At 46.6% G+C, this 71,092-nt stretch overlaps 1 protein-coding gene across 2 annotated transcripts; it reads left to right on the top strand.

Moving 5' to 3' along the window:
• The first annotated feature begins 13,382 nt into the window (after positions 1-13,382).
• On the top strand, positions 13,383-66,285 carry WNT9A (Wnt family member 9A). 2 transcript variants are annotated; one of them, XM_042888678.1, is made up of 4 exons: positions 13,383-13,510; positions 46,118-46,377; positions 51,204-51,466; positions 62,787-66,285. In XM_042888678.1, the coding sequence occupies exons 1-4, from the start codon at positions 13,416-13,418 to the stop codon at positions 63,258-63,260; spliced, it is 1,092 nt and encodes a 363-aa protein (XP_042744612.1). In that variant the 5' UTR covers positions 13,383-13,415; the 3' UTR covers positions 63,261-66,285. The 2 variants fall into 2 exon arrangements, with proteins under 2 accessions (XP_042744612.1, XP_042744613.1); XM_042888679.1 differs by lacking the exon at positions 13,383-13,510 and adding an exon at positions 14,499-14,535.
• The last annotated feature ends 4,807 nt before the right edge of the window (positions 66,286-71,092 follow it).

Here is a 71,092-nt window from a genome sequence, read left to right as displayed (position 1 = left end):
ACGTTCTTCAGTGTACAGCCAAACCCAACCTTTACTGCTTCTACAGGACAGAGGTTCATCCAAAAGCATCCCGTGGTCAGCAGAGCTTTAACTGGCAGTGGCAAATGTCAAAAGAACAGCCAAGCTGGTGAATATCTGGTGACTGGGAGATGAAGGTGGGTCTCCATCTCAGCATGATTTTCCTGGATGAGAGCTCTGTGACCAGCAGTCTCCTGGCCAGCTATGAATGAGCAGCCCTGGGCTCTTGCCAGGCTTGCCTCTGGCCATATAGAGTTCATGCGAAGCACTTAGGAAGTTTTAATATAAAACTGCTTGCTATGGGAGAGTGATTGACATTCAGAAGGGGAATCACCGAAAATCAGTGTCTGGATAGCTTGACCCAAGTTATTTCCACAGCAATCACGTTGGGAAGAGAAATGACATTGTATAGAAACGCATGTTTGAACTCTGCTGCTTTTTTTTAGCTGAAAAACACTTTGGGTCTGGAAGAAAAAGAAGTGTGGTTGGGGAGAGACCTGTTCATTTGCATTGCACTGCAATGTTCTGTGTTGGGCATTCTGGGGGGAGTTTTTCCTTTTCTCCTATTCTTCTTTGAATAAAATATTCTTTGTTCAACTGATTTATTCACCTTGGTGAGCAGGGGAATTTTAGTTCCCTGGGCACCAGAATGCTTTGCTGGATGTCCTGAAGTCCCTGGCTGGGGAGGCCCAGACTGGTGTTCTATAAGTGAGCCATTCCCACTGCAGCCTGGTCAGTGCTGCTCCTGGGTCTGCAGACAGGTCACACTAATGTTTAACTTCAGCCTGTGTTACTGCATTCAGAGCTCTTTGTTTCCTCACATCTAGATGAGCTTATTCTTTCCCTTTCTCAGCAGTGGATACACTAACCCCATCTCCTTCCTTGTCTTACAAGTCCATTCCTTCCATTGCCCTTCACAGGGCTTTATTTGAGACCCCTCTTCAACTCAGTTGCTGTCTCCTCTCTAGAGGAGTCATGCTGTTGGATAGGTGACCTTTAAATGTCCCTTTCAACTCAAACGATTCCATGATTTTATACTCCCGTGAGTATAGAAAGCCTGAGACAGGTCAAGGCTTATTTTTGCTAGGAAGAAAGCACAGATTCCTGCCTTACAATGAGTAGAGCGTCCTGAGTTTTCATATATATTAATAGCACAAATCCTGGAATATAGGATGTAGGGCTCTGCTTCATGGCAGCTGAGCAAAACCAGAGTGCAGGTCTGTGTCTTTGTTACCTTTAATTTTATGGAATTGGCTATTTTAGCAAAGCCAAAAGGCTCATCTGCATCAGCAAGGCTGTGGGCTGTGTCCCACAGACTGCTCTCAAAATGGAGATACTGGTCGCACAAGGACAAGTGGAAGAAGTTCTATGTGAAACCAGGGCAAAAAGATCCATGCCAGCTTAGGCCAGAAGTCTGAATCTATTTCCTTGATGAGAAAATACAGGCTGCCCCCTGTTTTAAGGCCATTTTGTCTCTGGAGACAGGGACTAACTTCTACTGCTGATCCTCTAACCTCATGGCCATGACCTCTCCCCGTCATCCATCACAGTGTTCGTTGACAACAGAAGAAGCTGGCGAGGCTGAGGAGTTGGTGCCTCTCCAGTTGGGAAGTAGACCTCGACTTCAAAGCCACCCATCCATGACCTGGAAGGCTGGAAGCACTTCCCAAGTGACAAGTATCCGCTGGGAGGAACAAACACTCAAAGTGTTTGTAGACCATTCTCCTATTACCTCTTACCACCCTAGATGATGACACAAAGTCAAGGCGGTTGTTCCTAAGTGGACTTGAAGTGCATTGAGTGTATTGAGTCATAAGCATTTCAAGGCTGCTGTGGGGAGCCCTTTGTCTGGCCTGTGAGCTGCTTTTGTTTGAGATGTGACTATTTTCATCTAGGAGTAAAATGCTTACCCAGTCTTAGGTTGCCTGGTTGTGTGATTTATGATATACAAAAGTCACTGCATCCTACCGAGGGAGATGAGAATGTATTAATGGCATTTACAGAGAGCATAACCCCAGCATAACAAAGGTTGGTGATTCCTTCCATCCCCTTTTAGAGACACCTGTCTTGGGATGACACTGGTCATGCTCTGGTAGTGACCACCTGGAGAAAGTGGGGCTGGATGTTCAGTTTAGACCAGACATAGAATTAACCCTCGTCACATTGGAGTAGCTTAGACTGAAATCCCCATTACTCTCAACAAGCTAAAGTGCCCATTTATCAATGCTACATAAAAAGAGATTTGTAGGTCAAGACATAATTATGTAGTTTGATTGACTGAATGTAGTAAATCAGAAAACTGGACCCAGAAGCTCCTGCTTCAACCTTGGCAACATCTACCTTCTCATCTGGATGACTCCAGTTCTCCTAAGACTCAAAGAATTCACTGTTTTAAAGATGTCAAAGCAAAAGACACCTTCAAAGTGACACCAGCAAATCAAAGATATTTGTGAGTAGAATTTAGCTACCTGACTCTGAGGTCCCAAAAGTCTTTGCTGGGTCTGTGCAGACAGTGCATAGATGCAATGCAGGGGTGAGATGTGTGAATTTGGAATCCAGAAGTATGGAGCCGGATGGCGCCTGTGCAAAAGGAATGAGAGGTACCAGTGAGACTCTGAAATCCTACATGTTGCTGGCTTTCAGCCTGACTCGGTGCATAAAAGATGCTGGAGTGAATTGGAGTGAACTGTGCACAGCAACATACAGTCATTTCTGTGATATCTGGCAGTCATTTAATAGCTGCCAAATGTTCTGGGATTGGACCCATTTTATGTGGATCTGTGTCTGTGTGCCTGTTCATGCATTTTTACATGTGCACACACGAATGGTTGTATGTGGACATAGATACATATTTATGCATGTCACTACACCAGATGTTTCCAACAGTTTGCAGCTTAGCATTCCTTCTCTCTGCTGTTCTCCCAGCACCAAACACTTTCCCTGCTCACAGCTGGGAAGCCTGTCACATGAACTGTAGGTACAGAGCATTATCTGCATGGGTTTACTCGCTGAACAATGCAAGTAGATGATTAACCATTAAAGCAACAGAATTTGCTGACCCATTAACCACAGAGGAAGGCTCTCTGATTTGCTGAACAATGGGTCCTATACAGAAAGCACCCTGACTTGTCCATCTTGCCAGTGCCGTGCGGATATTGCAATGGAATAGCTCGGTTTGGACTCTCATGTGGCCAATCATGCTCCCAAGGCCGGTGCTCCCAACATTTTCATTGTGTTGACCTTGGAAAGGAATCCTGCCCAAATCCATGCTCTGTATCAAACCCCAGGAGGCTTAAAAGCCTTCACCCTTGCTTTTCTATGCCATCTGTCTGCATGTTGCTTTGCTGGGGATGCAGAAATGCGATGCCTGAGCTCCACAGACACAGTGGCTATGCCACAGATTTGCTCAGTGGGAGGCATTGGTGAAGCACCCTTCATTTCTTGCATGGGGCAGAATTAATCGTTCCTTTCTAGCCCATCAGTGCTAATTAAACCCTGCATTGTGTACCTTGCCTTTATATGCATTCCTAGTCCAATCTCTCCTTTTGTTTTCGCTATATGGATTATCCAGTACTAATTGCCTATCATTTTCCTTGGGGATGCTGCTAGAAATTCAGGGTACTAAATTCTCCTATTCTCTACATTCTAAAGAGAAGGAAAAATTCTGATGCGGTGGTATGATGAGGGAATCTGATCCATCAGGATGTCAAAGTAATTGAGACACAGATACCAAACACTGTGACATTTTCTTTGGGATGCTACAAGGCATTGGAATGGGTGGATGTTCTGCAAGCTGTACGTTTGTCAAATGAGAGACCTCTGTGTGTCTCAGGGTTCTAGGGAATAGTGAAACAGAAAGTTCCCCACTGCACGTATTATGTAGATCTCCAATAGCTGTATTGGAAGCCTAGTCTATTTCTGATGGGAATGTCTACACTGCAGACATCTACACAAAACTCAGTGAATCTCATTCGAGGATAGAACGGAAATCATATTGTCCAAATATATATCAACTGGCAGATTTGGGGCCAGCTCTGGAGGCCTGTTTATCATGATAGTGTCCCATAGTCAGTGATAGCTGAATGCCTAAATATGAGGGCATCACACAGTTCAGCCCTGAGCCATGGCAACGGCTGTATTTGGAGACCACCCCAGCTGCACCAGCGAGCTCAGTACTGATATTCACATTTTCCCCAGGAGTGAGTTACCTATTGAGAGCTGGCATTTTTATTCTGTCTGCTACTTTAGATGGAAAGAAGTGGTAAAGGATTTCAGAGATGTGGTGGGCTGGAATAAGGTTAGCAAGAGCCTGAGCAGCAGCTGGCAAATTGCAAAATGATTATTTCATCATGTGCAGGGAGGTATTAAATACTGAACAAGCAGGCAGAGAGCCGGAGTAGCAACTGACAGATAGCATAGCATACATGATCCTTTACCTAGACAGTCCTAACCCTAGGAACATTAAAATCTTTACAAGCAACCTGGATGTCCAAGCTCCCTCTACAATGAAAACACTCAGTGCAGTCAACGAGGTGGGATTCAAGTGTCCAGACATGGTCATCTAGTGCTGTTTGAGATGCCCTGCAGCTGCAGGAGACACAGGTCCCCCTTCACTCCTACATCATTCCTTCCAGACCCACCTGGATGCCTGAGGTTCAGAACCAATAGGTTCTGTGTTTTGCCCAACACCCATCCAGGAACATCATGGCTGACCAGACCCATGACAACCATTCCGACTTCTGAGCTTGACTTCTCTTTCCAAATGCTCCCATTGCTCATGGGAGTGGAGACTCTCTGATGGGAAACTTTTTCCAACTGGGGGCTCAGGAGCCAAAATCTGTCACTCTTCTCATGCCCAACTCCAATTGAAGACCAGACAGACAACAGCCTTCAAGACCACAACATTTCAGTTCCCTCAATAAATCATAAACCTGCTTCACTAATCTTTAAAATAAGACTAAACATCATCAAGGAAAACCCTTTTATTAGCATGAAATGTCCAAAAAGTGAAATACCATGACCAAAATCACCCTTCGTCTAAAAATAAAAGCAAAGAGAGAATTTCTGCAGTGTTGGAAAATACCCGACACAGGTTCAATGGGTGGGCTTGATACTGTGACTACAAAAATATTTTGCTCAGTTTGTTTCTGGCCGTTTTGCAGCTGACGGGTTGCCAGATCTCTCATGGCTGGATTCCTTCTGCTTCGGCACTCAATAAGATGGGTTTGCTGGCTAACCTGCATGGCATGAATAGGTGGCCATGCTGCAGGACTCAGGAAATGACTCCCAGTAAATATCCTAGTGATATTCCACTTTTCTGAGACATCTCAACTCAAGCACAGATAGTGAGTGGTTTTGGATCATGCTCTTGGCACCTCTCCACAAAACTCAAGCAGCCTCGGCGTGACGTGAAGAGAGGAGAAGAAAGGGATCCTGAACCCCAAAAAAGAGAATTGGAAAGTGGGGACAGAAGTAAGCGAAGAGACTATTGCAGGGAAAAGGAAAAAGAAAAAGAAAAGGAAAAGGAAAAGGAAAAGGAAAAGGAAAAGGAAAAGGAAAAGGAAAAGAAGAAAGAGAAAGAAAAGGAAATATATACTATCACACTATCCAGATCTACTCTTCCTCCACTGTTGTTGGGTCTTGTTCTTTGCCATGTTAAAAAATGGACTAGCATCCCGTATCCCTTCACAGGGAAGGCAGTGGAGAGAGCTGGATCCAAATGAGCTTCTCCAGCCCCATCCACCCACAAATGCTCTGTTCTTTCCTTCCTTCCCATGACCACTCACTGACACTCAACACATACCATCTCATCCCAGCCACATCTGGCCCCATGCATAAGGGCAGTCCAGGAAAAGCAGATGCTATGGCTTGTCAGAGGAAAAAAAAAAAAAAAAAAACCAAGGAAAAAAAACCCAAATGAGATGGTGACAAGAAACTAGGAGCAAATAAAAGGATGATGATGATGATGATGACGATGATGATAAAACAAGGGCAGTAGCTATTTAGAGGAACTTGAAATATCTCATTGTGGATGGCAACGTGACAGGTATGGTTAGAAAGCCGTGGACAACACATATTACAAAACTTCAGCTGAAAATGCTCCAGGATTCCATGGGGTTTCCTCTCAGGAGTGGGCACACATTTCTCTACACCTCCCTCTGAGGATAAAACAGTGATCTCTGCCAGGACACACAAACAAGGTCCTGTTGGGCTCCAAAAATGCAGTTCTTCTCCCTTCTCTCTCTCTCACCTGTTTTTCTTTCTCCTTCCCCTTTTTTCCCCCCACATTATCGTATCTCTCCCTTTCCCTCTCAGGACTCTTGCACAGTTAATATATGTTCAAGGTCAAAGACCCTTGACTTGTGCATATCCCTGGTCATTGCCATCCATCCCTACAATACAGTGGTTAGGTGTGTGACCTTAAAGACAGAGGAACAGGTTATCCCAGGGCAACTGTCACCCTAAGGATGAGGTAAACAGAAAGCTTTACAGGAGCAGAGCTAATGAGGTTTCCTATGGATCTATAGGCAGTTTCCTGAACTCTGCCCTCACAGTAACCCACTGAACCATGGGTTCCCCTGAGGCCTCTTCTTGTGCAATCACAACCCCAAGTTTTCCAATTTCCCATCTCCTGTTGGTCCCCTACCACCTCTAGCATCTCCCCACGGCCAGGGGTTTATCAGGGATGACACTGCATGCACCGCTTTTTACCCAGTCTGATACTGGTAGGACAAAGGGGAATGGTTTTAAAGTAAAAGAGGGGAGATCTGGAATGGATAGGAACATCCAGAAGGTGATCAAGGCCAGGTTGAATGGAGCCCTGGGCAACCTAATCTAGTGGGTGACAACCCTGCTCATGGCAGAAATTGGGGCTGGATGGGCTCTAAGGTCCCTTCCAAATCATTTTCTGCTTCTATGATTCTATGCACAGCGTTATCAGCAAGCTAAAAAGAGCTGCTGAGCTCAGCCAGGGGACTTTTCTTCCACTCTGCATGGATTCAGGTCTCTCTCTTCTATCTGGCAGTTGATTTTCCTAAGGAAGAAAACTATCAGCAAACACCCTCAAGTGTTGGCTGGTAACTCACTGTGTTTTACAGCATATCACAGAATCACAGAATGGCCCGGGTTGGAAGGGACCTCAAGAATCAGGAATTCCAACCCCCTGCGACATGCAGAGCCACCAACCTCCCCATTTAATGTGAAAAGAATCCCTACTTGCCTGACACTATTCCTTCAGGCCTAAAGAATACCTCCTGCAGCTTTGTCTAACAAAAACATTCATTCCTAGTATGTCTGATTGACATCAAGACAACAGGGCTTTACTTCACATTGGGACTAATTGCATTCAAAGTCACCCTGGCCCAGACTATGAAGTCCCTGACTCTCCACGAAATCACACCAGGAAGGTGCCCATGTTAAGGATAAGTTGTTTGGGTTTACTCAGAGGGATTTACATTGATGTTACCAAGACATTATCAGATTGGTACAGGCTGCCCAGGGAGCAGTCACTGTTCCTGGAGGAGTTCAGGAGCCGTAGAGATGTGGCACTGAGGGATGTGGTCAGTGGGCATGGTGGGGTGGGTTGGGGTTGGACTTGGGGATCTCAGAGGCCTTTTCTAACCTTAATGATTCTATGACTCACTTCATGCAATGCTCATAGACCACTAGGAGAAAGTATTCAGTCCCTCCATAGAGAAAAGCCATGAGCTTGGTGCTGCCTTTAGCTGAACTCACCAACAGTAGCTTCAAACTAGGGAAAAAGAGGTGAATGTTCCCCAAAGATCACCCTTCTTGCATAAGATGCAGCTCTGCTGTGTTTTTATTGAAGTTTCCTATTTTTTTTTTCTCTTTTTTTTTCTCCTGGTGGCGCAACAGGGCAAGATAATCATAGAATCATAGCATGTCCCCTATCAGAAGGGATCCGTGAGGACCATGCGTCCTGGCTCCACACAGGACTACCCAAAAATCAGACCGTGTGTATGAGAGCTAAAAAATAAATAAAAATACAAATTAAAAAAAGGAGCTGGTCCTACTGTGGAGTGACCCTGGACCAGATGACCTCCTGAGGCCCCATATTTTATGAGATTGCCTATCGAGACCTGGCAATGCTCAGAAAAGAACTGCATGAGCCTGTCACCTTGGGCCAGGAATAAGTGCTCAGACTTAGAATCATAAAATCATAGAATGGATTGGGTTGGAAGGGACCTTTAAGACCATCTAGTTCCAACCCCCCTGCTATAGGTAGGGATACCTCCCTCTAGAACAGGTTGCTCAAAAGCCTCATCCAGTGGACTATAGCTGCCATCTAACAGGTGCTTGGGGACCTGGTGGCTAAACCTCATTTTAAAATGGATTCTGTGATCAGTTAAGAGAAGGGATCTCTGAGGGGAATGAGGGTTAGAGAATCCTATTGCCTGTTGAGATTTGGTAAGGGGCTCTGCTTGGGGTCTGTCCCATGGCAGCTTTCTGCCCTGGCCTGATTCTGTATGCTTCCATCAGATCAGCTCATTTTGGGGCAGAATCAGAGAGGAATGAGCAAAAACTCAGCAGGCATAGCTCAATGGGCTATGGTTTGGTCTACCCTGGACCCCATGGCAGATGGATCTCAGGGGACAAAGCTGGTGGCCCCACCTCCTATAACATGGGGATACACAGACTTACAGCATTGCTGTGTCCCTGCATCTCTGCCCTCCTTAGGAAGCTATGGCATGATAGGCTCTTCTTTGCTTTTGCCTTCAGTAGCTTCAAAGCAACATACTGGAGTTGGTTTAGAGCCTTTTCTTCTCTTGAAGAGCTGGGGACACACCAGACAGGAGCTGTCAGGTCCAGCTTCTCTTTGTTTGCAGTGATTTGCACTACCCAGAGCACAGAGGGATGCTCTCAAACTGGTTCCCAATGGAAACAATGGGCATATTTGAACCACATCTCTGCCCTCTAAAAAAAGCTGGCCCTGGAGGGCTGGGTGATGGCAGGTACAACAAAACAAAGTGCAATAAACAAACACAAAGCAACGCAACACAACACAACAAACACAACAGAGCAACACAACAGACACAATACAACAAAACAACACGAACAACAAGCATAAAGCAACACAACACAACTCAATGAACACAACACAGCAAACACAAAGCAACACAACAGAATAAGTACAATAAAACACAATAGAACAAAACAAATACAAAGCAACACATCGCAACAAATGCAAAGCAACACAACAACACAACTCAGCAAACACAACACAGTACAACACAACAAACACAACACAACACAATAAGGCACAACACAACAAACACAATACAAAAAACACAACACAATGCAACAAATACAACAAACACAAGTCAGTGCATTGCTCAAGTTCAGGGCTGTCCCCAGGGTGATGCCAGCTGCCCAGTGGAAAAGAAGTGAGATCCTGGCTCTGAGCCCATGTGTGATCACTCAGAGTGAGGAAACACCCTGGAAATCCACGTGATGGTGAAAATAGAGCAACTGGAAACTGCATGGTGTGGTCCCAGGGATGGTGGAATAACCAAAAACCCGTGGGCAGGCGGCGAGCCCAGCTCTTGTCTGTTATTTCAGACCGTATCCGGATGGCAGATAAATGCCAGGCCCACTTCTAATTAAGGAAACTGAGGAAGGAAACACAGCTGAAGGCTTCTCACAGAGCCCGGTGAGGTCCCCACCTCTTGCTGCCTTGCTTGAGTTACTCTGGTCTGGAAGGAGGTGCCAACTATCTGGTGGGGAACCCAAGCAGAACTGGCAGCAAGGGATGAATGAGATGACCTCATGGGTATTTTCCTTCCCTCTATGACTCAACCACCCCGCTGAGCTGGAGGCACCACGCTGGAGAGCTTCGATTCATGCAGCAAAACCTGGGAGTGCTGTTCAAACGTCCTTGCTTCTTGCAGTGTGGAGGATGGACAGGGAAAAGCACGCAGAGCCATAGGGAGGGGAACGCCAAGCCATAGAGGAAGCCAAGTTTCCTTCTAAAATCCTAGCAAGGATGGTGGTAAGGTCTCTTCTGGGGTAGGGAAGCCTCCGGAGCAACAGGAACAATCTGAGCCACTCTAGAGCTGAGTCATGGAGCAGGAAAACCTGAAGTCACCCTGCAGATGCCCTGTGCTCTGATGTGCCCAGGAAGACTGGTGGGGTGGCCACGGTTGCCTTGGCTGCCTGAGGAAGTCCTGGTGGCTGTCACAGAGCAGTGTCACCCATGGGATGGGAGGCAGGGTTGGCCCCAGTGGTGAGACATCATGCCCCAGTGTTGAGACATCAGGCCCCAGTGTTGGAATCTGAATCCTGCTAGCCAGATGGAGGGGTTAGAATCATAGAATGGCTTGGATTGGAAGGGACTTCAAAAATCATCCACTTCCAACCCCCTGCCATGGGCTGTTTGCCCCCTACCAGATCACAGTGCCCAGCACCCATCCAAACCTGGCCCTGAGCACAGGGATGGGGCATTTAGCTTGGAGAAGAGAAGGCTATGGAGAGACCTCATTGTGGGCTTCCAGTACTTGAAGGGAGCATATAGACAGGAGGGGGAATGGCTGTTTGTGAGGGTGGATGGTGACAGGACAAGGGGGAATGGTTTAAAGTGAGACAGGGGAAGTTTAGGTTAGATATTAGGAGGAAGTTTTTCAGCCAGAGGGTGGTGAGGCACTGGCACAGGTTGCCCAAGGAGGCTGTGGATGCCCCATCCCTGCAGGCATTCAAGGCCAGGCTGGATGTGGCTCTGGGCAGCCTGGGCTGCTGGTTGGCGACCTGCACACAGCAGGGGTTGGAACTGGACGAGCTTTTTGATCCTTTTCAACACAGGCCATTCTATGACTCTATGATTCTATGATTCTATGATTCTGTACAGCTCTCTGGCAGCAGTGCCAGTGTCTCACTGCCCCCTGATAATGAACTCCCCTAACATTTAACAGAAATCTCCCCTCTTTGAATTTAAAACTATTTCCCCTTGTCCCATCACTACCAGATCCTGTAAAAACTCAGTCTCCTTCAGTTCCATAAACTCTTTTAAAAATGTATATCTGCTGCTGATCCCAGCACAAAAACAGCAACGGTGACCACCACCTTGCCAAGCATTCTCATTGTGCCCAGTATCTTGTTTCGACCCTAAAGAAGACCTTACCACGTTGACAACAGCACTGTTTTCTGCTGTCCTGTGAAACTGTCACTAAAACCATCAGACTTGGCTGCTTTCCTCCATCCTGGAAATACAGCACTGAAACATCAAATGCATCCCGGCTGTGCTGATGTGGCACTGCCCTCTGCTGTCGGTGGTTTTGTGGACACCCACCATAGTGAGCTGAAGCACCGGCTCTTTTTGCCCCCTGGGAACCACTGCAGGTCCTGGAAAACCATCACACAGTCCTGGAAGGATGCTGCACCCAGCAGTGGTGCGTGGTCTCCCAGCAATGCATCCACGATGACTTCAGCATCCTTAGCCTTCCCCTTTCTGCTGAAAGCAGAAGCGAGGACTATTTTCAGTGCTGTCTCACATCGGAAAGTGTCATGCATGTCCTGGTGCATCGCCCTGACCTGCTGTGGGCAGAGGAAATGAGTAAGGCCAAGAGCTGCTCTGCCATTCCAGGAACCATCCCTACACCTCTGCCTGACGAACCGGAGTTTCCTTCCCCTCTCCCCATGTGGGCACCCCAGCTTCTAAGGGATGTGCACGAAGGGTGACTCTTACACTTTTCCAGCAGGGAAACACTCAGGCAAGGCCTCCTGATGCTAAATATACAACCACGCTCATCCTCCCCTCCTATGTTGCTGTTACCATGTCCTATGTACTTATGCTGGAGAAGCTAAGGTGGGATCACAGAGACACCCAACTGTGACCCCATATCTGGTCACTTTATCCCAAACTCTTCTTGAGGAAAGGCCTCTAGATGGGGCTTTAATGCAGTATTGCTGTCTGCTGAGCCTGAAAGCCATTTCCCATCCAGAACCTGCACAAAGGTGCAGGGGCCACTTTACCTTGAGCATCGCAATGAGGGGACTGAGATACCCCCTTGCCCTATGGCACTGTGCAGATCCAACAAAGCAATGCTCCTGCCAGTATGGTTGGCACCCACTGGGGTGCTGAGCTGCACTGGAACACCTCAAACCCAGCACATGGATGTGCAGTGCTTGGTGTGATGCATTACAGGCTGCTCCTGGAGGTTATCCGAAGGTCTGTCCAGCACCTAAGTACCACCTGCTGGGCACAGCTCTGCTCAGGGTTTCGTGGCCCCATGCCCATCACTGTGGGGACATGGGGTGGCTCAGCAGTGTGACACACACACACGCACACACTGGGGAGGAAACCCTTTTTGTTCTCAGCTGCTGCCAGGTGCTCTAAATGTGAGCTGAGCGTGACGGTGAGAGTGACGTTGAGAGCAGCAGCAGTTCCAAGGGCTGACATTACAGGTATTAACTGCTTCCCAACCGCGTTGCTCACCCTTTGCATGCCCCAGTCGGCTTTTGTGCACAGATAACCTTGCAAGTTTGCTTAGCCCTTGTATTTATTGCCCTCGCACAAGTGTCTAGAGCTTGCAAGAGCATCTTTGCACAGATGGCCAGCCTTGTGTACTGATCCCTTACACCTGGCCTGACCTTTGCAGGACTACTGCTCAGCCCTTGTACACCTGGCTCTTGCACGGCTGTCTGGCTCTCTCACACTGAAGCCTTGCACAACTGCCCAGATGCGACACACACAGCCCTTGCACAAGGCTCTGCCATAGCAGCCCAGTGTTGGCACATCTGTTCCTTGCACACCTACCAACTGCCCACCCCTCGCACAACTGGAACTTGCTCACCTGCTCTGCCCTTTGCACACTCAACCCTTGCACAACCTCCCACCTCTTGCATGCTTGCCTCTTGCACACCCATCGCTCACCCACCCCACTCACAGCACACCCATCCCTTGCACGACTGCTCACCCCTTGCACACCAGCCCAGATGTGGCACTCTCAGCCCTTGCACACCCACCCCTTTGCAACAACACCCCACTCGTGGCACTCTCAGCCCTTGCACACCCACAACCTTGCACAACACCCCACTCGCAGCCCCCCAACCCCACACATCCCAGGGACACCCAACCCTTCCCCTCCCCGCCTTCCTCCCGCTCCTAGAAGCAAAGTGGGCGTGTCCTCACAGCTCCCTCCGCCCCAAGCCACGCCCCTGCACAATCAAGCCACGCCCCCTGTCTTCAGGCCACGCCCTCACCCCCCCCTTGGCCCGGTCCCTCCGTCCCCATGGCCACGCCCCTCTCTCTTGGCCCCGCCCCTCCCCGCCCCGCCGCCGGCCGGCCGCGCTCCTCCGGCCGCGCTATAAGAGGCGGCGCGGGCGGCGGGGCTGCAGCGGGCGCGGCGGGGGAACGAGATGAGCAGCGCCGGAGCCGCTGCAAGATGCTGGATGGACACGTCCTGCTGGGATGGCTCTCCTCCTGCGCGCTTCTAGGGCTGCTAGCCTGCACCCCGCGGCCCTCCGCCGCCTACTTCGGGTAGGTGCCCGGCGGCCGAAGTCTGCACCCCTCGCTCTTTTTTTTTTTTTTTTTTTTTTAATGATTATTATTTTTGCAAAAGGCTGTTTTGCACCTTGCTCGTCCCGAGGATGCTGCTTGCTGCCGGGGAGTGCCGCGCATCCCTTCCACCCGCGCTGACAGCGTTCCCCATAGGGGCTCTGAGCCCTACCGCCTCATCCCCCCATCCCCTCTCGCTGCCCCCGGGTCGCACCTCGTTCCAACCGACCCCTGCGTGGTCGGCACGGAGGCAGCACTCGCTCTGCAGCGGGGCAGGCGGCTCTTCCTGAACTCTGCTTAGAACAGAGAAAACCTCCAAAAAACTTACTATTTTTTTTTTTCCCCTTGCTTTAAACTTCTCCTTCCTTTCGCTTTGAGCACAGGTGCTGGCAGACCCGTTGGTCCCACCGTCGCTCCTTTGGGGCTCGTAACTTTTTATTTTTTTTAATTTACCGGGGGACGCACGCTGTTGTTTTCAGCCTGCTGTCCCCATCCTGCCCCCGATGTTTGCTCCCCTAAAAGCCGGAGGATCTCCCCGCGTTGGGCGCGGAGCCGCCGCTGCTCGCAGCGCTCACCTGTGCGCGGCCCGGCGGCCGGCAGGGGGCGCCATAACTCCGCGCCCGCTGCGCGCTGCGCAGGTGGATCCGCGCCCCGGGCTGCGTTGGGAGAGTCCGTAAACCCTTATAAAACCCTATAAAAACTCCTTAATCCCTTCGTTTTACTGCTTTGCAAAGGTTGACCTCTTCCCCATCCCCCTCTTAGCAGAGGGTCTGCTGGCTTTTAGCTTGCTGTCTGCGCCTCTTTGCTTTTTTGGGGTGCCTGTAGGGTGTGTCTTAAAGTTCCTACCCCAAATGGGTGGTGGTACTCCGTAATGGTTGGAGTGTGGGATGTGAGCGGTTTGTTAACCCTGTTTTCCCTGGAAAAACGGTGCTGCTTGCTTTTCTTTAGGATGTTGCGTTGTGACCGCTGGTAGGAGCCACTGGACCGGCCCCAGGGAATGTCTTGAGGTTTTCCCCCCACTTCTTTCCAGTAAAACAAATCCCGGTGTCGAAGCTTGTCCATTGCTTGTGGTCTGGCAGACTTTTCCAAACAGTGCTACTTCACATCTTCTCTTTCCAACTCGAGAACTGCTTAACTTCCTGCCACTGGGGCTGCATTTGCAAGGAAACCGCCTGTTCTGTGCGTGCAGGTTTTTGGGAAAAGCCCTTTCCCCCACCACAGCTCATGTATCTGCCGGAGACCACCAGCACAGCACAGTTGTACAGTGCCTCAGGGACTGATGGGGCTCGTAAGGAGCTTGGCTGTAACTTTCCCATTAATCCAAGCAGTGCTGGTATCTGCTGTAGTGCAGCAGGTAACTCCTTCCAGTCACTTTGCTCCTAGGATTTTGCTTCTTGGCCTCGTGGGGCTGGTGTAGGTTTGAACTTGAGAGTGCAGTGTGTTGCAGGGTCTGATGCCCTGACTGTGCTGGGTAATTCCCCGGGCCTCAGGACAGCTGCTGTTTCTGGTTTGAGACTCCCTCGCTGGCAATAAGGAGGGGAGAGGAGATGCTGCCAGATGTGTGCTTGGCCAGATGGGCTCTGAGGCTGCTGCGGTGCAGGAAGGTTTGCTTATGCAAAGTGTGCTGCTCTCTGCTCCTCTGCTGTGCCTCTAAGCAGCATCTGCTGCTGATCTTTGTCCACCCCAGAGATCCTCTTTGCTGAGGATGCAAGGGAATACCCCTGGTGGAGTTTGGTGTTTCTGCAGGTGCCGTGTGGTCACTGGCATTCAAACTTCTGGCTGTGCTGCTGCTGCTTAGAGAAGTGGCCGTGTGCATGGAAGATCTGCTCCAGGTGTTTATTCCAATGTGAATCTTCCCATATTTCTTTCTTCCTTAAAAAAGAGATATGAGGCTTGCATGCCCCTTTGTTTGTGCAGGGACTGGAATACTGAAGTGGGCTTAATGATCCCAGCCCCCTTTCCAGGCATGGGAAGAGATGCACCATCCAGACTGTCACCAGAGCCACCATGATGCTCACAACTCCCTGCTCCAGGTGTCAGCATCCCTGGCGGTGGACAGACGTCACATTGTGGCTGCTTGGTTCTGCAGTCTGACAGGGCACAGGGATGAGCTGTAGGTGATCTCTTCCCTTCCCCATCCTCAGTGTCTTCTTTCAGGGAAAGAATTCAGTATCTCCAAATGTGTGGCCTGCTAGAGAATTAGCGCACAGGGACAGAAATCGGGCATGGCTACATGATAAGGAGATTGCGTCAGTGTGTAGTTATGCCTGTCTGCGATGCTGGGGGGCAGATGTGCTGTAGCTGGAGGCTGCCTGGTTGGGGTGTGCTGGAGGATGAGTCAAGCCTCGAGTACAGCAAAGCTATAGTGCTGCTGATGCTCAAAGAGCAGAGTGAGTCCCTGTAGGTGCCTGTTCAGTAGGGACCCGTTAGCCCAAACTCTGGGAAAGCAGCAGGAAGGGACTGGCTTTGGGCATGTGATGTAGCATCTCTGAAGTCTTATCTGATCCTGCAGAGGAGAAAGCATGTCTGGAAAACTACACAGGAGCTGCCTTGTGCAGGTTTAAAGTTGCTCATTGAGATGCCTGATGGTAGGGGTGCATTTCAGGATAGGAGCATGTGTGGGATGTGCTGTCTATGCTGACCCTGTAGGGAAAGCAGTGCCTGGAGAGGAGCCCACCTGAGATCTGCTTGTTTCAGTGCACTGCCTGCTTCAATGTTCAGCCTTCTCCTCTGCAGCTGGGCTGCCTTAAAGCTAATTTCCACCACAGTACAGCAGGCTGATGGGGATTGCTTGGAGCAGCCCCAGACTGCTGGGATCCCTGGGAAAGCATTGCATTTCACTTTCCTCCCCTTCCTGCTTCTCTTGTGCTGGGTGTGGGTCCCTCCCTTTATGGGCTGGGGGCGGTGGGCTTTGGAGGTGGCAGATGACAAGATCAGCTGTGCTGGGGTGACAGGAGGGTTGATTGACTTCATCCCGGTGCGTGTGCAGGATGGAGAGCTGGAAAGGAGCTTGCTGCCTTCCTGAGCTGTCTGCTCCGTGGCTCTGAGCTTGCAACCTGTTGGGGCCATAAATCAAATCCCTTCTATTTCTTTCTGGGTGTTCTGATTTACAGCCTGGCTCCATTTTGTTATACTTTTTTTTTCTTTTTTTTTTTTTTTTTTTTTTTTTTCCCTTTTTTTAGCTGGAAGTGTTGCTTTCTGCAGCTTGGAGTTTGCTCTGCTTTCCTCTGGCCCCAGAAGGAGCTGGGCAGCTCTGCCCCCTCTGCAAACACTTGTCAAGACGGTAGTAATGTTACCAGTGGCTCATGCTTACATAGTGTTTATATTGACAGATTGCAATGTTCTTCATAAATGTAACTGATCCGTATGCTGCACGCAGGCAACAGGAACCCTGAAATGCTTGCGTGGGGGAGAGGGAGGGAGGGGAGCATAGCTTGCCCTAATTTACCAATGCATTGCTACTGAGTGGGTTCTGTGCTGCACGGTGGGGTTTTTAGTGCAGGAAGTGTGCAGTGCTGTTGCTGCCTATAGTGGGTGCAGGACTGATGCCTGGGTGCTGCTAGGGACAGGGAGTGTCTTCTGGAGAGTGTTTAAGGGAGCTGGGATTGTTTGGTTTGGAAAAGAGGAGGCTAAGGGGAGGGGGAAAGGGGGAGAGGGTCCTCATTGCTCTCTGCAGCTCCCTGAAAGGTGGCTGTAGTGAGGTGGGGGTTGGCCTCTGCTCCCAGGTAACAGCAACAGGATGAGAGGTGATGGCCTTAAGTTGCACTGGGGAGGTTGAGGTTGAATGTTAGGTTAAACTTCTTAGAATGGTGATGCATTGGCACAGGCTGCCCAGGAGGGTGGTGTGGTCACTGTCCTTGGAGGTGTTGGAGAACATGGAGATGTGGCATTGGGGGGGGATGTGGTTGGTAGACAACATGGGTGGGCAGTTGAACTTAGTGACCTTTTCCAACCTGAATGATTTGAAGTAGGACGTGCCTTCAGTTCACAACCAAAACCCATGAATAATGAACTGGATGGATTTCCATGTACTGGTGACTATCCTGATGGAATGGCTTTTGGGGGTGTGAGCTAGCATGAGCTTCTCAATAGGGTCACTACTGAGAAGCTATTAGAGCCGTGACCCACATGCAAGTGCATGTCATCAGCTGGAATGCCACCTCCAATTAAATGAAGCCTGTGGGTGCTGCCTCAGCCTGCTGACACAGAATATAGGCATTGGAAAGGACCTCTGGAGATCACCGGTCCGATCCCCTGTTAAAGCAGCTCGCTACTGTAGGTTGCACAGGAAAGCATCCAGATGGGCCTTGAATATCTCCAGAGAAGGAGGTACTCACATGGCTGTCGCATGCCAGGAATTTCCCTACCTGTCACTTGATGGTGGTGTGGGGCCACGCACCCACCCTGCAGCTCTGAGTGCTATGAATTCCTGGGAAGCCACCCGGAGCCAGACTGCTGTGCTGTGCTTTCCAGACATGCTGGCTGTCCCTGACGTGGCTGAGACAGAGCAGCTGGTTCACAGCACAGCTCAACAACAAAACCTGGGCTGGGGCAGGGAGAGAGGAATGCAGCTGTCAGACACAGCTGGAGCGTGGGGAGGCTGGAGGGCCATCCCACCCCATTGGAAGGAGTTAGTTTGGTTTTTCTGACATGGTGGCGTTGGATTTGAAGTGCTGAATTTCTGGTTTTGTTGGTTTTCTGGTTTTGAATTTCTGGCTTGTAGAGAGGGTAGGCTTGGCTGTTTTCCCTGCTCCTTTAGAGCCGTGTGAATTGTCATAGAATCATGAAGGTTGGGAGAGACTTCTAAGATCTCCAAGTCCAGCTTCAACCCACTCCTACCATACCCACCGGCCGTGTCCCTCAGTGGTGATTCCACCACTCCCTGGGCAGCCTGTGCTGATGCATTGCTGCTCTTTCAGAAAAGAAGTTGTTCCAACTACCCAACCTGAAACTTGTTTCTTTGAGGATGGAATCCCCATGCCCAGAAGAAGGGTTTGCATTGTAGATACTTGAAAGTGGTGCTGGGACCACTGGAAAGGGATATAAGGGTGATAACAAGCCCAGCAGTGTGCAGCATGATTCTACATTATAGCAGGGAACCTGGAAGCTCCCTGCAGTGCAAGCAGAGAATGGAGCAGAACACAGGTTTAGTAGTATTGGTCTCATGCATTGGATTCATCCTGTTTGAGATGAGAGGATAACCTTAGCTTCCCTTCTCTTGAAGGATGTACCAGGCCATTTTCTGAACTGAGCATAGGGTAAGTGCTGTACATAGCCCCACTGCCCACGTGCTGCCTATTTTGGCTGGGACACCAATGCTACAGATGACTCCTGGGGGAGAAGATGGCTCGTTAAGGATTAAATGTGCAATTGGCAGAGCAGGAGGCAGCCATTGCCTTCTCCTAGCGTGCCTGCTGATGCAGAACTGGAAACCAGGGATCTATAGGACTCTGGTCGCTTGGTGAAAGGCCTGGTCAATGATTAACTTGCGTTCTTGAAGCTGCTAACGACAATAAAAGGGAGTCCAGCCCCACAACCCCAACACGAAAATCCCATGAGTGTTTAATAATTAAAGGCCTCGTGCTTTATCACAGGGTAATGAGAATTGCCTTAAGGCTTATTCAGTGGCAGGTAATTGAATTAAGTTGTGGCATTGGCAAGGGGGAAGGTTAAGTGAAGGTGTGGGAGATGGCATGGGGAATCCAATGGGATGCTCCTTGGCTTGACTCTTGATTTGAATCTGTCTGGGCTGGGCTTTGTCAGGTTTTGCTTTTTTTTTTTTCTCTGTTTAATCCTCTCTGCTTACTGATATAATTCTCTTTTAGAAAAGATGACTATCTGAGGGATGCTCCTCCCATTCAAGTAGATGATGGTAATGTTTTCATGGTGTTTTTTCTGATTGAAATGCTGATAATTAATGGCTCCTTGATTATTATTTTTATTTATGCTGGAGAAGCAAAAGCAGAAGACATGCTGAAGTAAGGTATCTGTGTGAGGAGAGGTCTGAGCACCGGAGGTGGTACTGAACTGCAGTGCTCCCACTGCACAAGGTGGTTTCTGGTGCAGAGCTGCAGGGGGCTGGTGGGACCCAGAACGCTCAGCTCACAAAGTGAGAGCATCTTCTGACTGTGCTGTCTCCCACTTGCATCCCTGTGAATTCCTCTTCTTAAGAGGAGTTTTAGGTTGGAGGGAAGCTTTGTAGCTTGAGGAGCATTTGAAGAGTTCTCATTGGAGTATCCTTATGGAAGAAGCATCTTGAGTGTTGATCAGTAGGTCAGACTACCAGAGGTGTGAGGAATTCTCCTGTGAGAAGGTCCCTGTGGATCCTTTGCTCGGATTACATGGGGCACCATGCTACCTTCAGCATGTGGATTAGATCTCAGATCACTTGAGAGTACTAATGGGACTGCTCCACCCCAATGTTTGGTGTATTTGATGAGAGAGAACTTGAAACACAGCACCATCTTTCATCTGCTGAATGTGAAGGCTCTTCATGCCCAGTCATACAGCTGCAGCTATCTCCTGAAGCCAGCACTATGGGTACGATGGCACTTGGGGAATTCATGTTAACCCTTATTATTAACCCTTATTCCCAGCCCCTGAAAGGCAGCAACTTGTCAGACTCCCAGGGTCTTCCCAAGGATGTGTGGTGTAGAAGCAATCCAAGAGCTCTGATGTTCCTGGCTTCTGGGTGCACTGTGCCAGGCCTCTGGCTCCCCAGTATAAGAAACAGCCTTCACTGTGCAGCCAGAAAAGCTGTCCAGGGGCTTGTGGCATATTAATTCCATTGGTTTCTCCATCTGAGCAGCTCTTAAGCAGAAGAGAGCAGCAGCTTGAGCTGGGAAATGCTGATGGAGGACTGCTGTAGGACCTGGACCAATGCTGGCTGAGCTGGGGAGGGGCTACAAATGATGGTGCTGGGTGGAAAGGGTTAAAACCTTTTGGGACCTTTCTTTTTTTTGATACTTGGTTTCAAGTTTTCCCCTTCTTTCTCCCAGTTTAACCGTGGATTTTAAGGTTCCCTCACATCGTGGCTGTAAAGTGCTAATGAGCCTTATCTCTTAAGATACTGTCATAAAATACACTCATGAAGTTTATCAGCTCGGTAAGCTTTACATTTTATTGTAATGTGTGTTTGCAGTGTGCTAAGTGGAACAGGGAGTATTTTGTGACTACATGGTCAAACACAGCAGGTAGGGGATTTGCTTTAGCTGATAGAGTTCTTTGCAACAGAACAAAATATCAGAGCAGGTTTTCTTTTTTCCTCTTCTTCTGTTTCTAATGGATCAAACAGCTCCTGAATGTGCTGCGTGGTCTTCAGTCTGTCTGTGACCTTAAATCCTTCTTCTGTAGGATGGGGGGAGTATTTGCTGGTTGAGCTGCTGAAGGTGGGTGATGGGTTTAAAAAACAAAAACCAAAAAAAACCACCTTAGTCTCTTCCTTTGGGAAGAAAATAGAGCAAAGCAGCACTTTGATGCACCCTCTGTGGAACATGCAAACTCAACAGTATCCCACATTAATGTGAGTCTGTGCTGGCATGGAGTGCGCAGCTCATGTTGATGAGATGCCATGAAGCATGGGAGCTGGTATGAATTTTATGAGCAGACTCATGTGGCCTAGCTCATTATAATAGCATTAATTGAATAGCCAGACAATTTTCACAATGGCAGTAAAAGTTTCCTTTCTTGGAAAACCTGCTCAGAGTGCTCCAGGGACTGAAGTAGCATAGTGGGCCATATGACGTGCACAGCAGGAGGTAGTTTCTTGTGTTGCTGTATGGCAACATGTGATTTCCTCTAGAAGTGCATGATGTACTGAGATGCACACAGGAATCTCTGAGCTTAGCTTAAAACCATGTCAAATGGCCCTCTTGGTGCTGGGAGAAATGGGCAGGTGCTGAGCCAGGGCCTTGATCTGCTGCTGGGGAAACCTCTGAGACCAAACTGTAGAGCACCCAGAGCAGGTAGGGTGAAGAGCTTCTGTTTCCAAGGCTGTGTCCTTCTGGGGAAGGTCAGCTCATGAATTAAAGAACTGTCTCCTCTTTGTCTGCTTAATTCTGCTGGACTATTAGGATGGAGGAAAAACACATTCTGAGATAAGTGATGGTGTTTCTTGAGTGGTTTCTACATGTGGTGTGTAATCAGGTGAGATGGGTTTCCCAGATGAATTAAATTGCCTTTACACTTGGTGTCTATGGTTGATACTGGATTTCTAGTTTCTGTTTCTTGAGCACCTCAAGCTCTTGTCAATGAACTGGTTCCAGCTCTTCTCTGAAAGCATCAGCTTTGGCTTTTGCGGATTCTCCCATGTCTTCAAAAACATACCTGCCTCATTCTCCTCTCAAAGTAAGTGGTTACCCTTTAAATTGCACCTCCAAGTGTTCGAGGCTCCCTGCTGCCATCAGTCAGCTGTAGGTGACAGCTTCTCCATCCCTGCACACTGGGGGCACGCTGCTATGGGTGTGGGAGTGCACTGGTGCTCACTGGCTGACCCCTCCTGTAGCCTTGGCTTTGGTTAGTGTTAAAGGAGTGCCTGCTCCAAAGTGATGTGTATGGCCTGGCATGTTGCTCATGACTTGTTTGCTGCCATCTTTGGTAGGCTCCCCAATTCATGACTGAGAAATGGTGCTGATGGGCTGCTCCCAGCTAATTCCCAGTGTAGATCTTGCTCTGTACTCAGCCCTGCTGAGCTGGGTGCATTGTGTGGCTTTGTTATGTTCTGCTCAGACCTTTAAATATCCTCCTTGTAATTTCTCTCTCTGCAGGTTGATTATATATATATATATTTTTAATTGGTACACTTAGGCTTGGTATTGCAATAGAAGTCAGGCAGTCCTGGGGGACACTTCTGTTCCAAATTGGAGAAGCTGGTTCTGCTTCTGTAAATATCAAGTTGGATATTAGGAAAAACTTCTCAGAAAGAGGCAGCATTGGCAAGGCTGCCCAGGGAGGTGGTGGAGTTACTGTTCCTAGAGGTGTTTAAAAGCTGTGAAGGTGTCGTGCTGAGGGACAGAGTGGGCATGGTAGGTTGAGGATGGACTTGGGGATCTCAGAGGTCTTTTCAAACCTTAATGGTTCTATGAAATCTTGCTTGAGTTTCATAGTTTTCTGATTGCATGGGCACAAGTCATGTTTTGTATGGACTCTGTTTCAAGGCCAGGCTGGATGTGGCTCTGGGCAGCCTGGTCTGCTGGTTGGTGACCCTGCACATAGCAGGTGGGTTGAAACTAGATGAACATTGTGGTCCTTTTCAACCCAGGCCATTCTATGATGATTCTATGACCCTAAGCAATGGGAAGCTTGGGTGAGGGCATAGCAAAGTACTTGGCAAGCAAAAAAGAAAAAACTGCTTCCACTTAACTTATGAGCTTGGCTAAGCTTCGAGGCCTCTGTGTTGACAATTCTTAGCTCAGTTCTCAGATATAAGCACCTCAAGCAACCAGATGAGAGGAAGCTGAGGTACCTCTTTGTTTCCTCAGCAGTGACTTCTAGCATCCCTCCTAAGATATATGGGTGTCTGCATCACTGCAGCTCTGTATGCCCCTGCATCTTGGAGCAGCCTAATATGCTGAGCTGCTCCCTCATATGTGACCAACTGGGAAACAGCTGAGTGTTGCTGCGTTTAGAATGCCCCCAATGTGGACAGATCCTTTTTGCACTAGCTTAGTGGTGTTGGATATGCAGACCTCTCCCAGAGCCATTGATGGCAGTGGGGTGGCACAGCTCAAAGCTCAGCTTTCAGGCTGCTGTAAGCCCTGCAGCCCCACAGCCTTTGGGGGCTGCCCATCTCCTCCAAGAAATCCAATCCTGAAGCCCAAACCCCTCTGGGGACAGTTGACCAAAACTGATACTTTATTTAACAGAACTGACTTGTTTTTCTTAATCTTGACAAAATTCTTTCCTTGCCCTAATCCTCTCCCAGTGTAAGGTGAGATCTTGAAATACCTGGCAAACTAATAGCACAGCTCTTTCTGCATCTTTGGGCCTTTCTGTAAGCAAAAGTGGGAGGGGGGCAGGGGTGTTCTCAGCCCCTGCCAAGGATAGAACTTCTGCTGGGAGCTAGGAGGGAGCTATTTCCCTGTCTTTGGTTAGCAAGCTCATCTGACAGGCCAGAGATGAAGCAGCTGCTTGAGCTGAATAACCAAAGGATCTAGCCAAAGAGCCAACGCTTCCTATGGCTTATTAGCATGGCTGTGTTGCATCCCTGGTGGCTGTATCTATCTTCTGGCTTGTCTGTGTTGACTCAGGAAAATCCAGAGACTTAGCATGAGTTTGGGGGGCAGGTGCTGACCTCACCTGCCCCAATGATGGGTGCTGTGAGGCTTGCTGGGCTGCTATGCATGATGTTGTGCTTCATCTGCTGCTGGACAGACCCCAGCATGGGACAGATGGTAGCCTTATCCAAACTGGTGCTTCTGTGGGTCTGCTTACACTGTTATCTTCCAGGTAACCCAAATTAAGCATTTCCAACTGGTCTCTGATCCATCTGGACTTATTCAGAGACACTGGGCGACTTACTACTCTATGGATGATGTCTGTGCTCCCATCACCTGCATGGTTTTGGGAATGTGTCTAAAGCTCAGGGTATTTCAGCTTGTATATCAGGACTTACTGAAGGAAGAGTCTCTGAACAGAGTCAGCGACTTGGTGCGTGTCTCTTGGGTAGCTGGGCTGTTCTCAGGGCAACTGAAGGCTCTTGGGCTATGGACGATGCCTTTGGTAGGACATGAGGTAATGGCCTTATGTTGCTCTGGGCTGGGGGGTGTGGGTCAGGTTGGATATTAGGAAAAAATTCTTTTCAGAAAGAGTGGTCAGGCATTGGATCAGCTGCCCTGGGAGGTGGTGGGGTCACCATCCTTGGAGATGCTCAAGAACCATGGAGATGTAGCACTGAGGGAGATGGTCTAGAGTAGTCACAGACATGGTTTGATGGTTGGACAAGATGACCTTAAGGGGCTTTCCAACCTTAATGATTCTGTGTTAAAGAACACTGGTGTTTGAGTGCCTAATGAAGCAGAACGTTCTGATGAGGCTGAGGGTACTCCTCAGCAGCTTTGCAGCAGTTATTGCATGCTCCTATTGCAGCTTTGAAGGAGGTGCCGTGAAAAATGTATGGAGAATCCACTGTTTGCTTGGTGACCTGAATTTCTAAGAAGCAGGAAAACCCCTAGCTTCAGCCTGAAAGATCTGTCTCTGAAACAAGCCTTGTAGCTGAGGCTTCATTTTAGGAGTGAAGTTGCACCCACTGTCTTCTCTGGGGGATGCATGGCTGGATTTTGTGCAACTGCAGCCCTTGCACAGAGCAACAGCAATGCGTTGCTCTTACTACTGTCAGCTGCTTGAACGCCTCTGTTTGTGTATCTAAAACTTGAAGGCTGGCAAAGAAAGAAATCTGACCAGTGCAATGGAAACCTTCAATTCCCCGCAGTCCCAGGAGGAGCGGAGCAGCTCCAGGCTGGGGTGAGGAATGAACTCTGTTCGTACACTGCCTCGCCTCTCCAGGAGGAGCAGCAGCCAGGAAAAATATCAACAGTTCCATTAAAAAGTCTGCTGGTTTGCTGAAGTAGTGAAATAAACATACCTGGAGGCATAACAGCTTGAACCACACAGGAAACATTAACTAGAATGAACACACGCAGGCTTGCTCCCTCTCCCCCTGTGTATCTACCCGATAAAAACACTGTGCGTCCATGGCAATGTGTAAATCAAACAGCAGCTGGGGGGATTATTCTTAGCTGGGGGAAGAACGGGTTGGGATCAAGCAGGGGCTCATTGCTTTCCTAGAAAGGCAGAATTTGTATGGATACTGGGCTGGTTCTTCTGCCTGCAGCAGCAAAGAGGTGCTGTGGGACAGTTGTCCCTTCTCACCTTTTCTGGTTCTGTTGGGGGGCTGAAGTCATTTTGCTCCAAGCCGTTGAAAATCTGGGGGTGTGAAGCGTCTCCTGAGGGGAGTGAGCTGGATATGATGGGAAGGCAGCAACCTGTAGCTGTTAGTAATGGGGAGGAGATGGGTTTTGATCCTCCCCTGAGCCCATCATGTCCCTTCTGATGGGTCAGGGGGTGGGATGGCCACCGTTAGTGAGCTCTGAGCATGGCCTGGATGAGAGGTGCCAAAACATCTTGGGGCACTAGCCCAGTTCCCTCAGCTGCCTGTAAAAACAGCATCCCTTTGGCCATACCCTGCATATGTGGCACGCAGAGAAAATACATGTGGAAAATGCCTCTGCTTGCAACCAGATGGCACCTGTCAAGCACAAGTAGACATTTCTATTACAGTAGCCTTGTTTGAGTGTCTTGGAGCACTCCCAGCCTTTGCAAAGCAAAATAGCGTGGCTCTAGCTGTCCTCCCAGAGGCAGATTGATGTGGTTATTGCATGCTCCAGACAGTCCGTGCTCCCCGGCCTCATCTGCACAGCCACTTAGCACAACTAATCCGAACTGACTTTTAAAGTGGATTAGTTCAATTACTCTTAACTAGCCCCGGTGGAAACGCTCTCCTTGGGGATTAAAGAGCCTTAATTCACTTTAACACACTTGATTTCAGTGCAAATCAGGCTAAACTGAATTAAGAGCACTTCAGAGCCCAGTGCGGAGGCCGTCCTTCAGAGCTGATGTGGTTTAACCACCCCACTTTGCATTCCTGTGCTGAATTCATTCCTATTAGCCTCTCTGGAGTGTCCCCTTACAGATGGTGAATACAGTCAGCCTCTCAGAGTCAGAGCTGCATGCACATTGCCAGGCTGATGTGTGAACCAGCTCCTGTGCTGTGTCAGTGTGTCAGAGTGCCTGGACGGAGTGCTGTAGAGGTGTTTGTCCTTTCCTTTGTGTTTTTCCTATTCCAGGCTTTGCTTTTTGAAATTTGAATAGCTGACCTCTTTGCCTTTTCACATAAATGCAGGGCAGTGGGTCGCATGGGTTTTCCTCTGCTGGATAGAATGGCAGTGCTTCACCAGCAGCACGTTTCCTCTTGAAGATGAGCTGTGGTGGCAGAAGTGCTCAATCTCTGTTTCCTTAAACCTTGAAAGAAAAATTGCCTTTATAGCTATGGGAGGTAATTATTGCTTTGGAGAGAGTTGAATAGGATGGGGGTTTTCTCGTGGCTTTTACCCATTGTGCAGGGAAGCAGAGGGCAATCCTGCCAGTGCTGATTAGGGCTAAGATCCATGAACAGCAGAGGGAAGCATCATCATTTTTTTTTTCCATCATCCTGACCCTAAATGTCTTAGCTCTGATTCCCGAAGGAAAGGATGGAGGCATGCTGCTGCCCCAATGAAGCACATAACATTCTGGATGTTGCTGTTTTGCTGTCAGTGCTAATGTGTCCCTGTGCTGCTCTTCAGACTCCAGCTGTCTTCAAGCTTGGCTGTGAGGTGCATGCAATGAAAACGTGGGTATTTGCTGATGTAGTCCTGCATTATGTTCAGTTTCTTTGACTCGATTTCCTGCAGCAGGGATGTAAAGCTGTGGTCCTCTGTCTGTTTTGGTGGTTATATCTAGTGGATTCAGCACTATGGGATGCTGAGTCATGGAGTTGTTTGAGTTGGAAGGGGCTTAAGGGCCATCTAGTCCAACTCCAGTGCAGTGTACAAGGACATCTCTGAGCACCTCAATCGAGCTGTAGTTGTGCTTTAAGGTGCATTAACCTCACCTTTAGCATCTCTTAAGATTTTTCTGGTGTCTATTGCTCTGGGAGGTACTGAAAAAGATGTAACTATTGACTATAAGTCACTTTTGGCATAAGCAGCAAACTTGCTGACTCCATTTCTGAGAGAATACCGAGGCCTTGTTGAAAGGAGATGTGTCACCAAGGTGCCAGTCTTCACTTGGAGGTGATGCTGCCTTTGTAGAATCATTCAAGTTGGAGGAGACCTCTAAGATCACCAAGTCCAACCCCAACCCATCCCATGTATGTCAGAGTTGTATCTGCTCTTTTCTTCAGTGTCTCTGGGGCAGTGACTCGACTGCTTCCTGGAGCAGCATTAAGTGATTTTATAAATTAAGCAATTGTGCTTGAGACTGCAACTTCTTCCGTTGTGCCATTGGGCAGAATGGCAAAGGATCTGCAGGAGCTGGCTCTTCAAGTGGGTTTTCAGTAGGGGGGGAGAAATATCTGTAGTCTCTTTGCTGTGATTCTGTGTTTTAAGAGATGCTGTGCTGTGGTACCCATGGGGTCTGTAGGGTTCCCTTGGTTTGGCTGCAGGCTGAGGGGGTTGACAGTGTCTTTCTGCTCCTGTGACTGGAATGGAGGACTGGAGTATATTTGCTTCTGATATGTTCAACCTTAGAAATGAGCTTAACAATATCAAAATTGGGAGCAACAGTCAAGCAGTGAATTATTGCTGAGGGGATTTTGTGGCTTTTTGTGATTTCATGTTGTTGATTCAACCTCAGAAGTTGAATTCTTGCTATAACCAGCTGAGGAGGTGGAAGAGCGAATGAAGGATCTGAACAGGACTAAATCTCTGCCTACGATGCCTGGGTTATCCAACAGACTTATTCACAGGCTGAGTTCTTCTGCTAAATGATAGCAGGGGCAGCACCTAATCTTTGAGTTGGAAGGGATCCTTTAGGGTCATCTGGTCTGACTCCCTGCAGTAAACAGGGGCACCCTCAGCTCATTAAGGCGCTCATCCAGGTTCTGGATCCATTGCTCAGCTTGTCTGGGTTTCTCTGAGTGGCATCTCGTCCCTAGGTTTTGTTGTCTGCACCACACAGCTTGGTGGCATCTGCAGTCTTCTCAGGTACTCAGAAACACCTGCTTAACAGAAAGATGGTGTTCTCTTTATACGTCCTGCTTAATGGATCCAGGCTGGCACATTCCTGAGCCCTTCCTGCCCTGTTTTAAGCTGCTTCTGGGCACCCTGTGGGCCCCCGCGCTTAGATGCCTGTGTAATTTGGTAAGGATTTCTCCATTCTAATGGCTTCTTTCCCACCTCACCCCTTAAAGCTGTTCAAAGTCCTAATCGTGATACGCAAAATTTCAAAAGAATTGCGGCCGATATATTTTAATATTCTTATGGGTGAGCGGCCCCCGGCTTAACGTGATAAACTTGGACAGCTTTTCTTACTAAGGAAAATAGAAAGCCTTCCAAATCAAGAAAATTATGTAAGCAAATCCGATGAGTGCGCTCTAAAATTAAACCTGCCTTGCAAGCTCTGGGGCCTCCAGTGTGAAACCAATGAGGACTATTTTGGGGAGGCTGCAAAACCCTGCTGGGGCATGTCCAATGATGTCCTGAAATTCTCTCCCTCCATCCATCCATTTGCCCATTTGATGTGACCAGACATCTGTAGGAACTTACAGGGACCATCCTTGTTCTGGGACTAGCTCTCCAACATTGTAATTGAGCCGTGCAAACTGTACCAGCACCGAAAGCACTGACTAGCTTGTTCCCTGCTATCCTGCCATGCAGCATCATGCTCAGAACTGTGAGATTGGATGTAGTTTTTAGGTTGGTGTGGCTGTGCTCGGGTGGAGCAAAGCAACCTCTCATCTGTGATATCTGGTGCGTGGAGTTACCAAGCTGCAAATGATAAGGGAAAATGGGGAGATTGAGATTAGATAGAAGGAAAAAGTATTTTATGGTAAGAGTGGTGAGGCAGTGGCACAGATTTCCCAGTGGGGTAGTGGATGTCCATCCGTGGAGATGTTCGAGGTCAGGAGATGGGGCTCTGAGCAGCTGATGGAGCTGTGGCTGTCCCTGTTCGTTGCAGAGGAGTTGAACTGGATGACTTTTCTGGTCCCTTCCAACTCAAATAATTCTGTGATTCTAGTGCCAGATTCCCTTCCAGTCTGGGGTTGAGAGGAGACCTCTTCTCTGTGTGGTCGCTAACACGGTATCTCCCACCACAGCAGGGGCTGTTTGACCTCCTTCCTACCGTTTGTGCTGAGGTGGCTTTGAGCTTTTGCTAGGCTGGAGTGATCTCATGGGGTTCACGGCACTTTTGGCTGCAGCCAGATGTAAACACCTGGAAAGCTTTAGCGGGGAGCAACCCTCACGTTATGCTTGGTTCTTGTTACGCCCCATAGATCTGTCAACTCAGCTGCTAAAGGTATTTCCATCTGGGGAAAAATCTCCCCTAATTCTGTTTTACTCTGTTATTTGCAGACTGATGACAGGTTTCTAGCAAACACAAAGCACTTGTTAGCGTTGCTATCCTTTCCCTTTGCCTGAGTCGTTCGTTCTTTCTTGGCCCCTGGTCCTCCTGGGCTCTTGCAGCCAGGAGACACTGACATCCTAAATGTGCAAAATACAAGACGGATAAACATCTTAATCTCACGGATGCTTCAATCTAAATGTTTTCTGAGGCCCTCCTTCCAGGAGGATTAGCCGGTAACAGTGTCTGAAAGGTCGCAGTCTTCCTTCTGCTTGCTGTGCTGCTCGAGGAGCTGAACGTGTGTGAAAGATTCAGCAAAGGCCTGGGATGCCATTGCCATTATCTGAGGCTCCAGGGAGCATCTGTGCGTCCTTAGGCTTTGGGCATTCCTCTTGGAGCTCTGCCTGCCTCTATTAGCCATTGTGATAGCGTTGCCTGGAGCGCCCAAATGTGACATGTATCAACTGGCATTTTGGCTGCACTACGTGTAAGATTTTTCCAGTGTTGGTTTATATCTTACCCTCTCCCCCTCCTCCCCCCCCCAAGTGTGCGCATATTACTGTTATGATTTATTTTCAGGCTGTAACCTGGGTTTTATTGCTTGAAATACTTTGGAAACTTGGAGGGGTTTTTTAATTAGTTACAAACCCGCTGTAACTTGGAGGAAAATTCCAGTGTGAAGAATGCTTTTGATTCACAAAGAAATTATGTTGCAGAGCTCAGGTAGAAAGGCTTCCTCTCATCTTTGTGTTATTTGGGATTAACTTTCCTTCCTAAGGCGCCATTTCCATTGATAAAGTTGACTTTGCTTCTTGCCAGCTCTGAAGTAGTTCAGAGTTTGTTACTGATGTAGAATCACAGAATGGCCTGGGTTGCAAAGGAGCACAGTGCTCATCCAGCTCCAACCCCCTGCTGTGTGCAGGTTGCCAACCAGCAGCCCAGGCTGCCCAGAGCCACATCCAGCCTGGCCTTGAATGCCTGCAGGGATGGGGCATCCACAGCCTCCTTGGGCAACCTGTGCCAGTACCTCACCACCTTCTGGCTGACAAACTTCCTCCTAATATCTAACCTAATCCTCCCCTGTCTTAATTTAAAACCATTCCCCCTTGTCCTGTCACTATCCATCCTCATAAGCAGCCGTTCTCTCTCCTGTTTATATGCTCCAAATGTCTCTTCCTAAAAGCTGTGTTGGAAATCATGAGTGTTGGAAACTGTCAATTGCTTGAACTCTCAGAGATTACATGAATAGGCGTAAGCTTCACAAAATAAAAAGTCTTCTTGAGGATGTGGTAGTGAGTCTTTTGCTGTGACAGGTTATTTCTGCTGAATGCTTACCCAAGTTACATGCTGTCAGGGCATTGCAACCACTGCTATTTCAGGGCTGGAGAGGAGTAAGCTAGAGGGATTTCTTTCTCTACCGCTGAGAACATCAGTGTCACTCTGGGGATTGTGGTGTAGAGAGAGCTGGTGAAGCCAATGAGATCCTGCTCCTCTTGCTCCTGTCATCCAGCCTGCAGGACTGCAAGTGGCCACATTTGCTGGTTTTCAAGAAGCGAGGTGTGAGACATTTGGGTTTGCATCCCTTGGGAAGCCAGATGGGAATGCTGGATGTCCCCATAACCTGGCGGAGGGCTTGGCAGGAGACGTGCTCTTGCAGGGATGATAGCTGGGAGAAGGATGGTTTTCTTGACCCCAGGCCAATTGGAAAGTCTCAAGTGCAGATGAAGAAAGGGGGAAGGGAACCTGATACTGTCTCCCAGAGAAGGACAATCTGAGAGAAGAACACAGCCAAGTTTCATCGCAGTGCTATTGGGTTTCAGCTTGCAATTTAAATAGCAACGCTGTTTTTCAGTGATTTGCTTTAATTTGCTGGGAAGTCTTACATTTGTAGAAAAGAAACAAGAGTATATTATCTCAGTGCGTGCATCTTTTTTAACTTTCAATATAAAATCTCCTAATTATTTCCCTTCAAACATAACTCTTACTAAATTGGAGTGCACGAAAAGTGGAGTTGGTGGTTCAGCTTGCTTTGGAATTTTGTGTTGTACATGCTTTGTAGTGCTGAGCAGACAGCTCATGTCCCACTTCCTTGTGCTTTATGAAAGTCTAGTGGGGAGACTTCTTCATAGGCAAATTGCTTCTTTGCTTGGAATACGAGTCTTTGCTCTTACTTCAACATCACTACTAAATTTATGGGATTTGGAGGTGTATCTAAATGTCTTCACAACACTTCAAAACCAGATTCTACCAATCTTTCTTTTTTGAACCCATTGACTCCAATTCTGGTAGGTTTTGTTTACTTAAGGCCTATATCATCCGGGGGAGGATGAGTCAATCTCTAAAGCTGCTGTAAGAGATGGGCTGTGGGAGTTGTGAAGTGAACCCACATGCATTTCAAAGACAGATGGGAGCTCCATTTCGGGCTGGAGCTGCTGCTCTGGTTGAGAGTAGCTCTAATGAGCATCTGTTGGTAGAACAGACTACAGAGGGGAATCTCACTGTTTGGTGCTACGGTCATGTTGGGACATGAAGGGCTAATCTGAAAAGGAAGATACGGGCTGTTCATGAAGCCTTGGGGCAAAACTATGTTACTTAAGGCTTCTTAATTTGTCTTTGCCTGATTGTAGTGTTTCCATATTAGACAAATTCCACTGGCACTAAAATGTTATCACAAATGCCTCAAAATTGGTTTTGTGTACATGTCACACATCTCCCAAAGGTACTGGCAGGAATCTCTGGCTTTGCTTGTCCCTTGCAGTGCTGACAAGTGCAATTGGAAGCTGAGTAATCTTGGTCATAGCCTTTGTGTATGCATACTGCAACAGAGCTTTTTTTGTGATTGCGTGCTAGTGTTATTCTGTAATGATCTGGCAATTACTAAGTATTTCATTACTGTTCCCATTAACCATGTAGCCACAAGGCTTATTGAAAACATGTTGTCCAGATTCTGTACTCAGCTGAAAACATATTTGGTTCCTTGTGAGTGCTTAAAGGTGCTGAGACAAAGCTTGCAAGCAATTGAGAGAACACTTACCTTGAGCATCCTGTCTGATGCTGAAGTCAGCTTTGTTTCCGTTATTTATGAGTACTTAGAAGTATTATGGCTCATTCCACGTTTAACTGTCGTTACAGAAACCACAGACTCAAACTGGAAAGTGAGGTGTGCTAATGATTTGTGAAAGGCTGTAAAAGCTGACTGAATTTGCCTTGTATAGTGCCTTGCTTGAATGAGTTTTAATTTTCCTAGATAATACTCATCACAGTTGGTTCTTCTCGTGGTCTCCTGCCTTCTTTCTGGAGGGAATCATTCTTTCTGGAAGGAATGAAGTAAGGTGGTAGTTTGGAAGAGGATATCTAACACTGGGCTGCTTTGTAGTATGTGGTCACATGGTGTTTTGAGATAAAAACTGATTCATAATGCATGCATGCAATTATGGTGATATTTCCTGGTCCTTGAGTGGCTGAATTGGAAGTCACTTCCATATGAAGACTTTTATCACTTTTACTTCCAGCTCTCAAGATAGTTTCCAAGGAATAATTTAAATCCAGGACTTTCAGATCTCCATCTCTGTTCCACTGGTGCACTCAAAAGCATTCTGCACTCAAGAGGCATTTAAGGTTATGGATTGTAATTACTTTAAATGAGATGTTATCTAAACATGTTTGTGAATCTGAGCAAAACTGGTCGTCTAGTTCTGGGCTGAGAGGTCTATCTTGTATTTTCAGGCTACACAAACAATTCACTGATGGACTATCAACCTGGATCATTTTGTAGAGATGACTGGAAGAGGTACACTGCTTTTGGTTTTGTTTTTTTTCCCTGGTAGTTAACTTTCGTATGTGTAGATATATGGGACATCTCTCAGGGCTGCTGAACTAGGCATGGTTTCTCATGTCAGTCATAGTGTTTCTCCCTTCAGATGTCTGCAGGCAATAGGAGGGAGTTGAGTAGGAATAACATTGTGTAGCTCTGCGTTTGGTAGGACGTTGATGTCAAGCATGGTCAACTTGCAAATTAAAGGACTTACTCTTTCAGCTTGCTATTTCTGAGGTCCTGCTTCACAAGCAGTGCTTGTACCTCAAAGCCTGCTGGACTCCTCCAAGTTTCATGAAGCATACATCTCATGGGGAACAGTTCCCTGCAAAATAAATATGGATGCAACTTTGGCATCCCACAGTGCTGTGTCTTTATGTCCAGGCTTGGTGAGTTCTGTTCCTCCAAAAAGGAGCTTGAAATGTATCAAAAGGCTGTGAAGAACAGCTTTCACATTTAGTGAGGATTGGGCTCGCGAGGTGACATAATATCCAGGAACACAAGAGCTGATTCAATTCTTAATCTTGGTGTAACAAAACCACCTCGTGGTTTCTGTATTTGGGTTGATCTAAATTGGGATGGCAGCAGTTCCTGAATCTAACAGCTTTGGTCTATTTTAGGTGGTGAAAATCTGCCATTGGCACTATGTAAGGCATTTATAAGTAACAAGCTAATTATGTAAAATGTACACTGTCCACTTGTTAAGATCTTCTTAAAGTTTCATAATCTAATCAGAATTTGCTATGTATAACACTTGGCTTGTTGTCCTCTCCCCTGCCTTTTTAATACAACTTAGTTGGGTGGATGGATGATCAATACAGGAAGGAAATGCTTTCCATAATACTGGTTCATTGAGTGTGACCCACATACCTTTTCTAATACAGTGCATAAAGGATTTTTTTTTCCCCATTCATGAGCACAAATGCATTGCTCTGAAGATGGATGGTGTGCTATCTCATCTACAAAACAGCAGAGAGAAAACTGTGGGCCACCCTGGGTTTTAGTATTTTGGTTAATTTGACTCTTTATTCGTATAAACTGTAGTATAATAAAATGAAGTATATGCTGTATCATAAAGTTTGGAGGTTGGAACTAGATGATCTCAAAGACCCGTTATAACCTAATTCTACAGTAAGTATTGTGATGGCTTTTCTTGAAGTGTAGGCTGAGGTGGGTCTGAGTGAGGTTCATGCTGATGTTCTGTAGTTCTATTAACTCCTGGAAATTAGGAGAAATTTATTCTCAGGTGGGGTCTCTGTCCCTGGAGGTGTTCAAGAACTGTGGAGATGTGGCACTGAGGGACATGGCCAGTGGACATGGTGGGATGGGTTGGGGTTGGATATGGGAATCTTAGAGGTCTTCTCCAACCTTCATGATTCTATAACAAAGCAAGCGAAGATTCTCCAATAGCATGAGTCTGTTAAAGATATCTTGTCTGTCTGTATCATCATATGGATTCATCATATGTGATTAGCAGTGCCCTTGCAGGTGGCATGTAAGACAAACAAAGGTTGTGACATCAGTTGGCTTCATTGAAACTCATCCCACATGTGGGTTACCTCAGCAAGAACACTGTCTTCTGTGCTAGTGATTTATTCCTGTTGGAGTAGTTTGACACTTTGGCCAGAGCCAGTTTGTTTAGCTGGAGACCTGACCCTCAGAGTTTCATCTGGAGCTTGTAAAACCTCAGGGCTGCAAAGCTTCTTCAGGAAAACAATCATGAGACAACTTTTGTCTTGGAATGACCTTCATGTGGGAGCCTTCGAGTATCTTCCTGTCTAGTTCTGTAAGGAACCATGCTCTGTGCTCCCAGTTCATCCCCACAATCCCTGCTGAGGCTCAGAGCGTACTGTCTCATCAGCACAACGGGGCTCTCATGCATCCTGCCCTCTCCAGTGCCCAGAAAGTTTGTTTTTTCACCTGTTTAGTTTTTAAACCTTCCACGAGGATAATGTGACATTAGAGTGGAAAAGCTATCACTGCTGTGCAGGGGAGGAATTGCAGAGCCATAAACTGCTCCCAAAATAGAGCAGATGATGTGTCAAACCGCCCAACCATCTAAATGCTCCACGGGCTGACCTCCATGCGACATAAAATAGGGGCTGGGTGAAATGTTTTGAGGGGAGGGAGAGATGCAAACCCCTTCAGCCTTAACCTGCACTTGTTGCTAGAAGTTGCCATTTATTCAGAAGTTGTTTAGGAAAATGTCAAGGCAGCAGCTGAGACTTCCAGGTCTTAAGCATGAAAACAGGGTTTGAGGAAGGAGGAGGAAGTAAGACAACAGGAGTGTGAGCTGTGCTGAGGAGCTCTGTGTTCACTGTGCTTTCATCAAAATCTTTAGCCTTTCAGCCCGCCAGCTTTTGAGATTTTGGTGTTTGGTGAATAATCTGTATTTCATTGCTGTGCTGCTGGGTGTGTGTGCACGTAGGGCTATCCTCAGGCAGCAAGGGAAGCTGCTGTGTTAGCTATGAGGAGCTTCTTCCTCTGCTGCCAATCTCTGTGGTCTGGGCAAGGACAGCTCCATAACTGAGGCATCTGTTGAGAACAGAGAGGGCAGTGTTTGGGATGGACAGCACGATTTATATGACAGACGGACCAGGGAGGAGGAGGAGATGAGGAGGGGGAATGAAGAAGCCAAGTCCTGTTGCATGATTTGCACCAGGGAGCTGTTAAATTTGGGAGATAAGGCTTAACAAAAGGCTGGCTGAGGTGTTAGAGAGACAAATGGGCAATTCATTACAAAGTCAGATGCGTTCCCTGGCAGGAGTGGGTGGAAGAGACTGACACTAACACATGCTGGCCGTGCTGGCGCTGGGGCCGTGTGAGGCATGCCCATGTCCTGGAGTGCTGGGGGTGCCCGTGGGTGGAGGGCTGCGTGGGGCTGAGGAGGTGAGGTGGGCAAAGTGAGCATGGCAGCACGCGCAGAAGTGAGGGAGGTGGTTGTCTCCCTCTGCTGTGCCCTCTTGGGGCTCTCAGCATGAGGAAGATGCTGAGCTGTTGGAGAGAGTCCAGAGGAGGGCCGTGAGGTTGCTCAGAGGGCTGGAGCACCTGTTTTTATGAAGGCAGGCTGAGGGAGTTGGGCTTGTTGAGCCTGGAGAGAAGTGGACTCGGAGAAGACCTGATTGTGGCCTTCCAGTACCCAACGGAAGCTTATAAGCAAGGGGAGAGCAACTTCTTACTCAGACCAATAGCGATAGGACAAGGGGGGAATGGTTTTAATCTAAATCTCTCTTTTAGTTTGGATATGAGTAGGACATTCTTTACTCAGAGGATGGTGAGGCACTGGCAATGCTGCCCAGAGAGCTATGGGTACCCCATCATTGGAGGAGCTGAAGGCAGGGCTGGATGGGACCCTTGGCAGCATAAGCTGGTGGGGATGTTGGAACTGGATGGGCTTTATATTCCTTTGCAACCCAAACTGCTCTCTGATGCTGTAGGCTGAAATGAAGATTTCTTCATCCAAATGTGGACGTCTGGAGAAGCTAAGGAGAAATGGGACAAACGGTATAGCCTGTGTGGTTTGGGCAGTCAGTGATGTAAAGGCTTCCTGAAGCAGGAGGCTGCATTTGAGTCCTCATGTTTAATCACCCACCTGGGTGATTAATCCCTTCTGGAATCTACACATTTAAATTTTTGGGTTTCACAGTCGCTGGTGATAGAGAGTCTTGAAGTTTAATAATATAGTGTTAGGGGGAAGGGAAGGAAGGGGGATATTAGGGTCTGAACATCCTGCATTTATTTTTAATGCTGTTCTGGCCTGAGTCAGCATGTTGGATTCCTATAAGTGAGTGTTCCCCAGCCCTGGACAGGTCTGCAGGGTGTCAGTAGGCTTCATGCAGAAGATTGAGTGTTGGACAGCCAGAAGTACGGACAGGAGTTATTCCAGGCACTGGAACTGCCTGCGTGAAGAAGTGCCCTTACCCTGCGTGTGGTGCTTTTTGAAGTTGTCTTTGTAAAGCTGTTGGAATGAACATAAAGGAATACCAGTGCAAAAAGCATGATTGGAAAACGTCCGTAAGGTTTTCTTTCTGGTCTTCACTCTTCACATTTTGAATTCTATATATCGTTTGGTAAGGGCAACTCTCTCCAGACAAGGGAAGATACCAAGAAATCCATGAATTTTGGATTTCTTTGCTTAGAATGAGAGCAGAACTGCTGCTTCAGTTTTATATCACAGATGAATTTCTGCCTCTTGGAATTTGATCTCTATGGTAGGAGCAGATGAAACAGGGTTTGCTTGTAGTTTAACTCTTTGTTGCAAGAATATTGTACAAATGCTGTATTGCATTGTGTGATCTATTATGTGGCTTTCTGGTCCTCAACCCTGCCAGAACTGATTCAAAAGCAAGGCAAGGGCAGGGATGCTTGTTTATGTTCTTGTGAATGTGATCTATGTTTTAAGTTATGGAGAGGTGTTAGGCCCAATTTTGGATTCAAATGAACCGCTCTAATTCAGGGAGGGAGTGGAGTTGCTTTTATACTGCAGCAAGGACCTGAGATCCTAATAGGGTAAATAAAACAAGGCTTTTATTTTCTTCTCCAGCCTCATTACTTCATTTTCTTCCATCGCATTGCTCCGCATTCACTGTTTCTCTGCGCTGAAACTCCCAGCTACAGGCTGTGCAAGATCTGATAGGAAGCATGTCAATAAATACAGAAACGTTAAGCAAGAAACAAAGCGTAAAGACAAAATAAAAAGCCATCAGTAGCCAGAATAGTGAGCAGCCGGGGACAGCGGGTGAGTAATTCCTGGCACCAGCTGGGAAGGGTGAAGCTTAATGCCGTCTTAAATCGGCAGCGAAAGCCCCTGCTGCTGCCTGGCCCATGCATTCCACTGGCACCGCAGTTCACCGGCTGGTTTTAAGTTGGGTTAAAAATCCTCCATAAATCTGGCTGATTGCTGTTTCATTCTTCAGAGGATGAAGGGGAGAGGAAACAACCTTCCCTTCCTCTTCTCTCCCTGCCTCTACCCGCTTGCAGGCAAAATAGGTTGTTTGCAATGGAATTTGGTTACAGGCTGCTCTTGGTATTAAACTACCTGGGAGCTCCCAGCTAGTATTGAATTATGAAAAAGCAAGTTATTCCCCCTCCAAAAAAAGAAAACAACCAAAAAACAACAGCAGGGTTTTCTGGAGGTCATTTGGGAACTATTGGGTCCTTCACGGCATGAGCTGTATATATTACAAAGGAATCATAGAATTATAAAGATTGGAAAAGACCTCTAAGATTCCCAAGTCCAGCCATGCCCACTGACTGCGTTCCTCAGTGCCACATCTCCATGACTCCGGAACACCTCCAGGGATGGTGGCTCTACCACTCTGCCTTACTGCTCTTTCTGAGAAGGAATTATTCTCGATGCCCAACCTGAACCTCCCTCATGCAATTTCAGGCCATCACCTCTTGCCTTTTCCCAGCTAACAGTGATACAGCACCAACCCCCATCTTGTTATACCTTCCTTTCATGTGATTGCAGGGAGCAATAACGTCTCCCTTGAGCTTCCTCTTTTCAGCTCAGAGAGAGCTGAGAAGCTGCTCCCCATCAAACTTGCGCTCCAGACCCTCGCAGCTCCGTTGCCCTTCTATGGACACACTCCAGGGCTTCAGTGTCTTGCAGTGAATGGCCCAACACTGAACACAGCACTTGAGATGCAGCCTCACCAGTGCCAGAACAGGGGGTGATCACCTGCTCCTGCTGGCTGTGCTATTGCTGACACAAGCCAGGATGCTGCTGGCCTTCTTGGCCACCTGGGCACGCTGCTGGCTCATGTTCAGCCAGCTGTCAGCCAACACCCCCAGATCCTTTTTCTCTGTGCAGCTTTCCAGCCACTCTGCCCTAAGCCTGCAGCATTGCATGAGGCTATTGGGACCAAAGTGCAGGACCTGACACTTGGTCGTGTTAAAGCTCATACAACCTTAGTCTGTCCAGATCCCTCTGAAGGGCCATCCTTGCTCAGGCAGATCAACGCTTCCTCCCAGCTTGGTGTCATCTGCAAACTAACTGAGGGTGCACTCAATTCTCCTCATCCAGAGCATCAGTAATATTGCAGAGGCTCCTAGGGCTGGTCCTAGTCCGAGCCTTGTCCCTGTCATCTCTGTCCTGGTGAATCTCAGCTCTGATATTTGCCAAAAATAAAAGTGCAAGGACTGGAAACTTCCTGAATGAGGTTTGTTGTAGGGAGGGGGAAGAAAGGTTGGGGTATTGCGGCTTTGTGGTTCAGGCACACCACTGTGGGTTGGAAGAGCAAAGCTTGGTTCCTTCCTCTGCTCTTGGGCTTCTCTGTGATTGCTTATGCCCTCCTTGCTGGGAGGGAGAAGGGAAGGCATCTCTTCCTTCCTCCAGGGGAATGCTGTCATTCAGAACTTGTACGGCCTTTCTGCTTTGCATGAGTTGGAAATGCTGCAGCTGCAGTATTTGCTTGTGGTGTTTCTGGTTGCCACAGTGCAAAAATAGCTATTCCTCACAGCACCTTGGTCCTGTGGGCCTGGTGAAGGAATGTGCCATAGCATCCCCAGCCCTCCACAGCTCCGTATCTGAATGGAGTCATGTATTCCCTGCACGTTCATTGAACTTTTTTTGCTTTCATTAGCTAGACCTTCATATGCCATGCACCAATTTTTGTTTTTGGGGGGAAGTGGGGAAGGAGGGGGGGTAATTTGTGCAGGAGAAACTGCAGGCATGATTTGGCATGAAGTTATATGAAAGATTATTTATATGCATAGCAAGCATTCTGTGCTTGGGAAGCAACCACCCCATATCTTGCCCCATTCACAGAAGAATCCCAAAGAGAACTTAAAGTTAGGGTCCAGCTCTTTCCTCAGCTGGGACATCTACCCTGTTGAGGTTTCCTCTTGCTTGGTCTGCTGCGTTCAGTGGCCTGGGTGAAGTCCTCTGACTTCTGTGTGAACTTCAGCTGAAGCAAAAATGAGAAACTCAGATGTAAATAATATCTGTGGTAACACCTGGGTCTGAAAAGTGCTTAATGATTTTTGGGATCAAAGAGTGGTTGCTGCAAATGTTAGAAGCATTCAGGAGGGCTATGCTGGACAAGAAAAGCTAGAGATCTGCAGCAGCAGATGCTTTCTTGGAGAAGCAGTTGTTTAGTCTTTTCCCTGGATGACTCGATAGGCCCTGAGAGCCTGGCAGGTGTGTGTAGCAGGATGCTTACAGGTCTGCTCCTCTGTCCTCTTATCCAGGATGGCAAGAGGGCTCAGAGAGAACGTTCTCACTGTGTGGATCTGTTGAGGCAATCTGAGCACACTTCATGAGTGATGAAGGCTCACACCTCCTTTCCTGGAAAGTACGATCTACTGGTTGGGAAATTCTCTTTGTTCTGTAGTTTGTCTCCTCTTTATTGTCTCAATTCCTATGTTCAGAAGGAGAACCAGGCACCTGGAGGTGTTTTCTTCTGCCAGGATCTCAATCATAGGAGATGGCTGCTTCCATCTCCATACAGTGAGGTTGCAGAGGTCTGCTGCTGATGGCATGTGTTGCTGGAAGTGTGTGATGTTGGTAATTGTGTGGTGGGATATGTGCTATTTCTAAAGGAGGAATGCAATGTTTGAGAGGTTGCCATGTGTGCTGTGGTATTGAGAAGAAGATAAGGATCAAAATAGCAATTGAGGCACACTTGTCATGGGAATAGCTGTGTTCACAACCTGGGTTTCCGAATATTTGTTTGTTGTTTCTTCAATGGTCTCCAACAGCAAGGCACCATTGTTTGTGGAGAATGGCATGGAGAGGATAAAAGGAGAGGTGCACACACACAGAGTGGTGAGGAGGTTGGAAATGGCTTGGAAGGAAAAGGATTAGCATGTGCATAAAGGGATTCGATCTGTGGATGATGAGAAGAAATCTTGAAAAGTGTCAGGATTAGGGAAGCTGATGATCAGGCTGAGCTAAAAGAAGCAAATACTTCTATGATCAGTTGATCTTTGTGATGGAATATAATTCATTCTGAGGTGTAGCAGCTGAAAAATCACAGAAACACCAAGGTTGGAAAAGATCTACAAGATCATCCAATCCAACCATCCATCCATCACCAATAGTCTTCTCTAAAACACAACATCCAAATGTTCGTTGAACACCTCCAGGGTCAGTGACTCCACCACCTCCTTGGGCAGCCCATTCCAGTGCCTGACCCCTCTTTCAGAAAAGTAGTATAAAATCCTTGGATCCGAGAATACCTTGAGTGGTTTTTTGTTTTTTATTTTTTGTTTTTTTTGAAGGGGTTCCATGGGATATGGGATTTCTGTGTGTGTGTGTACTTCAACCAGTGTAGGAAACCTGCACTGTAGCTTGGAGAATTGCAGTGGATTTTGAAACTAGTATGTATGGGTTTTGATTCTGTAATCTAAAGATGAGGTGGCAGTGGATGTGAATGTATGAACACAGGTAAGCACTGTATGTTGCAGCAAAAATGCTTAGCTCTGACTTTGGTGCATAGGAAAATGTTGAGTTATGGTGCAGGCATTGTGGAACTGTAAAAACAAACAAACAACAAAATCAAACAGACCCACACAGGCTAGAATGAGATATTTGACTGAAGAGTTGATTCTTCGATGATCAACCATTCTTAGTTTGCCTGGACTTCTGACCTCTTGCTCTTCAAGCAGCCATTGGCCTTTGTGGGATGGGGAGGGAGCATGGTAGGCCAACTCAGGAAAGCTTTGTTGTAGTGTGGAATAATGGCAGTGGGAGAGAGAATGGGGGTTTGTAGGTTGGTGGGTAGAAGAAGCAGCAATATGTGCCTGGAGTCCTGCATAACTCAGTCTGGCTCCTTGAGTTGTAGAGTCATCAATTTTGGAATTGCAGTGAAGAGCGTTAATGCATGCTGCTTCTCAGCTTTTCAAAACCTGCTCCCGTATTGTTAGAAGAAAAGAAAGAGATGATAGAGTAGAACAAGGATCGGAAGAGGTGCAATACCGCAGGAAAAACATTCAAGGAAGAACTGAAAATAAAATCAACTGGGGCCTTGTACAGATGTACCGAAGATAAATCTCCTGGCAGAGAAGGAAGCTGCAGGGTAGGAATGCAATATTTCAGCAGGGCTGTCATTCCGGGCGGGTATAGCAGAGGCGTTTCCTCGCAGCTCACCTTGGCTCATGTTGCTGGCGGCAATTGCAGAGGAAACTCTTGAGCGTGTCAAAAATAAGAGTGCTCTCACAGATCTGTGCAGGCTCCGTGTCTCTGACTTGTCTCCCTCAAATTCCCACCAGGGAAGACCCCGTAACGTAAGAGAAAATACAGGGATACGTATAAAAGAATGAGCTGGTGCAATGAAGAGCCTTCCAAAATGAACTGAAAATAGGATCTTTGGAGAAGGGCAGTGAGTCCTAATAGAGTGCATGACCAAAGCAGATGAATGCCACCAGCAGTATTAGTGCAAACCCAGTTGTTCTTGCCATTTACAGCTGGGATAATAAACTTCTGGTTTCTGGACTTCAAAGCAGTGAGGGATTGAACTGGAAGGAGTTTGGAAGGAGAATGATGTTGGCAAGGTTCCCCTGAGCTGAGTGATGTGGGACTGGGCAACGAGGTCCTTCCTGAGGTGTGGATGGATGGTGCAGGCATGCTCAGAGCAGAAGGCAGGTGAGGTGCACAGAAAAAAAGGACAAAATCTCAATCTTACCCTTCAGCCCTCACGGAGACCAAAGTTAACTTACACAGAGTTAAAGCTTCCTGGGTTGTAAGCAATTGGCTGTTTGGTCTCTCTCCAGGTTCCTGGTGGACAAACATACCTTCATCTGATACTCAGCCTTCTCAATCCAATGCAATAGAGCAGAGTGCTGGCTATCTTTCTAACAACAGAAGTTGTAGACTGGGTGAGCAATAAAAAATATATTAAATAAACAAATAGCCCCTTTTTCCCCCCATCCTGAACAATTTTCTTGGAAGGAACAGCTCAGCCTTTGTGAGGAGCTGAGAAAGCATCCAACGCTGACACCGTTGCCTTACAGGACCTCACTCAGCCTAGGTTGCATAAAAGGGCTTTATGGGATTACAAAGGTTCCATGCAGTGGCAGCTCTGAGGCAGTGTTTCAGGTGGGGCCACCAGCTCTGCCTGTGCTTGTTTGCTACTGATGTGTGGCTTCTTTCTCACCCATTTGGTTTTTGATGTCTGTTTTCTGTGGTGGATGAGGACTGAAGGTAGCATGCTCCTCAGTGCAGAGTTGGGTCAGGAAGCAGGCTGAGCAGGTGGGAGAAGTGCTCTGCTATCCATCGTGTTGGTGTGGTGTCTCTGTGTTGTCCCAGGCAAGGGTGAAGAGGGAGTTTGGAAGTGGAGATGCTGGCCCAATGTTTGCAGCTTGTATGGTGTTGCCTGCGTTATCCTGGTTATCAAAACTGATGAACTTTTACCCAAGCCTCTGCACTGTGCTTCTGCACAGTGAAAATGGCATATTGTCAGCAACATCCCATTTAATGTTTCCATTTCCTATTGTTTTCCATGGCTTTCCACCTGCAAATCAAAAGCAGGAGCCAGAGCCTTGTCCTCTGGCTTTGTGCAGCACAATGTAGCCTGTTTTCTACCTTCTCCTTGTTCCAGACTCTTCATTTTGTTATTTGGCTGACTCTTACTGGGACCCCTGACAGGGCTGCTCAGAGAGCTGTGGCTGCCCCATCCCTGGAGGTGCCCAAAGCCAGGTTGGCAGCATGATCTGATGGCAGACAACCCTGCCCATGGCAGGGGAGTTGGAACTGGATGATCTCTCAGGTCTCTTCCAATTCACAGCCATCATGTGATTGCCTTTAAGAAATCCATGACTTGCAGTATCTCAAAGGCAAATATAAAATGGGAGGAATGTAAAGGGGCTCCAAACTGCTGGTTGCTGTGCAAAACCTTGCCTGTAGGATCAGCTCCTATATCACTCCCCCTGACTTCTACATGATACATGGAGCTTGTGCTTTCCAGGACATTTTGCTCACCAGTACCAGCTCAGTTGGAAAGGTGAAAGAGAGGTAGAAAATGGGTTATGTCTTCTCTTCTCTGCCAGCAGAGGATATATATCCCTTACACCAACTAGGAAAGCTTGTAGGATTGAACCTTTGGGGGAAAAGAATTGACGAGGGCCAGGAATGAATATCTTGGAGATTTTGTTACAGGCATTTACTACTGCAAAGTTTGGATTGAGCCACCTCTCTCATAAGCATAAGTGGTTAATGAGGCCACCAGGGCCAGGTGATGTCCCAAGTCCTGGGGCAGCGCTCAAGTCTGAGTCCACACAGTGCAGAGCAAAAATGTGAGGGTTAATATTTGTCAGTGTCTTTATCTTTCTAGGAACAGATTTTTTGGTGGGAAAAAACCTTTTTGGGGGGAAATTTGCATAGGTCACATTCCTTTGTCATCTTTCCCACAAATCACTTAGACTCTTCATTTTTTTGGTTTCTATCTTGATTTTATGTTAAATCACCTCATTAAACGATCAGGAATAATTGTCAGCTGTACCACACGTGGCTCAGGTCAGTGCCAGCTGTTTATGGGAGGTTTGGGAATCAAGGCACCGTAGGTGCATGGCTTGTGGGATTGCCTTCCTGGCAGGATGCATCCTGTTAATTACAGACGATTCCTCATTGGAAAAGGAACATCAAGCTGCTGTTCTTGAGAGTTTTTAAGCACTTCCGTGGTCACTCAGTGTTTGGTGAAGGTGATGAGTGTGTGCTCTGCTCCCATGCCTGCCACCTTGTTTCTCCTGATGGGTCTTGGTCTATGCTCGCTGCACATGCCCATCTGCACAGGGCTGCATTGCATTCCAGCATGTTTTAATTCTGGCTTTAAGCACTTCTTCCTTCCATTTTGGCTGGGGAAATGTGTCTTCAGGTTCTTCAGAAACCTTTTTTAGTTATCCCCATTGACTGCATGCACTGGCACCTGGCCGGAATAGGGCAGAGCCAGGAGAGTGGGGTGCAGACAGCCCAGCCAGCAACCCACTGCTGAGCCCAGCAGATGTTCCTGCAGCCTTCCTGATCCCTGGGGCCGATGCCAGCCTGGTCCTTTTCCAGCAGCTCGTCACTTGACACCGGGAACAGTACGCTGGCTTCTTTTGTTGCACATTTGGAAACCTTGTGCAGGGGAGAAGAGAAGGACACGTCTTTCTGAATTTCTTCAGGTCATTTTGTAGGCGTTGAGCTCATTCTTCCTTGTTAAAACCTTTTGGCATCGTCGTCTCTCAAAGTGTATCCTGCTTGCAAGCCTCGATCCGCGACTGAATTTTGTGTAGGGATCTCTCCTGTTCTTCTGCTTAGGGTGGAGTGGCTGTACGTGCTCTCTTGGTGTGTCTCCTGGGGTCTGGTGGCACAAGTCACCTTCCCAAGCTGGTTCTGGCTCTGCTTGATGCCCTGAAATGACTATTTTCTTTTTTAGTGCACAAGAGAGTAGCTGCAGTGTTCTTGCCTTCTTGCTAGTTTCCTGAATTCATGCACTTATGTACCTTCTGTAATTTTTTCCCTATTTCAGTTTTAAATGAACTGTCCTTTGGCAATTTTGAGTTTGACAGACGTGGCGATTGCCAAGGTCTTTCATCCAAACAAGCTCCGTGGAGAAAATAAATCCATGTATTGCTTCTTACCTCCCTGTCGTGCATAGACTGCAGAGAGCCTTGCTGTAAAATCTCTTCTCTCCCACTGCATCCCAGTGGGTGCTCAGCTCATTCTCACCCTTTACCCCTCTGCTCCTCTGCAGGCTGACGGGCAACGAACCCCTGACCATCCTCCCTCTGACCTCAGAAATGGAGGAAGCCGCCGTCAAAGCCCACTACAAAGTCTGTGACCGCCTGAAGCTGGAGAAGAAGCAGCGCAGGATGTGCCGGCGGGACCCCGGAGTGGCAGAGACCCTGATGGAGGCCATCAGCATGAGTGCACTGGAGTGCCAGTACCAGTTTCGCTTTGAGCGTTGGAATTGCACCCTGGAGGGCCGCTACCGGGCCAGCTTGCTAAAGAGAGGTGAGTGGGATGGGGGTTTGCTTGGGGTTGCTGGTACCTCCTGCGCTGGTGGGCTTCCCTGCCATTTTGCACAGCAGTCATCCTCATGTCATTTTAGAGTTCTCTTCTCAGGGCTCTAAAAAGAGCTTCATAGAGTCATATGATGGTTTGAGTTGGAAGGGACCTGAAAGATCATCCTGTTCCAACCCCTCTGCCATGGAACAGGTTCCCTCCCACCTGATCAGGCTGCCCAGGGCCCCATCCAACCTGGCCTTGAGCACCTCCAGGGATGAGGCATCCACACCCTCTCTCAGCAGCAGTGCCAGGGCCTCACCACCCTCTAAATAAAGAATTTCTTCCTAGCATCTAACCTAAATTTCCCCTCTTTTAGTTTAAATTCATTCCCCCTTGTTCTATGACTATTAAACTATGTAAAATTTCAGTTCCCCTCCTGCTAATAAGCTCCCTTTGGGTTCGGGAAGGCTGCAAAGAGATCTCCCTGGAGCCTTCTCTTCTCCAAACTAAATAAGCCTAAGCTTTGTGGAAGGTAAAGACAAAGGCAAGCATAGCTCATCTGTTCAGTCTGTGGCTGTGATTGATGTGCTTGTATCAAAGGAACCTCTGCCTGCCTCCCATCACTGACCACAGCTCCTCTGGGTGGAGGCTGGAGATGTTTGTTCATACGTCTGCAGCCAGAAGCTCGGTGTGCTCCTCGCTTCTGCTGGAAGTTGAGCCATTGCTGTAGGAGAAGAGATTTAAGTTCCCAAAGCTGTGTTGCCTGTTTTTTTTTTTTTTTTTTAATTATTATTGTGTTTTAAAAACTATTTTATTTCTCCTATTCAAGAAAGAAAGTGGGAAAATGCTTTGGTAAAGGAATAAAGACAAAATGGTGGGGGGGTGTCACGATGCAAGGCACAAACTCAATGCTTCCATGCCCTGCTCTGCTCTACCTGTGCAAAAGCTCCCTGGCTGTGAGCAGTGAGTGATGCCCACACTGCTTCCAGGTGGAGATGACCAGAAGCTGATGAAGGGTATTAGAGGAGCAGGTGGTGTGTTCTGTCTGTTTCCTTTGCACTGCCTTGTGTAGCCCAGCTCCCTTGCAGCCTCTCAATGAAATCATACAATGGAATCAGAATAGCTTGGATTGGAAGGAACCTCAAAAATCATTGAGTTCCAATTCTTCTGCCAAAGTCCAGTTCTTATTGCTGGACTGAAGCTAACCATGCAGTAGGCCCACTTCACAGGTGGCTTCCCTGGAACTCGAGGGCTTCAGTGACTCCCAGAAAGTCTCACCTTCAGTGACTGGACCTAGAGACCCAGAGTCTGACATGCTCAAAGATGAATTTGGAGCTCTGCAGTGCTCCCTCGTTCCCTAAGAAATGGGAAGGAGCCATCCAGAAGCTCTAGGGCTCAACTAATGCACTGTCACCGACTGCGATGGAAACAAGGAGCGTCCTTATGAAACCCAAGAGGTGCAGCCAGAGCTGCAAGACGTTTAAAAATATCTCTGCATGCCAGAGGAGTCCCTGGATTAGTGGCGCCTTGGGAAACCCAAGCACTTTCTCATGCTGACACCTGGAGGCCACAGCTTGCTCCTTCAGATGTGCCCTCAGCGAGGGGAAGGGGTATTCCAGAGCAGCCTGGAATTTTGCTGCTGGAAAACACTGCTGCAAACCATCCCAGCTCCTTGTCAGGACACCATTTAATAAATGGTAGCACTGAGGGTTGCAGAGCTCGGCCTGCTGTCTCATTCTTCCATGCTTTATGCCCCTGCAGCATCTCAGCCCGCCACCGATGCTGTAAATCCTTCAGGTGTTGTTCCCAGAGCACAGCTCACAGCCCTGTAAATCTTTCTCCTCCTCTCCAGGAGCTGCTGGTTCCTGGTTCGGCATTGCAACGAGCGATACCCCCAGGGCAAAGGGGTATGGCTATAACCCACTATGACACAGGTATTCCAATATATCAGTGGGGGAATGTTTTCCTTTTTTTCCTCCAGAACTTCATAGAGAGGAAAATAAAGAAAAACAACAACAACAACAACATAACCACAAATGTTTTACTTAAGAAAACTTTCTCCCTCCATTGTTCCTCTCGGTCCTCAGCACAGCCCAGCTGCTGGTTTGCAGTTTGGGCTGATGCGGCCCGTTTCTTAAAATAACAGGGGATTGTTCAAGGGACTCGTTATCCTGTTCAGATTCTCGCGAACGGTTTTGGAAAGGGCTGAAAGGGGATAGCTGCGGATGGCAGGCTGTCGATGCACCAGAATGCCTGCATTGATTTAAAGCTCATTATCTTGTTACAGCATATCTCGGTGCAATCAAATAGTGCACGGCGGAGATGGCTTTAAATCTGGCCAGAGCCAAATGTCACATGGACTTGCTTGGGAGCTGCCTGAGCTGCCTGTGGGCGAGATGATAGCCGCGCTGATGGGCACTGGGCATCTGTGGGCTTTCGGTGATGGAGAAGGGGAGGAGGAGAGCTGAGGCTGATGAGGGGATTGGCAGAGGGAAGCCTGGCTCCGTGTCAAACCCAGTATGCAGTGTGGTGGCAGGTTGCACGGTCAGCGCTCCCAAGTGGGAGGCCTTGGTGCAGATTGTGGATCTGTGTTAGCTGCTAACTCAGGCTGACGCCTGGCTCTTTGCTGCTAATTACAGCAGCTCAGGCTCACAACGCCTGGCTCTTTGCACTGCTCCATCAGGGACTTTCTGTTAGCATGCTGCTACCTCTCCATTTTGCAGCATGAGCAGTAGTAGTAGTGGAAGGAGAGCAGTTCTACAACTTGCAAGCACGGAAGCTTGGTAGCATCACTCTCAGGCATTCCTAGCACCTAGCTGAGAAAAAGTTGAATCTAGCCAATAAAAGATGGGAGCTGCATAGATGGTGTTTTCTGCCCAGAGTTTGATGGTCCTCAAATCCACAGGTTTTTGTGGTTTGAATTAAATAAAGAATTCCTTCACTGCCCTCACTGAGACAGTTTGTGATGCTGAAGATGTTTCTGGTGTGCTGGAGGACATGGTGTAACTTCAGGGGGGAAAACGAATGGGAGAAAAAAAAAAATTTGCTTTCTCAAAGCTAATCACTCTTTTCTGTGTCCCCAGCAAGTGTGGAGTCAATCCTGTTTTATTTCAGTCTTCCTCCCTGAGAGGGAAAGGGTTTCTGCTCTTTTCCAGGTGAACAGTAGGAGTGCTGGACAATTTCTAACACAATGTGTTTTGAGCCAAAACAGGACCTCTTTCTCCAGGACTAGACTTTCCTTTTTCTTCTGCTGAAGTTCTACCCTGTGCATCCAATTGTTCTATGGGAAGGCAGGCTCTGGGGGTGGGCCAGGTTAGTGCCCCATGAGCCCACTTGGACTATCATGATCCTCCCAAGGACCAGTTCCAAAAATGACCTGGCAGTGTCTCTGCATGTCCTTGGTTGACACACTAGTTTACAGATATATCCACTACTGTCACCATCCACTTGTGTTATTTTTGAGTGGGGGATTTCTTGAGTTAGATCCAAAGCTGTTCTGGAATTGCATCTCAAATATGCAGTCGTTTACTGCTTCCATAGACGGAGAATGAGGAGCTATAAATACTGACATGTTTGCTTTTTTATTTCTGTCTTTTATCATTTGTATTGAAATCATGGGTCTCTTTTGGCCTCGGTTTACCCACTGGGGGGAGGCAGATGCTGTTGCAAGTGAGCATGGAGGTATAAGAAAATGGTTGTACATGAAAAGTTTGAGGTCCAAATGCTTCTTCAGGTCTGTGAGGTACTGCCTTGGGTGACAGGCTGATTACTAATTGCTTTCCAGCCCTTGTGTGCCTTTTGTTAACAATTTTGTTGGACCTGATTAAACCTTGGTGATTTGTTTTTCTGGGAGGAGAGGAAAGCCTTCATGATTTCCACCCCAGTCATCAAACTCAAAGGAAATCTGTGCTAGGTTCCTTCCGTTTGGTGGCCCCTTAGTAGCAGTACTGCCATACCATGATGATGACACCATCATGGACTGTCCAGATCTTGCTTACCTACTCCTATTTTCAAGCAGAGACTGCAGAGCGACAACCACATAACGACAAATGTGTGGTTTTGTTTATAATCCTGGTTTGTGCCACCTCATTTGTCACCCTCTTCTCTGTCCTTATGAGGTACAGCTGGAGTACTGTGTCTGGGCACAGGGCTCCCAGTCCAGGAAGGAAAAACATAGCTGTTGGAGCAGGTCCAGAGGAGGGCCAGGAAGATGCTCAGAGGGCTGGAGCATCTTTGCTAAGGAGAAAGACTGAGGGAGTTGGGCTTATTTAGTTTGAAGACAAGAAGACTCTGGAGAGACCTCAGTGCAGCCTTCTTGAACTCGAGGAGAGCTTATTAGCAGGAGGGGAACTGAAATTTTACATGGTTTAATAGTGATAGAACAAGGGGGAATGAGCTTAAAGAGGGGAAATTTAGGTTAGATGCTAGGAAGAAATTCTTTAGAGGATGGTGAGGCCCTGGCACTGCTGCTGAGAGAGGGTGTGGATGCACCATCCCTGGAGACGTTCAGGTCCAGGTGGGATGGGGCCTTGGGCAGCCTGACCTGGTGGGGGGCAACCAGCCCATGGCAGTGGGGTGCTGGAGGGGGGTTTGTGCCTGGGTGAACTTTCAGGTCCCTTCCAACCTTAGCCATTCTATGATCCATCATTCCCTGTTCTCTACCATGTAGAGAATCACGTTGTCATCTCTACTGTCAGTGATACGTGCAGAGCATGGCATTGCTCAAACCTTGTCATGATTTTCACTTCAGTTGCCGTAGTTCCTTGGTTCCTTTCTTTGAAATAAAATCCTTGCTCCAGCCACAATTATAGCGGCCTCTTTTTTCCTTCCAGGTTTCAAGGAGACGGCCTTCCTCTACGCCATTTCCTCTGCAGGGCTGACACATGCTATGGCCAAAGCGTGCAGCGCGGGCCGGATGGAGCGCTGCACCTGTGACGAGGCTCCTGACCTGGAGAACCGCGAGGCTTGGCAGTGGGGTGGCTGCGGTGACAACCTGAAATACAGCAACAAGTTTGTCAAGGAGTTCTTGGGGAGGAAGCCCAACAAGGACCTGAGAGCCAGGGTGGATTTCCACAATAACCTCGTGGGCATGAAGGTGAGTCGTTGGATGCAAAATGCGTGGTGCCTTCCTTCTGCAGGAGGTGTGAAGTCCGATTAGGTCTATGCCCTGTTTTGATCACTGTGCTTCAAATGACTGGCGAGGGACCAGAAGGAAAGAAAAGGAACTTTCCAGATCTGGAAAATGAGACGAGGAGAAAGATTGCTGGTTTTGCATAGGAAGAAGTGGGTCTTACAAGGGGATGGCAAGACAGGTCATCTAAATTTGTACCAAGTTATGATGGGCAGGAAAGGATTTACTCCGCAGTACTGCAGGTGGAGATTGAGAGATGCTTTCCTTGAAGCAGTGATGCAGATCATGGATAGCATAGCATCTCCATAGGCAAGTTTCTTTAAAACTTGGTGGACAAATATTTGGTGGGAAACCAGGGCAGAGCTATTCCTCTCTGACTGATTCCAGTCCTAATAATCCCTTTGACCTTCCACCCAGAGATGCTGTGTTTGCAGCTGAGAGAACTCAGGTGTGCAGTCTGTTTTGTTTTGTTTCTTTCCTCCTATCCTTATGCTGGAGGGTTTCCTGCTCTTTTAACCCATGCTTATCCCCATGAGGCTTTGCCCTGAATGTTGTAAAGGAGAAATTGTGTGCTGGCTCATCCCAACAAGAGATGGGAAAGAAAGGGGCTTTCCACTTTCTCCCATCAATTACTTGGAGGTACCTAACCTAGAGCTGCTTGCACATGAAAATCGCTCAGATTGGCCAGCACAGGTGCCTAGGATCAGTGTTTCATTGCACCGACCTCATAGAGGAACATACTGTAAGGCTATAAATAGCCTTCAAGCCTTGTTATTGTCTGTGTGATTGGATGGAGGGTTGAGGCTGAGATGGGGACCTGGGTCTCCAGTTTCCCAGGCAAACGCTGCCCAGCCAGTTGTGCATTCTAGGAATCACCACCCCAGCTCAGTTGTTCCTGTGCATATGCATTAAATGCCATTCATTGCAATGGAGTTGGGGCACTGAATGCCCCAAGAATGCCACTAGTGCGTGCTGGCCAGCAAAAAGTCTTCCCCTGTCCCCACCACCAGATGCTCCCAGACAGCGCTGAGATCAGGGTTAGAAATATCCTGGATTTACTTGGTGTCTGGCTTTGGCTGACAGCTTTTCTGCCTCTGGATTAAGAGGCTCAGTGCCTCTGAACTCCTGTTGCAGCTCTTTGGCGTGTGAAACAGGCTCTGCGGAGTGATGAAATCTGTTTTAATCCTTGTGTTTGATTGTTTCTGAGGGCATATCCTGTAGGAAAGACTCTTTGGGCTTGGCTGTGCAACAACTGGAACAGAATATGGGGAAGGTGGTCCGTGAGGGCTGTGATTTCACGCTGTAGAGAGCTATGAGATGTCTCTGCTCTACTCCTTTTCCAGATTCACATAATAGAGTCTCATCAGAAACCACACGAATGAAAGTTTAGGTGCCATGGGAATGCTTTTGTAAATCCATATACATCTCCCCTCCAGCACTGCTGGGACTGATGAACTTTCCCAAGGGATTTGATCTAACTCCCAGTGTTCTCCATCCCAGTACTGCAGGGAGGATGCCCACATGGAGCCGAGACCCAGTCTTGGATTTTGGTTAGGCATACCTGGTTGTCAGCTCCGCTCTCCACTCTCCATGTAGTTTTAAGCTAAAGGAACTCCAAGCATGAACTGAAGAGAGGGAATCTCTTCATGATGCCTGAGTTTCTTCCTGATCCCACTGGGATTTAGATCCCAGGGCAATGGGAGATGTCAGGGAGTCTCTTGCATCCTCTGCCTCCACTTTACTTGGCACAGTCAGGCCCTGCTCTTTGGCAGTGGTTTCTAAGCACTAATGTAATATCTGCAGCTAAACAGCTGAGTAACAGTTGTGACGGTTGTCCAGACACTGAGAGCCCTCATGGCGATCCAAGTCAAAGACCTTTGCTGCAGGTCAGTGATCCAGCATTCCTATTTTTGTCCACCCACACCGTGCTGTCAAGCTGGTATTGCTGCCTGATGGCTTTGCCTTGCCTATTTGCAGTGGCAGTTGAAATGATTTCTGCTTACGTTTCTAGGGTAGTTGTACCTTAGTGTGGTTGAGAGGCAAGCCAAGCAGCTCACCAGGCTCACAGCTGCACTGAGAAGCCAGGCAGAGAATAAGGGAATTTCGCTTTCAGGAAGAAGCTTTTATCAGGGTGTTGGTTAATGATCAGGAGAACATATGTCTGTGTAGTCAAGATACGTGGATCTAAAGCATTGGCACAACATGGTGTCATTGAGATGACAATCAGAGATGTTTGGAGTTGGGATGGGAGTTGAGAGTTGCCCAGCATGCAGTACTAGGCTGAATTACTGTCATTTTCCTTGATAAAGACACTGAGTTAAATATGAAACTCAACATCTGTCCTCAACTCTTTTTTCTCCGATGAAGTTGCCCATCAGCTGACTGCATTCTTACAGACTTTCCAACTCTTGCATATCTGGAGATACTAACCTAGTGACTACGAGGATCTAAACTACTTTGAAGCAATCTAGTTTGTTTATTTGGGTAATAGATCATATTCTTTTGATTTGATGTGAATCCAAAGCCACACAGAAGAAGGGTAAATATCTTTGCTTTGTGCTGTTTTGGAACAGAGTGCCAATTAAATAAGAAAGATAGCCTTCCAGCCTCTAATGTCTTCACTGTCCCCACGAGCAATGAAAGGATGATTTCAGGCAGGAGCCTGAGGCACAGAGTGCCTTTTCCCAAGTTATTTAGGAAGCTGATGATGGAGCAGGAGGTAGAGACAAGCACTCGTGAGTTTCTGCTCAGCACCCACTGTTTTTCCTCAAACCAAACCTCAGATTTTATGTCTCGTGAAACCATACAGGCGTGAACTGAAACCTTGGCTGTGCTACAGACTGTTTGGGCTTGTGCTGGGCATTGGACAAGGAGACTTTCTTTTCCAGTACTTTTCTACAGGGCTTGCAGCTGTGCCTGCCCACGCTGGTGTAGGTACAGTGTATACATGGGGGTATGTGTGTTTGATGGTGGTAGAGGAATATCTATCAAAGATATAGCACAAGCTTGGTGGTCTCTCAGTGATTCGTAGCAACATATAACCCTTCCCATCTAATTACTCCCAACCATGACAAATTGTATAAATAGTCCCTTGAGACCCAGCAAAAAAAAAAGAGACTTGTGCTTAATAGACTTATTTGGCAACAAACACTATTCCCTCCTGGTTGAGACGGCAGTTTCTCCATGGTGTCACACTAGCAAACAATTTGCATCTTTCTGGAAGGGTGACATTATCCTATCCCGCCTAGTTTTAGTGTCTCTTGGTAGAAGTTCTCATTTAATTATTATTTTACTTCTGTTTTTAACAACCTTGATGGGCCAGCCGTAATTTTGCCACCACCAATGAAATAATCACTGAACATGTTGTGCCCATGATGGCTTACAAAGTTATATGATATGACCTCAAGTGCTAATGAAAGGGCGAGCTTGTCTAGCGCAAGGATGAGGTAATTAGACCAAGACTTCTCCAGCCTTCTCTTTATTGAAAAGTAGGAGCTCTGAATAGACCACTTATTAAAAAAGCAATTTCCCTTCCTTTGCAAAATCTACTCTCGCTCATTCAGCTATTCTTTCTGAGAGGTCTTGGGTGGAGAGGATGTGTGCTGGGGGGGAGTGGAGTGTGTGTGTCAAGGGGATGGGGGTGATGGAGGGGAGAGAAGTCAACTGCATTAAAGCTCCGCTGCCAGCAGTGAAGTTTCTTGGTTATATTAAACGAAGCACAGGAAGCCTTGCTGAGGCTCTCTTCTTCTCTGTATCCTCCCCCCCCTCCCCCCTTGTACACACAAGTGCAGCCCTCTTTTGTAACCCATTAATGAAAAGTTGGAATATTAGAGCACTCAATTAGTTCCACTGGGTTCGAGTAAGTGATGTTTTAATTAAATTTGCCCAGTTTCTCAGCAAAGTATCATTAAACATGACTTTCCAACTCCCTCTCTGGAGCGTTGCTAAGTTTCTTAATCCCAGGAGTGCTGACCTCTTCCAGAGGTATGTCTGGTCAAGCATGTCTTGCAGATCCAAGGGGCACTATTAAAGACGGCTGCTATTATCCAAGGGAAAAAAAAAAAATTGTCATGTTCTCATTCCCTTTTTCCTTTATACTTTCAGAAGGAGGGACACAAGCAAGCCTTTGCCCTCAGGACCCTAAAGTCAGGGGTTTAACCAAAGGCTTCTTGGGATCTGCGGGTGTTCAGTGCAAAACTATGTGAGGGAAAGGGGAACAAGAAAATTCTTCCGTTAAAAGTCTCATTTTGGGCAATATCTCCCTTTAAAATTGTTTCCCTTCATGAAGCTTCCTTTATTGTTTTCACACAATACTGACCTGCATGTTTCAGTCTTGGAAACAGTTTTGGAAGCATCTTTGTCGCCCTTGTTGCTGCAGGGCTCCAGACATGTCCTGAGGCTTGTTACACCTGCATCTCTGAAACCATGTGGGATGTTTTGCAGAGGTTGGTGGGAGGTGCATGGACTTTGCTTTGCTTTTGGCTTGCTTGTTTGGAAGTCCGTGCAAGGAATGGCTTTTCTCCTAAGACAGTGTTGGCAGAGACCTCAAGGGTTGAGCGTGCCTCCTGCTCTGGAGATAGACTCTCTATATCAGGTGGATGTTTGCCCTGCTATCATCTGTCTGAGGAACTTCATGAAGTATCACATAACGTGTTATCAGAGAGCACCACCCTCTTCATTGCTGTATCTCCATTTTACAGAGGGGAAACTGAGACCCAGAAAGATTAAGTGACTCACTAAAGGTCACACACAAGTGTAGCTTGGCACCCTGGTCTCCTGTTGCAGAGACAGTGTTTGCAAGCACTTCCAACCCTATCTTGTATGGTTCCCACTGTAAAGCATGATTCCAGTCAACCTCTGGAGTTTGTTGAACAGGTACTTTCAATTGTAATCTCACAGTTTTCCAGTACCCTCAGAAATAGTGTTATAATTGTTCCTTTTGATGAGGCAAATCTATCTGAACTTACTAACACAGCAGGGGTGTTGAAACTGGATGAGCATTGTGGTCCTTTTCAACCCAGGCCTTTCTATGATTCTGTGATTCTTTCAGGTAGAGATTGGCTCAGCCAAAGTCATTCTAAGGCTTTGGGATCAACACTCTGGAGGAAAGCATTTGCTGTGTTCCATAAGCAATGCCAGTTGGCTGTTTATGCAGAATTTTCTCAGCAGGTGAAATAAGAATGCAGCTGGGGAAAGAATTAACGTGCTCAAGTTGAAGAAGAGTTATGTTATTGTATGTTTCTTATATGTTTGTGTTTTAACTGGTATTTCACTAACACTGGAGTGAGAAGAATGGTGGCAAGGGACACAGATTCTGAAAAAGCAGTTTGAGGACAGGCTCAGAAAAAGGGCTTTTTTTGAAACAAGATAAAAGGTGAAAGAAGAGGAAGGAAGGAAAAAAAGGAAAGGAAAAGAAAAAAAAAAAATGCCAGCAATCTGTGAAACTCTTGTACTTCACCCAATGGTAAGATCATTGGAAAGCGACAAGGGCACTATGGGGATGGTGGCTGTGGTCCAAAACAAACACCAATATTTGAGCCGAGACAATAACTAATCCTATTTAAATTGAAGGAGGATACGTATGTCGAGGATGGAGGCACCTCAAAGCGCTGTCGGAGGGCAGGCTTTTTCCCTGGGCACACTGTAACCCCGCGGAGGTTCATCAGCTCCCTCCTCTCCCCCAAACCATGGCGAATGGGTTGGAGCCCCGCAGCCGCAGCCCAGCCATGACGCGGCTCTAACCCAGGAATTCCCACGGCCGCGTCCCGGCTTCGCACTGCTGCTGCCCAGACGAGAGTTGTCTGAAAACCACTGCCTGAGCCCCGTGACCCAGCTGGGAATGAATGGCAATCTGTCCTCGGCGTTTCAGCTAAAACACTGAGAAATTGTGTGTTGCAGCATGTCTGAGACTGATCATTACAGGGGCACTTAGTCTGACCTTCGTAGCAAACCATTGTTGTGAGGAAGGATTACATGTTGCATAGCAATGCTCTGCTGTGATCCCTTTTCCCTATGGCTCTTATAAAGGCATTTGGGCAGGCGGTCCTGCGGTGCTATCTAATTTCCTCAGAGCAACAAGCACCAATAAAGACAGTCCAGTCTTGCTGTATCATAATTGTTTTCCTCATTGTGCTTTTGTCGGTATTTGCTATTCTCACGATGAGATCAATGGGGGTTTTTGTTCCCAAGTCAAACAAACTGATTTGCTTACAGAGCTTTATTTTCCTCCCAAACTGCCATCCTATTTGTGAGACTACCAGAGCAGGTGCTTGCTCAGAGTGGGAGGACATAATTTCAATGTGTGATGCTGTCCTGTCCCACTGGTTGTATTTATTCAAGTTCATTTTCATAGTGGAGTATTTCTAGAGCATATAAAACGATAAGGATTTAAATGTCCCAGGGTGTTGTTCCTCCTTTCTGAGCTGCTGTGACTCTGCTGATGTGCGGTTGCATGACATGTTTGGCACTTTGGATTTAAGCTGATACATACATGTGACAAGCATGCACACGGCTGCTCAGCATTGTATAGATGAAACATGGTTGTTCAATAAGTGGTGATGTCGTGTGTGTTGTAGGAGAGGCTCATGTCTCTGTAGGATGGAGGCAGATGGGCTCTGAACTGTGTGGCTGCCTCAAACAGAGAAGAGGAGCTACCTTGATTCATAGAGTCATTATGGTTGGAAAAGACAACTATGATCATCTCATCCAACCGTCAACCCATCACCACCATGCCTACTCAGCCATGTCACTAAGCTTGTGTTAGTCTTTTTCTGCCTTCTGCATCCTAGACTTTTTTGGTGGCAAGGGTGAATTAACTGAGACAGGGGAGGTTTAGGTTGGATATTAGGAGGAAGTTTTTTCACACAGAGAGTGGTGAGGCACTGGAACAGATTGCCCAAGGAGGCTGTGGATGCTCCATCCATGGAGGCATTCAAGGCCAGGCTGGATGTGGCTCTGGGCAGCCTGGGCTGCTGGTCGGTGACCTGCACATAGGAGGGGGGTTGAACCTAGATGAGCATTGTGGTCCTTTGCAACCCAGGCCATTCTATGATTCTGTGAAATTATTCTAGCCTGGAAATCCCTCCAGGTTTGAAAGCATGGTGTAGACATTGACCCACCTGTCCTGGTGCTCCAATGTTGCTGTGAGCAAAGTGATGGCATTTCACAAGGTCAAAGTGTCCTGTAAGTAGGAGCTGGATTTAAGTGTTTCTTATAGGACCACTCAACAGGAGGTGGAATGTCTTTGGAAGCTGGGGAATGAGATAGGAAATAGAAAGGCTTTGCCAAGATTCATTTTGGCTGGTGGGTGGCAAGGTGCTTGTAGGCAGCAGTTCTCCATCACACGTCGCCTTGAGGAGCTGGATTGTGACTGACAGCAGCAGAGGAGGCAGTCTGGGGAAGATATTTTTCTAGGATTTTCACTATAACTGCCTCGTAACATTCTTGAGCCCTTCCCTGCCCTTCACGGAGAAGCTTTATGGGATGGTTGGGATGCACCACGCTTGCACAGTGGCCATGTGAAAATCCACATGCTGGATTTTGTGAGCTGGTGCATTCATGAGAATAGAGACAATGAAAACTTTTTATACTTGGGTCCATCAGTGCATGACACCCACGTTCTTCCAGCCACAAGTCGATGAAGAGCTAGGAGTGGGCCAGGAAAAATAAAAGAATGGACTTATTCATTAGGGGATTTGTTCATTGCTATTTAAGTCCAAAGACTTTCCTAAATATATGCACCTAGTAAAATTTGAGATGCCCTGGCAGATATGTCTGGAGAGGCAGCTGGTGGCAAAGTACTATGTTTTACAGTGCCTAAAGTAACATTAGATACAAATTTTTAGACACCTGAATTGTACTCTGAGGATGAGATTCTGCTCACACGTTCTCATATCTAAGTTTATGTGCTTCCCTGAGAGCAGAGTTCCAGAGCTCCTGTTAGTGAGCAGAAATGTGATCAGCACAGCCGTGGGAACCTGAAGAGATGTTCAGCTGAGCCCGTGAAGGTGTCTGCTGCCCTTTAGGCTGCCCTGCCTGCCTTTGCTCCAGTGGATCGGCTGGGAGTTGAGAGATGTTTCTCAAATGTAGGCCGGATATCTGCCTTGGTGTGGTCAACCCTGGTTGGATGTTGTGATTTAGATGTCTAAACCAACGTGCCTAAACCGACATGCCTATTGCTACTTGAAGGTCTCAGGCCACCTGCTAGCTGCTGCTCCATTGGAATGTGGATTTCCAGCATGTATCGTGCCACACTTGCCAGCCCCATGTGCTGCCTTGGGTACCTGTTGGTATTCATGCCTTGAGTGCCAGCTCTCTCACTAAGCTTTGGAGAGGCGTCTCTTGACAAGAATAACCCTGTGTTTGAGTTCCCACCCTTCATTTCATGTCTGCGCCTTGTTCACCCAGCTCTAAATCCAGCCAAGGGCTGCGGGTACCAGCTGAGCCAAGTCTTCTTGGTTGCTTGCTTTCCCATCTCTACACAATGGCATTCATCTCTTTTTCCAGGTTGAGCAGATGCAACTTGGGTGCTGAGGGTGGCGAGAGGGTTGAGAACAGCCTGAACAGAAGAATGAGTGCAGTGTGTAGCCCTTCTGCAAGTATCTCAGCAATGTTGCCCATTTTGCTGATGGCTTGGGCGTGAAATCAGGTATAGGATCTTTGTTTCACATGAGCTCAGCTCTCACTTCTGGACAACAAGTGCAATGTGACTTTATGTGAGGGAAAACATGGGTGAGGAGTGCTGTTTTGTTGTGGTGTTTTTTTTCTTTCCTTCTTTTCTTGGTGTTGAAATGTGTTCTGTACGGTCTTGTCTAACATTGTGGGATTTCTTGCAGAGTTGGCTAGACGCTTTGGCACGCAAAGCGTGACAAGCCCCTAACCAAGCTGGCCCAGCTGAGTACTATAAGCAGTAACACATCTCTCTCTGTAACCCATCACTTGTTTGAATGCTACTGTGTATTATTGGATTGCATTTGAAAAGGTCTTGGCTGTCACAGGAATGAAGTGTGACCATTGGCCGGGCTTTGCTGAAGGACGTATTATGCATAGTGTCTTTCTAAAAATGTCTCTGTAATATCAGGATTGGGCCAGACCCCAGCTCTGAGTCCATGACCTATTGCACATTTGTACATGGTGCTCAGCAGGACTCATGTAGCCAAATAATTAAGAACCGCATGGTCAGGAAATGGATTGGAGCCAGTCCTCTGCTGTCATGAGGCCTTAATGTAGGCAGATGCCATAATGGGCTGAGGGGGAGATTTTTTTCTTCTTTAGAAACCATAGATGCCCCAGTGTAGGGCACTTCTCAGCAGTACCTCGACAGGAGGCAGCTCTATAAAACAGACTCTGTTCTAGGTGGCTATTTTAAGGGGTGGTTATCCTTCAGCCATTTAAAGTCAAAATGTGAACGATTTTGGTGGGAGGGAGATCTATAAATATCTGTTTATAATCTGTGGGCAAAATACAGGTTATCTGTGACAATCCTAATATACCTGCTCTCATGTTGCCCATGGGCTAGTCCTAGGAGTAAACCCTTCTCTGGGGAAGGTCAGGGAAAGCATTCATGGAATAACCGAAATTGGAAGGGACCCATAAGAATTGTTGAGTCCAACACCATCCAGATGCCACTTAGAATAAGATGGATATGCTGTTTATTGCCAACAAGTATCTTTATTGCAGCCTAATTTGAAAAGGGTACTTCTTTAGCATCATTTGGCATATGGACATATGGTCTTCTGTGGCATCTAGGAAGCTGGTACCATCTCTTTTTGAGCTGAGTAATGAATGAATAACTCCCTGCATTCACCTCTTCCCTTCCTGATACTGTGCTTACTTCCCATGCTGCTGCTTCTGTTGAAAATGACCTATTTCCCTCCTCTCCCCTCCACATACCATAGTTCCACAGGTTCTTCCTTTTGTATTTATGCTTTGTGCTAGTTCTGTGCAAGATGTCCCCATGCAAGGTCTGGGCATCTTCCTATATGTAGAATGACTTATGTTTTGGAAGCAAGTCACACATGCTTAGTTTGTGATATCTTGAACAAATTATTTTCCTCCTATAGAGATCTGTGAGATAAATCTTATTTGGATATATATATATATAAGTTTTTTTTTTTTTTTTTTAAGTACAAATATATTAAGAAAGAATTTGAAACTAAACCATGCCCTTAATAGTTGCAGACAAGAGGTATGAGCAGACAGAATTCAACGTAGCAGTACTGATGTGCAGGGTCCACTTCATTTTCCAGAGATTTAATACTTTTCTTTTCTCCACTGTGAGTTTGAAGACCTCAGCACTAAGTGCTTTAATTCTTTTATTTTATTTTATTATTACTTTTTTTTTTTTTTTTTTTAATGCTTGCTGTGGGGCAGCTTCTGTGTATACAGGATCGGGTAGGTAGTACAACCTTTAGTGCATGAGGTCTGTTCTCATAGCCAGGACTGAAAGTTTAACATCCCCTTACCTCTCTACTGGGTGTCTGCCCCATATTCTTTGCAGAAATTGTGCAGAATTGGAGGCTCTGCTCCCCCAGCCCTCCCTGAGGCCACCAGCCCTGTCATAGTCCCTGCTGGGACTATATGATGGGGACGCCTCACTGCAACCTAGGTCTTATGTGTTGCCCTTGAAACTGGCTGTGTGAGAAACCAAATTCCTCTTCCTAGCAGCTATGTGAAGATTTTCCTTGCTGATGAAGTGAACCGGGTGGGATGCTATGCCTTGCTGTTGCTCGTAACAGCTTAAGTGCATTTCCACTGAGCCTGTGATAGCTAATTCAGAGCTACATGGGTTTAAGGTGGTGATGTGTGTTGTGCACACAACGCACACACATTCTGGAGTGCCTTTGCCTCTCTGTGGGGATTCCAGCAGCACTCTCATCATTTTCTTGGTGAAAGCAACTCACCTTTGCTACAGTTTAACTCCTGGTCTTAACTCCTTGTTCCTATTAAAATGTCTAAATAGGCATTAAAATACATATTAATCCCTGACTGTGTAAGATAAATGTCAGTACTGAACAGTCTTTGAATGCTTTAGTATTAACTATCATTAACTAGCCATGTAAAGCAGTATTCTGGCAGGCGTCATTACTGGAAACTGAGACCCTTCTCAAGAGTGTAGAGTGTTTTCTGTCTTCTTCCAGCAGATGGTTTTTGTGTTGTCATCCTTCCTATGTTCCAGAAGTCTTCTAACAAACATGGTTTTTTTCTCTGTTTGTTTTTTTTTGCTCTATGCTTTGATTTCTCTCCCCCTTAACTGATTTTCTTTTGGGGATGTGTGTGTCTGCAGGTCATCAAAGCCGGTGTGGAGACAACCTGTAAGTGCCACGGTGTATCTGGGTCCTGCACTGTCCGAACGTGCTGGAGGCAGCTCTCTCCATTCCACGAAATAGGGAAGCAGCTGAAGCAGAAGTACGAGACGTCGCTCAAAGTGGGCAGCACTACCAACGAGGCCACGGGGGAAGGAGACATTTCCCCACCCAAGAAATCCATCCCCGGTCACAGTGATCAAATCCCAAGGACTACGGATCTTGTCTACATTGACGATTCCCCAAGCTTTTGTCTGATGAGCAGATACTCGCCCGGGACTTCGGGAAGGAAATGTTACAAAGACAAGAACTGTGACAGCATCTGCTGTGGGCGAGGGCACAATACGCAGAGCCGGGTGGTCACTCGGCCGTGCCAGTGCCAGGTCCGTTGGTGCTGCTACGTGGAATGCAAGCAATGCACCCAGAGAGAGGAGGTTTACACCTGTAAAGACTGACACATCTTCTGCCCGATGGCGACCCTCGGAGGCGGGCGATCACGATCTATGAGAACTACATATGGAGACAAACAGGGTTTGATTGACCTTCTGGGATCTGAAAGCTATGTTGAGACATAAGCACTTTGTAGGGTACAGGTGACCCAGCTGTGTTGCTGTTTTGTTTTTCTTTTGTTTTGTTTTGTTTTTTTCCTGTAGACTGAATTCTAATGAGGTCCAACCATGTGGAAATAAGTGCCTGTCACACTGGGGCTAGACACCAGTTGACCTTTACCTTCGTCGTCCATGCAGTTGGATGGATCATTTCTCCTTGGAACATCATGATTGTTTCATCAGTCCTCCATAAACTTCTGAGCTGATTAATTCTTTCTGGAATAATTAACCTATATTGCTTTATTCCTGAAGCTTACCCAGCAGCTTAGAGAGCTGGACAGATTAAAAAAAAAAAAAAAAAAAAGATCTTTCTGCTTTGAATGCAAAGATATGAAGACACGAGAAGTGGTCATTTTTTCCCTCTTCTAAAGCTGAGGAGAAGGAAGGGTGCAGTAAGCAAAAACAGCCCTTGTAGAGGTTGTTCCTCTAATGACACTTCTGCACATCCAGCAAACAAGGCTCTGACAAAGAGGCCCACTTGGATGGTAAGCTTTTTAATGACAGCTCCATATCCACGTGCTTTAATCACTAAATACAGTCGGGTCCACCATGTTGCAGATGGCAATATATCCAAGAAAGAGGTTGGGAAGACATTATGATACCAGATGTGCCTGTCCCCTTCAGTCCTTCAGTCGTCTTATTTTTTTTTCATACAGTTTCTTCAAATGCAGTTCCTTCAGCACTATCACTGTCTTAATTTTTTATTTAAAAAACAAACAAACAAACCACTAGATAATTTTATTTTCCCTTTGTGCATGGCATTTTTCTCTCCTCTTCCCACCTCTTAATGATTGAATTCACCCTGTGGAAATTGCTTCAGACATCTAAACTGGAACTTTTTAGTCTTATGTCAGCTGAATTTGGACATATATTTTTGAGGAGGACAAGAGAAATTCCAGTGCATCTTGGAACGCAGCAATGTCTTGCATTGTATAGCAGCTGTTTTGGACTGGATCGGACCTTTGGAGGATTTGACTTTTCTTTTACTAGGTCATCATTCCATTTACTCTTAACTACAGCAGTGGTACATGACACAAGCTGTATAACCCTATGACCTTAAGATTTGTTTTAACCACTAGATTGAGAACTGTATTTTAAAAATACAGTTGCTAAATGGTAACCAACTGTTGGATTTGGAACATCTTATCAACGCAAAGACAACCCAGCAAGTGGCCAGAGAAGCCAGAAGTCAACTGCAGAGGTAGATTGCTCTGATGCTGTGAAATAGATGACAATCTTCAGCAGTTCTTTTTCCCTTTGAAGAGGATATTTTCAATCCAGGACTTGATGCAATAATATCTGTTAGTCATATAAAAGTGCTTCTGGGATTGGAAGTGGCTGATGAATGCCTCAACAAAGCTTTCTGAGGAAACACTGGAGAGCGGAGGGCATTGTATTGTATTTTTATATCAGCTTTTGATTGTCCAGTAGTAGCAATTTCCACCCATTTTATACTGACCATTGATCTGGTTCTCAAAAGAGGAAAGCTGGTGGAGTTTTTCAAGTAGTAGTAGAGGTTGGCCAAGCAAAAAGAGAGCAGTTTTTCAAGATGGACCATTATTTTTCAAGGCATTGTGTTGTTTTCTTTTTTTTTTAAAAAAAAACAACTTTCTTTTTTCTTTTTTTTTTTTTTCTTTCCCCAAACAATAGCCACTAATATTTAAGCTGTTTATGTGCATCTACTGGGAGGAAAAAAGGTTATTTTTTTTTTCTTGGTAACAGATAACTGCAGCCCAACCTGACTTATTGGCATCAAATCTAGAGGTAGGGAACTCGGGAGGGACAGGAGGTTACTTTTAGTAGTGCTGTGGTCCTGCAAAGTAAAGCATACTGGCTCTTTTTTTGATATTTGTTTATTTGCTGTACAAATCTGGAGATTGTGGTAGTGCTGTAGAAGGAGTAATCCACACGAGGAGTGGTGCACACACAGTATTTGTCCCTTCCACCACGACAGATGCCTGGTGGAGCATCCGAGGAAGGTCTCACGGCTTCTGGGAGATGCACCTCTTTGAAAGTCACTCGCAAGCAGTTTATCTAATGGTTTAAAAAACAAACTGACTAGAAACCTATTACTCAGTGTCTGCATGCGAGTATGTATCTATGCTCATGCAGACACATAAATAAATATATGAAGATTGAACGAACATTTATTTATTTTAAAGCCCTTCAGAAGGACCTTCTTATGGTTTCAATGTGGTATTATGTTAAATTCTTTCTCCCTCTCTCTCGCACGCACACACACACATGTGCATATGTGCAAACTCTTCGTTTCGTTTCGTTTTTGTGTGTGTGTATGTGTGTGCTAGGATAGCTCTTCCCCTCCAAAGTAAGGCTGGATCCAAACCTGCCCAAAACATGAGGGTTTGTGGATCTGAATTACTATTTCTGGCCCAGTTCTTTTTTTTTAGATATTTGTTCTTTGTTAAATATTGGGCCACAACTTATGTGCATTATTATTATTATTATTAATTATTATTATTATTATTATTGTTGTATTTAAACCGTGGGCCTCATTTTCCTTCTTTTCACTGGTGTCTCTGTCTCCGTTGACCTCGCTGGAGTAACTCCACATTGCACTGGTGTGAGAGGAGAATGAGTCCCTAGATGCAGAAGAGAGGGCAGAGCTGGCATGGATATCATTGTAGAGAAAATACCTGTGTCTGTGGGGTAGGGTAGCATGGTGTGTTAGGGGGGAGAGAGATGGGTGGGCAATGAGCAGGCTGCCAAAGCTAGACTAGAAGAACGAGGCAAAGAGTGAATGAACTACTGAGTGAAAGAGCTCTTCTGTGTATTATAATTCACGCACTGAAGCCTGGATGCTTTCTGTAAGTATTTAAAAACAAAAACAAAAAAAAAAAAAACAAAAACACCCAAAAAAAAAACAAACAAATTAAAAAAAAAAAAAAACAAAAAAAAAAAAAAACCAAACACACAAAAACAAACAAATTGTATTTATGTTAATGTGGATATATTACTTGCCTGTTGTATATTGTAAATAGCAAGGTTTATTCTCCTGTGGTTAAAAAGAAATAATTATAAATGACTAAATAGTAGCGAGGCACATGTGTTAAATGTATAGGCAGTGTATAAAATGTACTAACACTCTGAAATCAGGAGAACTTGTCTTCTTGGCCTTTTGACCTAGGGTGGTAAAACATACGTGGGTTATTCCTCTTCTCCCCTCACCTTGTTGTGTGTGTTCCTTGGGTGGCATGGGGGGATGTTTAACTCCAGCATTTTCCGATGTTTGCCTTATCTTTGAAGAAAGAATTTGGGGAAAAAAGCTTGTTTTGGAAGAATCCCATGGAGCTCGAGTGGCATTGAGGCATGAGCAGGTAGAAGGAATATTGGTAAACCTGCTCAAAACTCTTTTGAGATCTTAGTCTGGGTTTTCTGCAGGAAACCCTGAAGGCCTCTGTCAGACACTGACTGCTTCCTTTGGGCTACAGCTGTTTCATATTGGATTTTTCCAGAGAGGCTAATTCTACCCCCTACACCATTGGATCTCCAGTGCAATTCAATGAAATTGCTCATATTTGCAAAACTACTATAGGAGTCGATTTGGGAATCTTTCATGATATCACTTCACAAAAACGAAACAAAACCACAAACGAGTGCAAAGCAACTTTTTCTCTTCTTCCCCCCTCTCTGCCCCCGAGAAGCAGATTTTTGCAGTAAATGTAACTGGAGAAGGATAGATGGGTGTAGGGGAGGTCTGTGGCTTCTGATCTCCTTTCACCTCCTATCCCCCAAAAGTGTCAAAGTGTTGGTTCTCCTGAGCTGATCCAGCAAGACTTGCAAGATCAGTTTTGGGGTGGGGGAGGGGAGGGGGGTGCAACCATTATTTATATAACTTTTTTATTATTTTTTTTTTTTTAAAGAGAAGTTAGCTGATGGAAGAATATTTTTATTGAATAGTGCATTTAGTTATGTCAGAAATATAAATATATATATATATATAATATTTTTGTAAACAAGGCAAACTGAAAATGTTTGCTGTTTTATATTAGAATTTTCTATTAAAAGAAATAAAAAAAAAAAAAACCCACACAAATAATTGTTGCACCCGTCATCTGTTTTTTAACAAGCTTCTATTCTTTTGACTGACTCATATATACTGGATGTGGAGATGTGCAAAACGAATCCTCAACGTTACATTCTCATTGTCTTCCAGCTCCCAAAAGACTCCATTTGGTGAAATGAGACATGTTTAAAGGGGATTTTTTTTTTTTTATGGACACTGAAAATGAATAATGGAGATGAACAGAATCGATGCTTGCAATTAAAATGAAAAAAAAAAAAACAACAAAAAACCCTACCCTGAAACCTCAAGCTTTTGATTTTTAGTTGTGCTTATTGGTCTTGGCATAGCTTTGGAGGGAGGAAATCCTATTTGCAGTAACTAAATATTTGCCATTGATCTCAGTTGGTCTGGGAAGAATGCATTCTGCAAGGGTAGCTGGAGAGAAAGCACCTGAGTGAGTGGGAAGTTCAAAAGGAGAGGACCAAATTCAAGGCTTGATCTAACAGAAGTGATTTGCATCAATTTGAATGTAAAACTGGGGAGCTGGAGCAGTTCAGGAAGCCTGTTGTTCAACTTTAGAAGCAAGGGATGAGCTGTGGAGCATCTGTTTTCCAGAGATGGTTTGGAGATCCAGGGAGTGGAGAAACAATTTCTGAGGATTATTCATGGTTGTCCAGCTCATCCACTTCTGCCTTCCTTCATCCCAGGTCTTGAATTTCTTCGTTAATCATTTTTCAGCTGCCCTACTTTAGCCAATGTATGAGAAGAAATTAGGTCGGTTTGGCCATAGTAGGGTTGGGTGAGAATCCAGATGAAGGGACAGATTTCTCAAGGGTACTTTCATGGTGTAGATGCTTCTTAAGGTAATTTTCTGGCAGATTATAGTGCCTGTGAAAAATTCCTTGGTTGCTGTTGCAGTAAAATTAGATCTATACTGTACTTGCTAAAACAGGTGCAGTGGAGCTCTGCGTTCCCATCTTTTTGCTGCTGCATGCACATCTGGTAGGCAGAGTCTGGCTTCCAGGGTCGGCTTGTTCCAGCCATTGTTTTTAAGCATGCTAACTAGGTGATGACTTTTGGAGAGCAGTATTTTCCTCCAAAATGAATAATGCATTTTATGACCATTGCTGTCTGCGTAACTCAGAGGAGGCTCAATAAGGCACAGGATCAGGGCTGTAAAAGTCTGGTCATTGCTAAAGCAATCTAGCTTAGTTCCGTAAATATTATTAATGATAACCTTTTCAATTCCATTGCTACTAAGGAAGGCTGGATTTGACCAAGCTTTTTACAGATTCCAGGGAAGAGAATGTGTCTAAACATTAGCTCTGGCATCATGATGGGTTTCCTGTAACTGTTTCTTTACAGTCGGTGAGTGAAGAGAGTGAAAGTGAAGACCATAAACGATCCATACACATGAAAATTCAGCAGGCTAGCAGGGGATATATCTGAACAAGACATCTTGTCATTTGCTGTTGGGTGTTTTCAGAGATGGACAAACCCCTGCTCATCAGCGTGTGACAAGGGGACCTGATGGAACACCCTCACCAAATTTTCCCATTCATCTTGGGCTTGCTCAGGACAGTCAGGAGAGGTGCTGACACACTTGGTGTAGTAGGATGTTTGCAACTGGACTGAAATCATCCCCCTTTACTGAAGGAAGTTGTTGAAATCTTGCCCTGGCTCTGTCTGCAGTCAGTGTAGGCAACTCAAGAAGGTGTTTTGGCCAATGTGAAGGTGCCAGTTTCTCCCAGCTGACAACAGGATAAACAGGGATAAAATGTAGAGATGTGGAGGTGAACTCAGGACTAAGCAAGGTCATGCTTGGAAAACCCTGCTAAGCTCCCCTTAGGCATGAACCCATTGAAGGAGCAATTGCCAAATCAGATGGGAATTTTGCCTTGTTCCACCTCTCCCCAGTCTCCAGGCCATTGAGACTTGAATGTAAAGTCTAGGATTTGTTTTGCACACTTGGGATGGAATTTCCTTTTAAAGGGAGGTGGGAATACTAACATGAAGGATTAGTATTTTTCTTTTTTTTTTTTTTTCCATTGTCTTATGGGAGCCTAAGTTATTTTTCTCTACCTCATATGTACAGCTTGTAGGTATAAATCTGATTCTGAGTGACTGTTAAGAATGTATTTAAGTTATTTAACATCTTTGTATAACAAAAAAGCCAGAACAAATGAAACAATAAATGTATTTTAAATTATACTTGAAGCGTGCTCCTCTTTCTTCACACCTGTTGAAAACAGTCTAATTTCTGTGGTTGTTGGAGCACTTGTGCCTCTTTCAGCATTATACCTAACCTCTTGTCTTGGAACCAACCCATATATGTGGCTAATGCAAGTCCTGAAATTCTGGAAAGCCTAGCAGAGAGTCAAGAGTGATGCCTCAGAGAGCAGGATGGTGTACATCCAGCATAAGGTCCAAGTATGCTCTGGAAAAAAATTAAATGGTCACTGTTAATTGGTTGAATAGTGAACATCCTCATCAATGTGAGCTCATTGTGGTCTGCCCCTCCTCAAAAGCCTTAGGGCTTTCAGGGGAAGGAATGCTGATAGTCTTTATGGGAGGAAGTGTTCTCCTTTTCTGTAAGGAAAACAGGTCATTTCCAAGCCCAGCCTTGGGGACGATCAACCTTGTCAAGCGAGCTCTGAGGTCTGTCCATCTTGAGTCTTTGATCTTGACCTCCAATCAAAGCCTCCAATCAAACTCGTGTTAAAATGGCCTATAAAAGGGCTATGGTGCTACTGAAGGTGCACTGGAAGACCTTGAAAACTCTAGATTGTGTCTCCAAAGTGCTTGACAAAGTCTGAGTTACCCGGTTCTGTTGTTCGTCCTGTGTGCACACAAATTCTTGCATTTATTTTACCTACCTTATACCAATCTCATTTTCCACAGTGGTGCAGCACTCACATACAGGCCTTTAACCCTACAAAATGGCTCCTCAATACTTTTACACTCAATGTTGTCTGACCTCAGAGATGATGATTTCTTCAATCTAGTACTTCACTTGTGTTGGCATACAATGCACTTTAATTCGCGCTTTCTCACAGCTTACTAGCTACAGCATCCACTGAAGGAGAGGTTAATTAAATCAGTGAGATAACCCTCTGTAACCAATGGGCCTTCCGTTTTTTTGTTCTGCATTGCTTTGCCTGTTTAAAGCTTCAGCTGAAAGCTTTCAATGCAGCAGCATTTGTAATAACCAAATCCTGCAGGTTGCCCAGAGAGCTGTGGATGTCCCATCCCTGGAGGTGCTCAAGGACAGGTTGGATGAGGCCTTGGGCATCCTGATTTGGTGGAGGTAACCAGCCCATGGCAGGGTGTTGGAACTGGGTGGGCTTTTAGGTTGCTTCCAAGCCAATCATTCTATGATTCTATGAAATGTGATGTTCCCCTTGTTGAAAAAGGCACTGTGAAATCTGAGTGTTTTTGCATGCACCACCATCCTAGAGCAGCTGACATCCCATAGGATGGACTGCAGAGACCTGAACAATGCTTTCTGCTTTAAACTTGATGCCTAATAAGAAGATTGATCTGCCTAAATGCAGATATTTACAGTATATCTGGAGGAATATGGGCTGGTCAACTTTGTGCCTCTTTTACTCAGTGAACAGTGTACCTTTGCAGCCAGTGGAGCTGGGAGCACAGT

The sequence above is a fragment of the Lagopus leucura genome, unplaced genomic scaffold (assembly GCF_019238085.1).
Source record: "Lagopus leucura isolate 7727_CA_CO unplaced genomic scaffold, USGS_WTPT01 Super-Scaffold_100157, whole genome shotgun sequence".
Taxonomy (NCBI): Eukaryota; Metazoa; Chordata; class Aves; order Galliformes; family Phasianidae; genus Lagopus; species Lagopus leucura.
This window is presented reverse-complemented; position numbering and strand designations above follow the sequence as displayed.

What these genes read in the sequence shown, in the direction of transcription:
- WNT9A (XM_042888678.1), top strand. Translation starts at nt 13,416, where the DNA reads ATGCTGGATGGACACGTCCTGCTGGGATGGCTCTCCTCCTGCGCGCTT. An exon ending in GGCCAGCTTGCTAAAGAGAG is followed by an intron (nt 46,378 to 51,203) that starts GTGAGTGGGATG and finishes TTTTCCTTCCAG; the next exon opens with GTTTCAAGGAGACGGCCTTC. An exon ending in ATAACCTCGTGGGCATGAAG is followed by an intron (nt 51,467 to 62,786) that starts GTGAGTCGTTGG and finishes GTGTGTCTGCAG; the next exon opens with GTCATCAAAGCCGGTGTGGA.